The 71481-nt window shown below is 45.8% G+C and overlaps 1 protein-coding gene across 1 annotated transcript; it reads left to right on the forward strand.

Annotated features, from left to right (window-relative positions):
* Positions 1-7345: 7345 nt before the first annotated feature.
* On the forward strand, positions 7346-45342 carry LOC128142104 (perilipin-3-like). The gene is made up of 9 exons (XM_052788224.1): positions 7346-7520; positions 40875-40936; positions 41765-41842; positions 42601-42796; positions 43640-43722; positions 43965-44214; positions 44379-44578; positions 44714-44836; positions 44935-45342. The coding sequence occupies exons 1-9, from the start codon at positions 7346-7348 to the stop codon at positions 45340-45342; spliced, it is 1575 nt and encodes a 524-aa protein (XP_052644184.1).
* Positions 45343-71481: the final 26139 nt, after the last annotated feature.

Consider the following 71481-nt stretch of genomic DNA (forward strand, 5'->3'; position numbering starts at 1 on the left):
CACGTTCTCCTGCTCTGATACCCAATCCCCAACTTCTTAATGTCCTCTGATATGTTGGGGCTGCCTTGGGCTACTTCTTGCCAGAAACCATGGGGTAGGGATGCCACCCTGTGTGGCTGATTAGTTGTGTCCTTTGGCCAGGTCATGGCTACAGCAAATAGACATGTGTGCTCTTAGAGGGTGCAATTCCCCAGACATCTGGTGTATTGGAGTCCAGGGACAGTGGAGGGGAGAGGGATTATAAGTCTTCATAGCAGTTTTTGCAGTATTTTACATAACATAGGGGTCTGAGTCTGCAGCCCTTCCTTTCCCAGGCCCCCACTTTGCAGTTTCCTCAGGCTGCTTTTGCCCCTGACAAAGCCATGCCAGCAGGCTGGCCAGCCTCCTCTTCAAAACACTTCAGCAACAGGGATATGGGAAGACTTTCCAGCAATGCCAGAAGAGGAAGGGAGGGGGTAAGGACTTCATTTAGCTCCTCTACAAAAAGGAGCAAAGAAAACCATCACACAAAAGCTGACTGAAGGGACAAGAGTAGGAGGTATCTGCTGCTCCTGCTTAGAAGTGACTTGATTTGTTCATATGATTTACAAGTGTTATGTTGTTCCGCAGCCTGGTGACTGAACCAGTTTCAAGTTTCAAACTGCTTTTTTGCTTTATTCCAGTTCTGAAAAGTGAGTCTATGGTTATTTTCTTTTTAAACCGCTGGGAAAAGCATCTTTCAATTGCTCTCCCATGACTCAGAAAAACAACAAAATGTTCTTCAAACACTTCTACCTCTCAAAAAGTTCAGGCAGACAGAAAATATAGAAAGTTTCACCTTTAAATAGTGAATAGCTGGGAAAGTTACCTGTATGTGAAAAGCTGAGGTAATAACCGAGCTTGTTTTGTAACCTTAGCTTGAGTGTGCTTTGCAAGGCACCCGCTTGTAATAACAGGCTGATCTACGTGAGGTATTTGCAGACAGACCTTGAACACCAGAAAAGCTTTGATTTTTCATTCATGGCACCTAACATGACACTCTCAGCTGAGTGACCAAATACAGACATAAGTATCAAGATTCAGCTGGAGAGAAGGAATGACAACTGAAGGAAAAAAAAAAAGTAACTGAGTGGGTGAAGGCAAATGCATCCTCTGCAGGCAGGGGGGAGGCAGGTGGCAGGGGCAGTGATTTGTTTAGCACTTCCCAGCCCACCTCGGTCTGGTGCTGGTTTGCTCCCAAGCAGTGCTGCTCAGCCAGACCCTGTCAGAAGGGCTGCAGAGACCTGCTCTGTGATGTTGGGTGCATGAGCCCATGGCTCTTGTCCCTGCCAGGGTACCCCACAGCAATGCCCTACGTGGGCTTTGTGGCTGTCATGGGCAGGGTCCTCTTAAACGCACACTCAGCTGCTGTAATCCATGCATACCCTAAAGAAAGCAAATATGGCAGCAAGTAGGGGACCTTCATGCCTGAAGGACGTATTGGAGTATAATTTGTGGAGTGATTGATATTTTTTTTTTTATAATTTTTTTCCCCTCTTGCAAGCTGTCTGGTCCAGGGGATGCATCAATCTTTGAGCCCTTTCAAACTCAGAAATGTATTTCAGCAGGAATCATTTGTCTTGCCCACCTGTGGGGGATAGGTGGGTGCGGGAAGGGAAAGGAGCAGGGGTTTCTTCTGCAGAGTAGTGCTGGAGGGAGGTATCTTCTGCTTGTCTTCTGTTTGCCTTTAGCCTTGGCACACAGGGTACTTGCTGCTCTCCTTGGCGTGCAGGAGCCCTCACCCAGCCCCCAAACTGATCCAGTAAGAGATGGTGCTGTAGATACTTTGAGAGGTTTTTGCACAAAATTAAGCCTATTTCAGTCTCCTTTTCAAAGCTCAACAGGTCTTGGGAGCAATCATGGGGGACAAGGGTGTCCTGAGCCTCAGCCAGGGAGCTTACCTCTTGCTGGGGCTTCCTCAGGTTGGCTTTTCTGATGTGGATGGGGAAAAGTGTTTATTTTTTTTTGGTGTTTTCCCCTGCTTTTCCTCCCTCCAGCAATGGCAAGGAAAGATCTTTGACACCAAGAACTTGGTGTTATCTGTAGGACTGGGGGGGTGAGGGCTATCAGGCAGACTGGTGTGTGTCCAGGAGTGACCATCTCACCAGCTGGAGCCAAGGCAGACCTGGGTGCAAGTGGCTGGACTTCAGGGCCTGTTTAGGCTGCCTCTGTGGTGCCTAAGATCGTTTTAGCACCTGTGATTTTCTGAAGTTTAGCCACATCCCTGACCTTCCCTGTGGCCTACAGAGAGCAGAGGTATGTTGGGAGGGATGGAGAGAGCCAGTGAAACCAGCGCTGGGTCAGGTTTGAGGTACCCAGTGCAAGAGGAGGCTGACTGCAGTCTGGAAAAGGGCTATAGCCTCCTTGGGAGCACCTCTGCCAGGGGAGCTGCTAGGCAGGACTGTGGTACACCCCTTCCCGCTGTCCTCTGTACCCTGTTACTGGTGAGTTTGCCCTGACAAACTCAGGCAGACATAAGTAAACATGTGTATGTGTTGGCTTAATCTGCCCTGATTAGTGTCCCTTGAGCACTTGCATCGGGCAGAGGATGCAAACACATGCAGGGGAGCGGAGCTGTTGGTATCTGCTGAGCTGCAAGGGTGGTGCTGCCTCATGGCTTTGCCCTCCCCGAGCACTGGGTTTCATCATGTCTCGGTTGGCTCCTGTGAGATGTAGCTGTTAGCTGGGGGGAATGGGATCAGGAGCTGCAAAGGCAGCTGTGAGCCTGAATCCTATTAAATCAATGGAACAAAGAAAAGATGATGAGACATCTCCCAGACCTGCGTAAGCAAGGAGTCTTTTCCTTCAGGTCAGGCTACCAGCGTCTCGGCAACAGATAAGCTTATTATGGTTTGGACCTGCCTGCGCATGGGAACATGTGTGAATAGCTGCCATCTGTGTAACAAACCAAACTTGTTCTGCAGAGCTGGTTGGGGTTTTTTTGTTTGTTTATTTTCTTGAGTTCTCAGAGCTTCTGTTTTTTGCTAACAGCTGTTTGTCTGTCAGAAAACACGGAAAACTGCAACCTCCCATGAAGCTGGGAGAGGGCAGCACTCATCTGACTTGTACAATATGACTTACAGCTGTCCTGAATTTTAGCATGAGGTTGTCTCTGGCCAACATTGGGAACTGCATCTTCAAGGTGTTCCCTGCACTGAGCATGTTCATTGGGTTACTTGGCGTCTTGGGACATAGAGGTGATATTGAAAAGTTCTGGGCTAGGAAATTCACCATCTGCTCATCCTGCTCAACGTTCCCTGCAGTCTCTGTCTATTACTGGAATTTCCTGGGATATATTTTGATGAAAATCCTGTAGTCACCTCAAATTAACCAGCAGACAGTTGCGCTGCTCTATTAGTAGCTGCTGTATCTCCTGCAAATGTTGGCAATAAGTAGCACAAATGCAGGCTGGGAGGTGGGTGGCTCTGGAAGATGAAGACTGGTAGCCCAGCTGGTGCTTGTGTCCCTACTGATGGAGATTTGCAGACCTCCCTCTACCAGAGAGGTGCAGGATAGCTCCTGAGAGATGTACTCACACTCATGTTGGGGCTGGTGTTCAAGATGGTGTCTATGGAAAAGCAGTAGTGGCCAGAAGTAGATGCTTGTTGCTTTCAGAGTCCTTTCATCTGCAAGTCCTTTGTAGAAGTGTCACCTCACCAATGTCAGAGTAAGGGGGACTATTCCTATATTCTGTGAGGGCAACTGGTGTCTGGATGGACTATATGGCATTGTAAAGGTGACCTCAAAAACTGCTGAAGGAGGGCATGCAGACCCTCGGCTAGAACTGCTGGGCCATGCTTCATGAATTGTCTTTGCATGACTCTGTGTGTGTATTATGTGGAGGTCCTTGAATCAACAGGTTAGAAAACCAGGTTCCTCCATCAGTCCTGTCCCCTCCATTTCACCAGCTCCTACCCATTCCTCGGTGCCCTCCTGGGGAGGAAGTTCCCCCCCTGGTCAGCATGGTTTTGGGTGGCTGGGGCAGCACTGCCATGAGAGGTTGGGATGAGTACCTTTCTGCTGTTGAGCCAGGTGGTGGGTGGGCAGCCCATGGAGATGCTTCCTGTGAAGCTTTGCAAAGCACAGGGCAGTGGCCTTTCTGCAAGGGCTGCTGGAGCTAACCTGCCCCAGGCAACTTGAGGGCTGCTTGCTCTGTCTCTGGAGTGGGTTAGAAGATTTTTAGACTTTTTGCTTCCAAGCAAGTGGCACAATCTAGACTTGCTATTGCACTTGGGGATGTTGAGCGGCAGCCTTCCTGCAGGCAGACCCCAGGGCTGCTCATGAAAAAACATCATTTCCTTTTGGCTACAAAGAAACCTTTCCACACAGGGCCCCCATGGGAGCAGGGGCAGTTTTACCAGCGGTGCCTTTTCATTTTTCTTTTGGTAACAGGAGCTCCAAGAGGCTTCTGCTGAGACTCCCCACCTTGCGTGCAGCCCAGGTGTCTCCAGCTCAGCTGCTGGAGCTTCCAGCTTACCAGTAACAGTTTTTCTAACACTCTTATTTTACCCAGAATATTCTGTAGCTCACTTAAAATTAAAAATGTAAGAGTTGGATAAAATAAATTGTATTTATTATCAACTTAAATTGTCTAATGATACTGCACAGATGGTATTCTGGATTTTCATATTTTATTCAATAAACCCTTTGGTTTGTGATAATCTATCTGAAACAGTGGCAGAATTTAGCAGCCTTGCCTCGGCATTTAGGCCAAGCCTGCTGCAGAGCTGAGAAGGCCTGGGCTGTGCTCTCTGTTTTTTGGTGGGGCCAATTCTGATCTTGAGTGGGCAACAGTAAATAAGGAGATGCCTTACTCGCAGGTAGAAATAAAGTTGGTTGATGGAAGACAGCCTGAAAGAGACCAGATGATAAGCAGTCTTATAAAGGGGAAAGAAAGGGGAAAGAAAGGTGAAAAGCCATATTTCTTGGAAACCTAGCTGGAACACTTGCAGGTTCTGTGGGCAGGGCAAGTGGTTGGCCCAGCAGCTAATCTTTCTTCTCCAGCCACAGTTATTGCCAGCATTGTTTTTTAAGTGGAGTCCAAGTGGACCGATTTCCTGAGCTCTCTCTCTTTTCTTCTCTGTGAAATGGTGTCCCTAAAAAGTGATGCCTTGGAGGCTCCCAGTGGCCCTGAGGTCCAAGAGGAGATCCTGTCTCCCTTGGCTCTGGGGACATGTGATGAGCCTCAGCCCTGGCCCTGCCTCTCAGTTGCTCTCTATTTTCTGAGCCTCCTTCATCCACCAATGAGTATCCCTGAAGAACTGCCTATACAGGGCAATTTTACTTAAGAGCCCAAGCTAAGTCTCCTGCAAGCATCACAGCCAAATTACACAGTATGCAATTACCAAATCGACTCCCTTAGCCTGTGGTTGGTGTTGAGAAGCAGAGGAGCTGTGTAGCTGGGCTGGACTGTGTCCCAGTTCCCTGTCCCAGATTCACTGTGCACTGCTGAGTTTCCTGCCTTGGTGCATTCAGTTCCCCCTTGCTAGGGTGACCCTGCTTTGCTCCTGGCCTTGCCAGTCATCCCATCTCCAGGGACAATGGCAGACCTTTTCAAAAGTCCTTTTGCTTTATTGAGCTAGCACCACCTTGATTTCAAGGCTGGGAAGGGCTGTTGCAATGACATGAACAGACCTCCACATGCCCAGGAAATCCTTCTTGGGGCTTCTGCCTCCAGTTCATTGTTTTGTCTTTGCATGACCTTCCAGACACCGGTCAGCCTTGATTTCAAGACCCTGGATGTAGGAGGCCTCCATACCCATAGGGAAGGTCTTCCAGTTTAAAGGTATATCCATTACAGTCTTGACCACTGGTCCCTTTGGCCCAGATTATAGGGTTTAACATTGCAATGAACTCCTCTTTCCCCTGCTCTGGCTTGGACTTATCCACAGACTGCAGTCCCTTAGGGGTGTACCTGCTCCAAGTGGAGCCTTATCTATGAACCACAGTCTCTTCAGGGCTATACCTGCTGCGGCATAGACTTATCCACAGCCACAGTTGCTTTCAGGTGCACCTGTTCCAATGTGGCCTTATCCATGGGCCCCAATGCCTTCAGAGATATATCTGCTCTAGTGTGGCCTTACCCATGGCTGCAGTCCCTCCAGGGTGTACCTGCTCTGTTGTGGGCTTATCCATGGCCACACGCTTTGAGGTGCTCCAGCATGACCTCGTGCACAGCCACGGATGCTTCAGGGCTATACCTGCAGCAGCATTGACTTAACCACAGCCACAGCTGCTTCAAGGTATACCTTCTCCAGCCTGGACTTATCCTTGGGCCACAATCCTTTCAGAGGTATACATGCTGCAGCACAGATGTAAGCATGGCCAAAGATGCTTTGAGATGTACCTGCTCTGGTGTGGGCTTATCCATGGCCACAGACACTTTGGGGTGTCCTGCTCCTGCGTGGACTCATCTGCAGGTCACAGTCCTTTTGACTCGAGTTCACGCTGGAGTTCCAGCCTGTCCAGTACAGCAGCACAGAAACAGCAGCCATGCCCTGGCCATCTGCCAGCCCAGGCACATCACCATTGCTGTTATCAAGATGTTCGCAGGCACAGCGGAGTCAGACAATAAACACTACAGCAAGCAGCAAAAGCAAAAAGCAGCCATTAATGAGCACTAGATGCTAACATACAGTGAGGCAAGCAAGCCCCATGGCAAGCATAGAAGCCTGTCAATTAACAGCTAAACAGCAGTAACAGCTACAAATTCAATCTAGCCCATTCCAATCAAATCTGTCATTATCTCGAACCCTTTGAGCCCCACACAGCTGCTCGCTCACTCCCCTCCAGGTGGGATGGGGGAGAGAATCAGAAGAGTAAAAGTGAGAAAACTCCTGGGTTGAGATAAAGACAGTTTAATAGGGAAAGTGAAAGCTGTGCAGGCAAGCAAAGCAAAACAAGGAATTAGTTCACCACTTCCCATGGGCAGGCACGTGTTCAGCCATCTCCAGGAAAGCAGGGCTCCATCATGCCTAATGGTGACTTGGGAAGACAAACACCATCACTCCCAACATCCCCCCCTTCCTTCTTCTTCCCCCAGCTTTATATGCTGAGCATGACATCCTATCATCTGGAATATCCCATGGGTCAGTTGGGGTCAGCTGTCCCAGCTGTGTCCCCTCCCAACTTCTCGTGCCCCCCCAGCCTCCTCACTGGCGGTGTGAGGTGAGAGGCAGAAAAGGCCTTGACTCTGTGTAAGCACAGCTCAGCAGTAACCAAAACATTCCTGTGTTATCAACACTGTTTCCAGCACAAACCCAAACCATAGCCCTGTACTAGCTAACATGAACAAAATTAACCCTACCGCAGCCAAAAGCAGCCCACCATGCCTGACAGTGTCCCCAACACCAGGGAAGGAGTCTCCTACCAGCTTGTCTCCTGCAGCGCAGGAGAGCTGTTAGATGGCAAGTCTTCAAGCCATGTTGGCCAGGTGATGTGGGAAGACATAATGCTGCTGGACAGGATGTACTCCAGAAAGACCCCTTCAGCTGAAGGGATCAGTAAGAGATAGCCCAGGAGTCTGGATAGAAAAAAGCAAACTTCAGTGCTCCCCCAGATAAAGTACTTCACATGTGGCTAGTATGTCTCGGGAAAGACAGGCTGCTCAGGTGGGTTTGGGCAGACTGAGGTTGGTGTCTCCTGCAACATCTTGCCTGCAGCTGGGAAGAACCTCCCCAGGTGAGCATCCAGGCTCCAACCCTTCTCCAGCTGTGCAGCAAACCCTGCTCACCTGTGTTAAACTGCATTGGGAGCCTTCCAGCACCGTGCTGCATGTTTCAGCATTGGAGCTGTGATCTCCTGCTGATGGGTGGTAATTAGCAGCTCCTGGGAAGAGTGGGGGGCACTCATTTCTGAACCTGATCAGATGTGATCTGCAGTTGCCCATCTGTTCAAACCCTCAATTAATATCCTGCTGTGTGTCTGATGAGTACTTGACAAACCTTAGAAGTTAACCAGAAGTGGCTCATGGCCCTGACTAAAGCTTAGACACTGCTAGCTACATATTAATGGATTCAGTGAGCAAAGTATTTCTAGAGTCCGCTAGACAGTACTGAATGTGACAAGCTATTTTCATGGATCAATTAGCCCATTCATGCCCTTTCTCTCATCGTTCCAAGTTGTTTTTAATACTCCCATGTTCTACTTTCAATTGTGGATCTTGTTCCAGAGATATACGGGGGGGAAAAGTGTGTTGTTTGGTTTTTTTTTTTAATTGAAATAACCTTATCTGACTGAGCACATGGCACCATGGTCATTTACATCAATCCAACAGAAGGGTCAGTTAACAGAAAATGAGAGCAGGGGTGGCATCAGCCTCCAAAGAGCCCATTTGTGCTGATGTTGTTTTGCACCTACCTGTTTCCCATGCACGGCCTGAACTTGAGTGTGGTCTGTTCAGCCGGAGCGATTCAATATGTTCCACCTAAGGTCTTGGGGGACACCCAGCCTTCAATCACACCTGCTCCTGTTGGGTGCCATGTATCAGGACTGCAAGAAGGCAGATGGTCTCACTCAGGCTCTCAAAGAGGGCAAGGCTGCAAAGAAGAGAGAACCAACTGTGACCTGCTCAGAGGCACAGGATAAGAAGCAAGAACAAGGATGAATACTCTATGGCAGCAAAGCACAGGGTAAGGGGATGTGTTGGGGTGAAAGCAGAAGGAAGAAGGCTGGGTGAGCTGGGGCAGGGATCTGCACCCTCTAGCCCTGCTCCTCCTAAAGGCTGGACTGGCGTCTGGGACATAAGCGCTGGTGGTGGTGTGATGCCAGCAAGGACCTGTGAAAGTAACCCTCAAAATGCATCTCTTCACTCCACGCACAAGGCCATAACTCATCAGAGCTATAGTTACCCTGTTAGATCAATTCCAATCATCCTTTCTGTCTATGAAGGTCCACTTTTGCTGTTACCCCACCCCATAGGACAAAATATTTCTGTTTTCAGGGCCTGTTTAATTTTTATTTTTCATGGATGTTTCAGCAGTAAAAGACCACTTGTGTTGGGTGTAGAGTGGAGTGCTTGAAAGTCAGAACTGCCAGTGTTGTATGTGTTTATGTTAAGGTATTTTCTCTAATTGCTACCTTCCCTTGCTGCTGCTGCTGCAGACTCCTCTGCCCCTCTATAATCACATAAAAGCATCTCCCAACAGCCTTGAAGAGCAAACAGGAATTAAGTTGTGCTTTGACTTTCCTTATTTGCAGACACCGTCTGGTGCTCCCTCCTCCTTTCAAACATTATAAGTGGCAGAGAAAGGTCTGACGAAAGCCCTGGAGCCATCTCTGCCATCAGAGGAGCAACCGTGTTCAGTCTCTTTTCTAATGCCTTCCTCAAGGTATTGATCCATGAGCTACGAAGTGTATGTAGGAGCAAGATTTGGATGTAATCCTGATTTAAATCCCCAGCAATGCTAACAGTAAATTACTTCTTGTTGAGGGTTTTACTGCTGCCTGCATATTTGACATAGGCCATCAAACTGAGGTTGTATCCTGTCCATGCCCACTACCACCTTGTTCTAAGCTGCAGAATTAACCGGGAATCTTTGCCTTGGGCTTGGCCCCTCGTTGCCCTCAGCTAACGAATCCCTCTGATGTGTGCTGGATTCAGCTCACCACTATCAGCCATCTGAAGCTGAGGCATCTCATTACAGCAATTTTTTTTTTTTTTTTTTTTTTTAGTTTTGGACAAGGCAGTAGAGAGACGTGGTCACCCTAGAAGGCAGCTGATCTAGTTTGGAGGTTGGTATCTAAAGATAGCTAGGCTAGGTGGCTCTTGGGAGACATTGTCTCCACAGCCCCTAGAAGCTCATGGTGACTAGGTGAGATTGGAGACAGAGGGGAGATCTGCATCATCCAACTTTATACGTCTCCAGTGTAAATGGCTGTGTCTAAACGAGTTATACAGGCTTCCCTTGGAGCTGAGAGAAATAATTTTTCTGGAGTGCCATTCACCTCCCTGGATTTAGATATCTGAAACGAGTGAGAACACATGTCCTGGCAAAGCTTTTTTATTTTAAACATGAAGCCTTCAAAAGGACCCTGAGTGGCTAGCTTGGACGGAGACATCTCAGTCGTTAGTATCTAAATTTGGACAAATGTACTTCTTCCCTAATTTTAACTCAACTTCCACCCTCCAGCAGTAAGTGAGCTACATCCACCTAGCAAAAGCAGACCCAAGTTTTCTGCTCTTTCCACCCCTCCCCACAACATGATATGAAACACTATTTTAAAATGTTTTACTCTGTAAAACAACATATTGCACTGTTCTCCATTCACTTTCAATTTTATGCAACTTTCTTCACTGGAATAGGCTCAATGATCTCAGGAAATAATTGGTGAGCTTGTTAGACTAATGGGATTTTTATTTCCAGGGCTATAGATCAAACAACTATGCCTGAAAATTCATTATACATGCAGTGTGCACTAAATAATTATTCCTGCCCATGAAAGTGCTGGAGGAGAGACTATGATAAGGTATAGCTTTAAAAAAAGCTGCTTGATTTATCATTTATAAAGCAAAGTTCATATTAGATGCACTGGTTAAATATTCAGTGAAGAGTAAGTCACTTGACTAGCCAGGGTGCAGGAGGAAAGCCTGGCATGAATGGTGCCTTTTCTTGTTTGACTTTATTTTTGGTCTGGATCTGAACGAAGTGCCTCTCCCTGAGTTCACCTCCACCTTGTTAGCAGAGATAGCCCTTGATGTTGCTGGAAACAGCAGAATGTTGTGTTGTTTCCAGGTGGTGAAAGGGGATCGTCTCCTACTTCCCTCTTCTCCAGGGCTTTGATCTTCATCTTTCTTTCCCTCTGCTCTCACTTACACCTGGGGAAGGAAGAGCAAACCTCATTGTGCAGCCAGGAGGGAAGCGTTTTGCCCAACCCTGCATGTGGGCAAATGAGACATCGGCAGTGGAGAACCTGTCTCATAATAAAATGATGAATATTAGTGACTATGAGACTATGGCTTTGCAGGGATCACACTCAGCCTTGCCATTCTGAGCATTTTGTATTTGAATTGCAGTATCTGGGGTTGTTCTGGCCAAGGCTGCTGGGAGGGTGTTGAGCTGAGATCTTGCTATGAGCTGAGCTTGAGCAACTCCATGTGTTGTGCCCTGTGTGGAACTAGATGGAGATGATGTGTTTGGCTGTGTGATGCTCTGGATGAGCAACTCTGGCCCAGGCTCTGACTATATATGTACTCCACAAATAACTTGAGGAGGGTGGTTGTTACCCTGGGACCTGACCTCTGTCTCACAAGCCAGGCTTAATACTTTGCTTTTTGGCATGGTTAGGTACAGGAAAGATTTTTCTTATTGTAGTTGTTCCTGCATTTGTCCTTTTTTTTTTTTTTTTTTTTTGAGGAGTGGTGTAGTGGGTGAATTTTACCTTCAGTGTATTTGCAAATTGCAACTTATTTTTGCAGCTTTGTTTGCAAGCTAAGCTGTCTTAAGGATGATATTTTGTGTGTCTGTGTTGGATTTGTCCACTTATTGCTACTTTTCTATCAAGTGTTTAGTATTTTCCATTTGTAGAGCTGGTCAAAGAATTGTTCATTGAGGGTTTCCATAGAAAAAACTTTTAAAAAAAATCACAAGTGGATACTGTCTTTGTGGGGAAAATTGATGAATGTTTGGATATGACAGGAGAAAGAAAAAAAATGAAGAAATATAAAGGATCAAGAGCATGAGCTATGACATCTCTCAAATGAAAATGCTTGATATACCTTGGAAAAACTTGAAAACAGATCTCCAACATAACTTAAAAATAGTTATTCTCATTTTGCAAGCACAGAGACTAATTTGAAGTGACATCATTTAAGAATGTCACTTCCAGTCTGTTTCATCCACCCGGTATTTGCCTTCTGGGTTACCCATCTTGTGCCTGGGTGGGATCACTCTGTGAACAGACAGGAGGAGGAATTTAGCTACCCCTCATTGGAGGCTGGTCTAAATGCTCCATCTCTTTCTGGGCAAGCAGTTCCTGACCCTCATGGTGTTGCACACACAAGTGCAGAGCAAGGACTTGAACTAGAGTTTTCTAAGCCTAGGGTCTGAACCACTGAACCATTTTCCACACATGCTATTAATTTAATAAATGATTTAATCACTATTCAGCCCCTGACAGGAAAAACAGTGCTCTCGAGAGCTGTGCTCTTGCCAGTGCCCACCGGGAAGCAGCCCATGCCCAGCCTGGATGCTCTGCTTGAAGCAGGGAGGGTTGCAGGCTGTTACACTGGTGCTCCTCGTGGTGAAATGACTCTTGGCTGCACTGTCTGATGGGACATCTCCTGGCTCAATCGTGGTGAAGGCAATGTCACCATGAACATCCCGACCTAGGATGAATTTTCTTGCTCGTTAATCTAGCATTCAGGGTACTGCATTCATCAATCTTGTTAGCCATGGGTTTGCTGAGAGAGGGAAAGGGAACAGGTTTGAATGATGAGTTGCACATCATGATACACTGAGTAAATGGATAACTAATAGGTGAGTGGCACAGTTTTGGCCGGAGTGTGCCTGCTGGGACGAGGGGAGTGGCTGCATCCATCCATTCAGAAAACGCACTCAGCATCTCATGATGGAGGCCTTTAGGCACATACTTCTGCTAAATGTTTGTAACTGTTTGCCAATAACTTTCTGGGCAAATCATCCAGGGCAGTTTTTCAAAAGACCACAGCAGCACCTTTTAGAAATCCACCCTGCGGAGCACAGTTTTTAACAAGATGCACACAATTACTCTGCATGCATATGAGAAACAAGCAATCAAGCATGCTAACAACGAGCAACATTAATTACTGGCCATTTTCCTCCAGTTGCTTCTAACCTCTGATCACAGCTGTAAAACCAGTTCACATTGTGCAACAACTGCATTTAGAGGCCCAGAACATCCCCATCCTTTCATTTACTGTGTAAAAGTGGGATGATAATATGTAGCTCCACAGGGAAAGTGTAAAGCTTAACTAATCTACAAGTGACTGTGAAATTCTCAGCTGCAATGTGCTGTGTGAGTGTGAAGTGCTGCTTATAATGCTTTAAGACAGGTGTTGGTTTTATACTCTGTGCTTCATAAAGGAGTCTGGTCTCGCGTAGTTCCCTCTGAAAGTCCAATAATGAAAAGCATCTCCTTAGCTCTAGTTGCTGAATTTCAACACTGGAAGCCACAAACAAAACCCAGAAAAAATGGAGCTCCTAATCAAGCTGGCCAGGAGGAACGTTTCCTCTCCTGCTGCCAATTATTGGGCAAGTATTACAATACAACATGTTAGTAGAATTAAATATCTATTTGAACTTGGCTTCTCATGTACTTATTGGTGACAAATTAATTTTAATATTATTTATTATGTGACTTTCAACAATTCATTAAGATGTGTTCATAACAGTAATTAGAACATGTAAAGTAAGAAACAGAGTTCACATAAATTATTCCATGGCATTCATTATTTATTTGACCATTTATAGCTGTGCAAAATTTACTAAGAAAATATGTACATTAATTAACATCTACATTATGATTTCATTAGTCCTACTACGCTTTTTCAACAAGTAAAGATACTTAGATTTGGCTGTGTGAACAGAGAGAAAGGTCTTCCTTGTGTCTTTTAAATTATTTAAATTTAACAAAGACCTTTGTGATTTGGATCCAGGAGGAGCTGCTTGTGGGAAGCCTTCCTGCTGGCCTGCACAAGCAGTGGCAAGGTTGTTTTATCAAAAGATAAAACATCGGCTAAGATTCCTGAGCCAATGTAAGAGACAGGTGTTTGGCTGTGTTGTACAATCACTGACATTTGAGCTAGAGCAATGAACAAGAGAAAATCCAATGCTTAAGACCCTCTACTTTAATTTCCTGTAGTTAAGGAGACTACGGGGGAGTGCAGTTGGCATGGTGGTCCCATTGCATTTGCTTGGCTAATGCATGCCTGGTGGCTGAGGCCCAGGACAAGGCCCTGGAGAATACTGTCAGAGGGGTCCTGGGGGCACCACTGACTCCTTTTACCAGCCCCACAGACCTCGCTTGAAGCTGCTGTAAAGTCACTCCAGTTCCAATAGTGTGTGTCTGAAAAAAGTCATGTGCATCAGCACTAATATACAGCTCAAACGATGAGGAATTTGTTTATGTCAAGTGGGTTAAAAAAATGTGAACAACCAACCCACAAATTCTTTTGTAGTCTGGAAGGGAAGAGAAACATTTTTAATCAATGCCATAAAACTGATGCCTGCTCACCCTTTTTTACATCATTAATGAGTCCACTGGAGGATGCACCAGGAAATTTCCACATGAGTAAACTCCACCCAGTGTAAAAACGCTTAGATCCACCTTTGTAATTTCATGGTTCAGCTCACACATGAAAGCTGTTATTTGGGGGTTTAATTATTAAGCACAAATTGAATTTCAGCTTCTGGAGCAAAGAGCTCCCTCCCTCTGCAGGTTCCAGCTGAGGGCTTCCTTGCTGGGGAATGCTGAAGAGGATTTTGGTATGTCCACTTAAAGTAACAGCCACAGAGATGCATGTCCCATGGGACTCCCACAGCTAGGAGTATGTTCAGAAAGCACTGTGTCTTGGATAGAGATAATGAACTATTCATGAGGCAAAATTCATCTCAGGAATCCCAGTTGTATGCTTTTCTGGTTATAATTACTAACAAAACTCATGGTGAAAGCCGGCTATTAACTTTCTTATGGTTAACTGCTGGTCAAGAAACCTGTGGAGTTCCTGGTCAATGAGTAGCTGGTTGTGGGCTGGAATTAAAGAAATGCTCCACTTCACGGTTGTGGTGATTCTTCTTCCTCTGGCAGGAGCTCTGGCTGGCTGTGACTTGTAATGCGAAATGGTGGTGGTGCTGTGTGGAGAAGACTTGTCCAGGTTGGTTACCAGCAGGTAGATGAAGAAAGGCTTGTGAGAACGAAGACCCTTCCAAAACTCGCTCTATCTCTCCAACCAAACCCAACCCCACAAAATATGCTTGTGTGCTTTCATAGTTCTTGAATTAACAGCCACAAAACACTTTGAAGCATTTTGGGTCTGGCTATGCAGGCACTCAGAGGGTGGAGCACATGAAGGAAGACCAAAGGTTTTGGGAAGCAGAGTAGGAGAAATCAACCATCTGCTTCCTGGAAGGCCTGCAGCGTGACGGTCTTCAGAGGAAAGCTGCCTGATCTCTTCCTGCATCTCATGGAGGCTGGCCAAGAGTCATGGGGCTTTGGGGCACCCTTCCCTGGACTGCCTGGGGTTGGGAACTCCATGGCTCTGTCCTACAGGGAGGCAAAACCCAGAACCCTTATAGCCTTCCCCAAACACCTGTATTCAGGGGTCTTAGGAGGTTATCTCCCAACAAAGACCAAGGCAGGGCTGCAGTTTGGGAATTTGTTTGTTTTGTCTTTACAGCTCAGCTGCCAAGATGCAAAAAGTAAATTGGTTTGGATCAACACAAAATACATTTCTTCTCACTGCAGTGAAACAAATTCCCATTTGACTCAACCATCTATTCTTCTGCAAGTGTCTGATACTAAATGGAGCCAAAGGTGAGAATCACAAGGCTGCCAGGAAGGGGCTCTCCTCTTCCTCCTTGTCCTCTTCACCATCGTCCTCTCAGGTAACTTGGACGTTAGGGCACTTCATTAGGGGAGAGAAAGCCAGGCTCCCTTCTGCCTGGTTTCGTAGCCAGATGCTGGGGCTGGGCATTATCCTCCTGTGGAAGGCTGTCATTTATAAATGCTTCATGGGTGCAGCTATTACAGCCTCAGTGTGTCTCACTTTGAAGTCTATGTCTCAACTACTGAGTTGGAAAACAGGCCTCTCCCCACTTCTATTTTCTTACATACTAATGATGCTAACCTTGCAGAGAGATGCATCCCAGCGGAGCCTGTTGCTTTCATGGCAGATGGTGGAGGGGAGTGGAAGTACTCTCAAGGAAAGAGGGGGAGAAACTGAGCCCATCTTGCCAGTGTCCTCAGAGCAAAACTTTAGACAACATTATTCTGTGTATTCCAAAGTTCATGTCCAGAGTTGAGGCTGGTTTTTAAAAATGTGGATGTAGTTCTTTTACAGAGGAGCATTTATTTTTCACAGCAGAGGGACTCTCTTGAGTATCGTGCTTGAGACAGAGTTTGAAAAATAGGGTGCCTTGTCTTTTGAAAATGTTCTGAGGAGCTACTGCATGGTTTCAGATGAGGGCCATGATTATGCTCTGGAGGTTGTCATGGGGAAGGATGCTGCTCAGTCTTTCTCTTTTCTTTTTACTGGAGCTGGCATGAAAATGGATTATTCTAAACCATCTCTCTGTCTTGCTGTCCCATTTGTCAGGTTCCTGCAGTCACATTCCCTGCTTGATGTTTTCATAAACTGCGCTCCTTTTCCTTGGGTTCTGGTGATTAATTGTAATGACAAGTGGAAATATTCCAAAATAAATCTATTTTCATGGCCCTCTGCAAAGTCCACTCTGAGAACCTTCTGCAGATTTAACAATTTGGAAAGAGGTGGGAAAGCACAAGATTTACATCGGAGCAGCTGTCCCATGGTGTCCCTTAATGCTGCAGTTGTTTCAGTAGGGACTGTGTTTTCCCCTAAGGGGCAAATAATTATCATTCAGCCCAGGAAACTAAAGGAAAATAGGCAGAAGTCCTCTATGTCAGGGGCTCCGTAGACATGCAGAGGCCAGCAACAACTCCAAAGCTGGGCACTGATAGAGCAGAGATGAGACCAAATCCAGAACTGCTTGTGGTAATTGTTTGCAATGACTTCCCCACATTCATGTTTTCCTTTTAAAAATATTTCCAGCGCAAAGACTGTTCTTTTGTCTGGAAATGTGCCTTTCCACTCCTGAAACTGCCTCTCCACTGAAGACAGTCCCATCATGCAGACCATTCCTTTGCCATCAGTGGTGCCTTTCTTGCACATCATGGATGCTGCATGGGTAAAGCCCATGGCCCCTTGGCTTGGGTTTCTGCAGCTTGGTCACCATCCAAGAGAAGCTCTGTCAATACCTCCTGCTCTGCCTGCATCCTTGGACACTGTATCTGATGATCTTAAGAGTCCTTTCCAACCTAAATGATTCTATGGTCCCAGGGGAACATGAAACCCTGCTCCTGACAAGGACGATCTGCAGACAACTTCATCTCCATCAGCTTGGCATAGGTGGGATGTTTGGCAGAGGGGCTCACGGCAGTAGCGAAGCACAAATAATGCCCTGGCGATGTGCTGGGGCTTTTGGCAGGAGGCTAAGCAGGGAGGTTAGTTCCCGCTGCAGCAATCAGCCCCAAGTGGTTTTGGTTTTACCCTGCAGCCTGGTCTGGAGTGAGCAGAGCAAAAGATGAAAATTAATGATCACTTTTTCCTGCAGAAAGATACAGATGAACAGGTCCTTCTCTTGAGATGCCCTTCAGCCTGGGACCTGAGACACTGCCGCTGAGCTGGGATGATTTTTATTTTCTCTCTCCAAGTAAAAGAAAGGATATAAGCTAAGATGAAACAACAAAGAGGGAGTGACAAAGAGGGAGAGACTAGATTTGAATTGATATAAAACCCAGGAACTGGCATGCAGCCCAGTAAATATTGGAATGACATTACCTGAGCTTAAAAAAAATTTGACAAATTGTTAGGCTTAATTTATATCTGTAGTGGAACCGGGGAGCAAACACCATGGAAATATCATTATTTCTTTTAATCATTTTCTTTGGTAACAGAATCAGAAGGAAAAAGCTCCAGAGAGACTCTTATTATATTTTCCCTCCCTCTGCCTTTTCTTTCTGATTCCCTCCATTGTTCTCAGCTCTGTCAAGATTGTGACAAACTTAATTACCAGCAAACAGTAGGAAATCCAGATGACATATCACTTTTTTCCCCTTTCTTCTGACTTCATAAAAGCTTTCTAGTCTTTAATCCAGAGAGAGTAAGGACAGGGGCCAGATGGTGCTGGTGTCCAATATCAGCAGCATCTGAGGCCTTATTTCCTTGAGACCTTCAGTCTCAAAAAGCCAAAGATGAGGATAACAAAACCTCCAGGGGTGGTGCATTTCAGGTTGGAATTTCAGAAAATGGCATTGTGCATGGCCAGGGTCAGATTTGCAGAGCAACCCCACTCCTGTTTGTAGGGGTGTTGCCTGCTAACCTTTTCTTGAAAATCTAGGCTAATTGCGCAGTAGTGACCACAGAGCCCAGGGCTCTTGCTCCAAGCTCCTGGCACTGGGGTGAGGCACATTTGTGGCTCCTGCATCGGCAAAGCCTGATGCTTGGTTGACTGTAAAATGAGAGCTGGGTGAAATGTTCTCATGAACAGGGTGTTTGACCCAAAATCCTGTTTCTGAGGGTGAGAAACAACTCAGGGTGAGGTTCAGTGAATAGGTTTTGAACGAGAAAAAAGAATTAATAGAAAAATGCCATAAAATTTTTCGAGCATTTTTAAGTGGGGTTTTTCCATTTGAGTGACGTTTTTGGTTTTAAAATCGGATCCAACTCCAAAAAAAAAAAAACCAAACGCGAAAGGGAAATTAAAAATGGAAAAGGGTTAAAAGGAGACCTAAAGTGCCAAATGAGCTGAAATGGAGATATTTTTTGCAGTCCTGAGGACTAAAAAATTTATTTACTTCTTTTTAATAAATTCCAGGGCAGCTGGGACATAGCAAGTGCCACGATGCTGTGGCGAGATCCAGCTACCACAGACAAGCTGAAGTTTGTGCTCTAGTGTGCTTTGTGGGGTTCATCCAGCCCCATTTGAAGCAGCCCAGCTGGGTTTCTTTACTCTCCCTTTCCCTGTGAAAGAAGAAAATCAACTGTCCATAGAGGGTCTGTCCCTCAACAGCTTTGACATGGGCTTTGGCAGCCTTAGCCAGAGGTACAGGTTTTCCTGGTGGTCCCTCTGCTGTCCTGCTCTGAGCATCCCACCTTTCCCCCTGAGCTGTAAGGTAGAGGGATCTCCCAAATGCCAAAATGCTGCTGGTCTTTTTCTCGAGGGGGAATAGACAGAAAAAAGCATTTAATTCCCAACCTCCAGGCAGTTTTCTTTTTTCCTCCCTTCTTCTCTAAATAACTAGTGAAGTGGAGCAGCTCAGATAAAGCCACTTCTCTCAGCTGTAAACCAGACCACACAGAAATCACTAAACATCTCATTTACCCGTCAGAGTTGAACAAAAAGCCAAGCATGGTGTTAACTGTTCTTGGTACGCTGGTTACGACGGTGCCTTTCCCAGCACAGGTGCTCCTGAACAACTCACCAAATCTGGGGACTACTTGGAGGGGCATCAGACCCAAAGGGGCCAACTGGTTTGTTTTGTGAGGGGGGGACGCAGCCACATGTGGTGTAATGGTGTCCCAGGGGTCTGCAAGCAGCTGCGTGCTGTTTGGTGCTGGTAACAGCTAAGGGGATGTTTGGCTTTGAGGAGATGGCTTGGGGAGGAATAAGTGAGGAACCTCTGGGGAAGGAGGCTGGGGGAGAGGAGAGAGATTGCTGCAGCCTTGGAAGATCCAAGGGTCCTTGAGTTACCAGGAGTAGAGCAGGTCTGTGCTGGCTGGAGTCCTTGCTTGGAGAAAAGGGTAGAAGAGTTCCTGTCCCTCTGTGCTGCAGGAGGTGAGGAAGGGCTTGGTAGCTGCTCAACTTCAGCCAACGTATTGCCATGACGGGCAACTCTGTTGCTCAATAGCCAGCCAGACCCCTTTTCCAGGGGCTCCTTCCCTGTGAAATACTAAGTTTGCAGCTCTGCAAAGCTAATTTTCACCCACTCACCACTCGCCTCATGTCAGTACTGTCCTGGTTTCAGCTGGGATAGAGTTAACTGTCTTCCTAGTAGCTGGTACGGTGCTATGTTTTGAGTTCAGTATGCAAAGAATGTTGATAACACTGATGTTTTCAGTTGTTGCTCAGTAGTGTTTAGACTAAAGTCAAGGATTTTTCAGCTTCTCATGCCCAGCCAGTGAGAAAGCTGGAGGGGCACAAGAAGGTGGCACAGGACACAGCCAGGGCACCTGACCCAAACTGGCCAACAGGGTATTCCATACCATGTGACGTCACATCTCATATAGGAACTGGGAAGTGGGGGCGGGGAATCGCCGCTCGGGGACTAGTTGGGTGTCAATTGGCGGGTGGTGAGCAATTGCACTGCGCATCATTTGTACATTCCAATCCTTTCATTATTGCTGTTGTCATTTTATTAGTGTTATCATTATCATTATTAGTTTCTTCTTTTCTGTTCTATTAAACCGTTCTTATCTCAACCCGCGGGTTTTGCTTCTTTTTCCTGATTTTCTCCCCCATCCCGCTGCGGCAGTGGGGAGTGAGTGAGCAGCTGTGTGGTGCTTAGTTGCTGTCTGGGGTTAAACCACGGCAAGTACAGAGGCCAGAAGTGTAAGTGGCTTAAAATCTACACCATTTATTTCCTGAAGGTAAAATCTATTGGGTGTCCATCTGTATGCAGGGGCTGGATGCCTTTGTGAACGTTGATGCTTTACTCCTCCTTTGCTTTCATTGTTAGTTTAGATGGAGCTTTGGAGACCCAGTTCTAGATGAAGAAAGACCAGCTGTGTGTATGTCTTGATTGTCTTTCTAAGGGAGTTTCTAGGAACACTTCCGGGGAAGAGGTGTGTACATTTTTTCTTGTTGTTGTTAAATTTTACTATTTTGAATAGAATTTTTTACTGCAGCCAAAGGGAAAAACACAAGGAGCTGCAGCACTGAGGGTCGAAAAACTGTATGTGTCTATAGGGATCTGTGAGCACTGGGGTGGAGGTGCCTTTCAGAGTCCATACCAGTTCTCCAAGTTCAGGCAAGCTGCTGGCAAGCCAGGTTTTGATGACCTGTGCTCCCATTTCTGCAGAGGCAGGGAACCCTTTCCTCTACCATCCCCTTCTGCCTGCTTCCTGCTGACTTACACCAGCCACAGATCATTCTGCCCAGGGTGTGTTGTGCATCACTGATACTTTGCATAGCTTTGCCCGAAACAGCCTGTAATTTTGTTCCTTTTACTGATGAAGGCAAAGCTCACAATACAGTACAGCACTCTCAAATAAGCATCAATGAGCTAAGGGTAGAGTGTCACACCTTTGGATTTCCTGTCTATTTACAAAGAGGCTAATGAACAAAGAACCTAACGAACCTGGTAGTGATGACCAGCCTGTAGCTGGGAGCCAAGAGATGCGTTGGCCGGGGTGACCTTCTGTTTGGTGGTGGTGGAGTGGCACCGCAAATGTGCATGTCCCAATAGCCCAGCATGTGCTCTCCACTCTGCAAAGAGATGCAGCCTGAAATGTAACTCAGGTTTCCTGCATTGCACCATCATTTCTGGAAGCTGTTGCTACAGCAGCGGCATACACAGGGAGCCATGGAGAGCTTTACAGGTGGGAGATGTGTCCTTGCTTGCTGCTGGTGGTAGGAGTATTCCCATAGGATTAGCTGCACATCAAGGACTTGGACTCGGAATTCATAAACAGGGCTCCAAAGGTGCTTAAGTACAGGGATGCCAGGAAGATGAGGGTTTCCTACAGGCTGTCAGCAGGTCTCCAAGCTGCTGGTAGGTCATGTTGTCCCACCTGAAATGCAGGGAGAGGAGTAATGGGCAGCCACAGCACTTGGTTGGATTTGTGGTTAATAGACTTGTTTTCCTGCCTGCAAAGTAGTTTTAGATTAATGAAGTTTTCTGTAAAAATTTACACTGTTTTCCCCTCATTTTCAAGCTGCTCCGTGCCAGGAGAGCACTCTTGTAAATGAAGTGATGCACATCCATGTGTGCTGAATGGCTGTGCCAGCTCACAGGCAATGCATGGCATTATTATTATTATTTTAATAATACAGCCTAGGCAATCCATTGCTGTGCAGGAAGTGTCAAGATCTGCCATACAGACACCTCTTTCCCCCATGGTCCCTCTGAACAACTGCACTCCCTCTTGCAATATTTTCCCCCATCTGAATATCTCCATGGCTCCAGACTTGCAGAGCAGCTGCTGCTTTGAAACTTATGGGCCAGCTTCTTTGTCCTCCAAGAAATATATTTTCTGCCAGTATTTGCTTTTCTGGGCACTGCCAATGCTCAGAGCATGGCTGGGGCCTCGTGCCAGCCACGCTTCAGTAAATCATTACTCTGAGCATGATGCAACAAAGAGTTAGGACAAGGAGACCATGGACAATTTTGGCGTTGGGCTGTTGATCTCAGAAGCCTCTCAGCTGAACCCAACTAAAATCTTGGACTCCTGGATGATGAAGAGACTCACCTGAGGGTGAGCACTTAGCAGGACTTAGGGTGTGTTTCACTGCCCATTAGTTTGGGCACTGGAACATCTGGTAAAAAATAAATTGTATAGAAGTTTGGCACAGCTGGGGCATGTACCACACCTCCAGGCTTCATAAAATAAACCACATCTTGTTACTTCTAAGTAATGGAAGCCAACAGATGTGCAAAAGAAGAACCCAAATCTAAAATTCTCTCCTAAGAAAACAAGTTATATCATCTTATGATTTTATAAAATCCTTTTTTTTGTTTGTTTTTTTAATCTCACCAGACTCCACCCTGGCTAGTTGCCTATTTACCTCCCTCCCTTTCTGTCCCACCCCGGCACCATTGAGAATGAGGCTTGAAGGTGTCCAGCTCCCTGCTCTGGGCCATGATCATCTATACAATGCTGTATCTAACAGATAACTTCTATCTTGTGCTTCAGGGTCTCACAGGTAGAGACTATGCCTTCCTCCATGCTTCACTCTCCCATTGTCAGTGATTTCTTCTACTGCCTGCCTTGTTCCTCACTCGCCTTGAGCTAAGCCCATTGGTTTTTGCTCTAGCCCTTGCGTGGGAATCTGTTACTTGTGTGAAAGCTGCAGCCATGTCTGTTGTTGATCTCTCCTCTAAACTAAGCAGCCTTCAAAGCTCTCCTGGTAGGTCATGCTCCTGAGGACTCTTGCTGCTGCATGCTGGATTTCTACACATCCGGTAACTTTCATGTGCAGGTATTGGGGTTTCTTTGCAGAAGAAGACACCCCACTTCTCCCCATCTATTAACCCAGAAGAGCTGGAGCCCATCCATCCTCTGGGGTGCTCACAGGTGGCCTGGGAAGAGGAGAGATGCTCCCAGCACTGCCAGCAGGAACTGCATGTGACAGAGCAGCCCCCAAGTGGGATGCCCTGACTGGGGACATCAGGCAGGGCAGACAGATGTTTGCACGGGGTTGGGATGAATGCTTTGGGGAGGATCAGGGAGATGATGCCTGCAGGGGACTAGCCAGGAGCTGGCGGGCAGCAAGAATTTGATTTCCAGCAAGTTTGGACAGACAGGGCCAGCAAGCCCTAATGATATACATGAAGCTTGCAGACAACACCAAGTTGGGAGGGAGGGTTGATCTGCTTGAGGGTAGGAAGGCTCTACAGAGGGATCTGGACAGGCTGGATCGATAGGCCGAGGCCAGTTGTATGAGGTTCAACAAGGCCAAATGCTGGGTCCTGCACTTGGGTCACAACAACCCCATGCAGTGCTACAGGCTTAGGGAAGAGTGGCTGGAAAGCTGCCCGGCAGAGAAAGACCTGGGGGTGCTGGTTGACAGCCGGCTGAATATGAGCCAGCAGTGTGCCCAAGTGGCCAAGAAGGCCAACGGCACCCTGGCCTGTATCAGAAATAGTGTGGCCGGCAGAACTAGGACAGTGATCGTCCCCCTGCACTCCGCACCGGTGAGGCCGCACCTCGAGTGTTGTGTTCAGTTTTGGGTCCCTCACTACAAGAAAGACACTGAGGTGCTGGAGCGTGTCCAGAGAAGGACAACGAAGCTGGTGAGGGGCCTGGAGCACAAGTCTTATGAGGAGCAGCTGAGGGAGCTGGGGCTGTTTAGCCTGGAGAAAAGGAGGCTGAGGGGAGACCTTATCGCTCTCTACAACTACCTGAAAGGAGGTTGTAGTGAGGTGGGGGTCAGTCTCTTCTACCAAGTAACAAATGATAGGATGAGAGGAAATGGCCTCAAGTTGCACCAGGGGAGGTTTAGATTGGATATTAGAAAAAAATTCTTTACTGAAAGGGTTGTCAGGCATTGGAACAGGCTGCCCAGGGAAGTGGTGGAGACACTATCCCTGGAGGTGTTCAAACAACGCGTAGACATGACACTTCAGGACGTGGTTTAGTGGGCATGGTGGTATTGGGTCGATGGTTGGACTTGATGATCTTAGAGGTCTTCTCTAAACTTAATGATTCTAATTCTAAAGATTAAATGTAGCAGGCTTGGGAGCATGCTGGTGGATATGCCTGTGCCAATATAATCACTCCTATGCTAGTTTAGCTCTGTACAAGAGGGAGAATAAATTATGTGTGGCTTCACCCGTATTAAAAGCTGTGCAACTCTAACAGTTGTTTCAGCACATACAGGCAGATGGACCCTTCTCCCTTGTATCCCCAGCACATCTAAAGAGAATGGGAAGGTCACAGGAGGGGGGGGAAACTTCTACTCCCTTGAACTTGTTGAGTGCAACATTTATTCTTGCTTTCGGATATGACCTCAGGGAGGGCCAGGCCAGGCTTGCCAAAGTACCTGGTCTGAGAGAAGAGATCATTTGCAAGTGGCATCTTTCATCAGAATTCCCAAGTGTTACACATTCCCGTCCTTTGTTCTGTCCCCAACAGCTGAGTTATAAGGTTCTTAAAACATGCTCATAAATGGGAAAGGTTGGGATTGAGGCTGTGCCTGATCAATAGCAAGCGTTACCTGTGACAGTGATTCTTGGAGGAAAAGGACTCATAGCGTTCCTGCTGTTTGGGGAACAATTTCTCCGTGGCTAGCTTGGTTTTCTTACACAGAAAACGTATTCCTTTTAAAAGGTTATATTGCTACACAGTTTTACCTTTTGGGCCCATGGGACTTTCCCCTTACTACAGACAGAGGTGAGAATTGTTTAAAATGAGCAGTTCTCCAGCCAGGATGGCTCTGGAGAGGTGGTGGTGAGGGATGGCTTTGCTAATAATATCTTCAGAGGGAAAGTTCAGTATTTTGGAAAAAAAGAAAAAAGTTGCATGCCTTTCCTGGCTGTAATTACTGTAATGAGGGCAGCTTTTTTTGCTTTGCTACTCTAGAGTCAACATATGCAAACCACCCTGAATTCATGTCCTTCCAGGGCATTTCCCAGGCTGTCACCTTCACTGTCAGCTCACTCTGCACCTCTTGCAGCTCACTGATGGGATGTGATGCTGTCCCCAGCTTGACGCCTCAGTTTGGCTGGGATGTTGCAAAGCCCCTTGCCATGCGCCAGCAATTCTGAGTAGTTTTATTAGCAGTATCTCACGGTTTTCTGACATTTCTCCCATTTGCTGCTCCCCACCCCCCCCCTCCCCGGATGGAAGATTTATGCATCAGTCTCACTTCTTGCTTTGGATTGTGCGTATGAGCACAGCACACCACGGTTCTAGCTCTCAGTTAGACTTCAACACCATAAATACAGATTTCATGAATTAAATAGTATAGCAGAAATGGCTTATGAGAGCCCCTCCATCAATTCTTGGCTCTTCTCTCCACCCCCAGCACAGCTGAAACCCAGCTGGGCTGCGCAGTGGCATCAAGAAAAGATACAGCCAAAACAAAGAGGGTTGTAAGAAATTGAAGAAATTAGCAGAGCATGAGAAATGTAAACAGCAGCAGCTGAGCATGATTCATTCCAGCCTTCCCTGGTAGCTGGATAAGTTTTTCTAACTGCTAGTTAATTTTTCACATCACTGTTCAGTGACTCTATTATTGTACTTGGATTTTCACCCTGGTGTATGACAAGACCCTCTTTCTGAATTCTTGTGGAAATACAGTGAAGAGACCCATCTCTACCCAGACCTGAATATACCCAATATCACCTTCCAATGACAGTCAGAATCTGGTGGAAGTCGCTCCATTTCTTCTCTTGAAGTAGATCCACTTTATAAAGCAACTAATTTATGTTCCCACGCTGGCTTGGCTGGATCCACAGCTTGGTGCTGTTCTCCTTTGGAAGTCACTCATATTTGTCAGGTACGTTATCTTTCCATTACAAGAAACCTATAAGATTTATAAGGAGCTGCTTTCCCCTTTCCAGTGTGTAGTTTGTTTCTATCTCTTATTAGACCGTCAAACCAGCATAAAGTCTACAATGTTTCTTCTGCTTTTCTTCCATGTCAACAGTACTTAGAGAAAGTATATCATTTGGAAATTAAAGAAATTTAGTTAGAATACTTGTAGGAAAGCACTGATAGGAAAGATCAAACAAAGCAGAGAACAAAGACACCAGAAATAAAATTGTCTGACAAACATTAGAATCAATATTAAAAGGGGACAAAAGAAGTACAAAAGCCTCAAAAAACCCACAGAAACTGTGTAAAAAGCAGTGCCTGACTTCAGAAATGAAAAATGCAAGGAAAATAACAAATGATTTCAGATCTGATCCTGTCAGAAAGAAACCTGATTTCAAAAAAAGAAAGAAAGAAAGAAGCAGCTATGGAGACACTTTTATAAAAAGATTTACAATAAAAGATTTGAAAATTGTATCCTCCAAACTACTTTAAAGAACAGCAAAAGAAAGGGATACATATTAAAATACACTAATGCTGCAACATCTAATACAAAACGTTCTGTCAGTGAAAAAAAGGTATTTTGACAGGTGTATCAAGATTTACCACCAATCTTGGTGACCCCATCAAAAAAAAAAGCTCTGAAAGAATAATTTTAAAATAGCTATAACAACTGACTAGGAAGATCGTGGAAGCAAACAGCTCACAATTATCTCTGTGGTTGGAAAGAGATCAAACCTTATTTCTGTGCTATTTTTACGAAAGGCAAAGTAGGACAGTCATATCACACTGCTCCAGATAATAATGCAAACAAAGGCTACTTAAGAGCACACAGTTGAATAAAACACCAGCAGGTCGTGAGTTATGAACAGAGCCGCAGCACGTCTCCCTGAAATTTAGAGATTTCTAGAAAAGTCTGCCACAGGAAACAGCAATGCCGTGGAAGCAGGGAGAGGAGCTCCTGGCCATGGCTCACAATGACCATCACTGGAGCTATGAGCCTCCATGGATGACTCAGAAAGGAGATTTACAGCAGGAGGAGGAAAATGTACCTTCTCCTCCCAGAGGCAGAGCTGAGCCAGACATCCTCGAGGTTGCTGGTGCAGGGAGGGCCATGAAGCCACAGCAGCACGGACATTGGGTCTGAAATGGGGCTGCTGGAAAATGTACTGTTGTTAATAGTTGAAGGCATCAGTTTAAAGGTAGGTCACCCCACAGTGTAGACACATACGTTTCTCCTGTAACATCTTTAAAATTAACTTCCGCAATCAAAAAACCAACCAAACAAAAAAAGCAATAAAAAAGCTGTTGGCAGAAGGGGAAAACAATATGCGAATGTTACAGTCAAGTTACCTTTGATTGCATCAGTCTTATCCCGTAATATTTCTACATTTATAATTGCCTGGCATCATGTAGCCACATAAGATTGGATGCTGATTTGCAAAACAAAGCATTTAAACTACTTTGCCCCTCAGGCCACCAGTTCTGAAATTCAAATGCAAAATAATTGGGACAGTCCATAGGATGTTGTTTGCATACCAGTGATACTCCTAAAACGTTTGTGAAATTCAGTGAATAACACCCGGTGCCATAGTTAAAGCTGGAGGCCAGATGTATGGCTGTAATCCATTCTAACCTTGATGCCATTAAACTGCAAATTGAACCACAGTGAAATTAATCTACCAACTGCTCTTAAATGGTGGCAACACTTTGCAAGTACTCTATGGAAGTCTAAAGCCCCAGTGTTTATGTCTGGTGGCTAGAATTCAACTGACCATGGACAACCTTCATTCAGACCCATCTACGTACTTAGTAATACTCACCCTGTGCTCTCCCTGCCAAGAAGTATGACACAAATTCTCCTCTATAAAATGATGTTTTCAGACCTTGAGGACTGTATTTTGCATCATCATTCTCCCATGAAAGCCTCAAGCCATGCTATGTGGAAAAAAGACATCCATTTGGGATTAGTCAACGGTACAGTAGGAAGACAATTTGAAGAAGGACACTAAAGGTCAGGTGCTTTCCAAAAAGGACAATATATGGGAGGATTCAAAACACCATATTGCCCCAACCAGTCATTCTTATCAATCTCAGCCTGCAGTTACTGGGAGCCTTTTCTACCAGAAGGAAAAAGCTCACACTATCCATGGCCTATGATGGATCGATGTGAAGGAGAGGCAGCTCCCCACCAACCCCGGAGACACTGGCCATGGGTGAAGGGAACAGGGACCTTATGGGGGTTTATCACAGCTCACACCGGGGGAAAAAGCAAGATAAGACCCGAAGCTTAGACACAGAGTAGTGCAGTGGAAAAACACAGGTGGAAGATGAAGATGTCCCAAAGAAGATCACTACACTTGAGTTTCCCACTTACCTCTATGGCAAAGCCTGGGAGTTCAGGTACAGCTTTAACAATTAAGAGATTAAATATCCACACACAAAAATTTAAATTTAATCACACGCTTTTTGGTTTCTGACCTTTTGTTTCTTGTTTGAATTGCTTTTTTTACTCTGTAGACACACTGAAAAGATTGTGAGCTGAGGCTGCTGCTCTGCCCGGTGTGGGGTCCCTGGCAGGTCTTGAGGGGAAACATCTACCAGGTGGTGCCAGGTATTTCAGGCAGCTCAATGAAAAAAGAGCGGACATACAGGATTGGAATAAATTTCTCAAAATTACATCAGTTAACATATAGGGAAAAATTGTAACTGCTGTGGATAAATTAAACTCAAATGGATTATATATTATTTCACATTACAGTGTAACTATCTCCTTTGGGTTTTTAAATTGTCCCTACACTGTAGTTTCTGAATCCATTGGCTAAATTTCAATCAGATCTTACAGAGCAGGGAAGAGGTTTCAAAGGTAATTAAATTCTTACAAAATGTGAAAAAATAGGCAACTGAATAAGAAAAAAGATAGTGTAAGTATCCTAATTAATGGAAAGATCATTGTGTGATCTCAGAGTCTAGCGGGTACCAGAGAATTGGATGGAGAGCATACAAATTCCAGACAAAGCTCAGCCAGGATCTGCAATTAGTCATGAGATGTAAACCTGCTTCATCAGCCCCAGTGTTTGGGGACTGCATGTGGCCAAGGGGCACACATGCTCGTGTTTCTCCTTATGCGGGCTTGGGTGAGTTGTCCCTCATCCAGCAATGTGGACAGAACAGCTCTACCCGAGCCTGAACCAGCATATGCAAGGAGCTGGACTGAACAGGAGGGAACACCTGCAAGGGAGGAGGAGCAGAAGAGGAGGCTATCACCCCACTCAAGTGCTCTACAGACCACTGGAGGCCCAAACTGTGATGTTGGAGAGCTGTTGGCCTTAGCCTACTTTCTGCAAGAGTCTGGAGTGATGTTTTCTATTATTCAGAACAAAAAGAGTAGATGAATGCAATCAACATAGGAAGATTGATCTAGCAAGTTACTTATTCATGGTCTGTAACTGCACTGAGCACTGAAGATTCATTATCCTCTGCTCATTTCAATGCACCTTTTTGTTTTTTTTTTTTAAACAGTTGTTTCTGGGTCCTTTCCCCCATCACCTGCAGTGAAAGTTCAACAGGGAGTTTCAAAAGACTCGTGGAAATGTGAATTTTTACTGGCTGTTTCTGGGTATTTCAAATAACTCTAGCCTGGGCTGCAATTATTTTGTTACAAATAAACCAACCATTTCAAGTGTGAAATGAGTTTGCTACTTCCCCTGTATGATATTCCATCTTTAAAATCAAAGTAGTAAAACTCTTACTGGTATGTTGTTGGGTAGAAGGCACAAAGGCACTTAGGTCCTTTCTGCCCTGCTTCATCTCTGCCGTCCCCAAGGATGTTGCTAGCAGGAAAGCTTTTCCTGGTGGATTGATGCAATCATTCAGGTGTGGTTATGTCCACAAGGACAATTGTCCTGAGCATAGGAGTATTTGCAGGGAGCTTACTAGTTCCCACAGTTCACTAGTTAAAACACTCCCCCAATACATCAGATGTGCAAATCGTTTCTCTGCTTGAAGGGATATCTATCGTGCCATAGCTTCCACTGCCAGGGTGACTATCTCACGACCCCAGCCTTGAGGGAGCTTGGATGTTCACCAACTCTCTCGGGGACACCAGCCCACTCTGCAGACCAGTGAAACATGCAGGTGTGTGCCAATTCCCTTATTATGCTTCTCCATGCTTAATACTAACACCTTCTCCTGAGATCCCAGAGAGCGCTCAGCTGTGCTAATGAGAAGGTATCACAGCTCAGCAAGTGCCTGACTTGCTAAGGCAAACAAAGTATTGGCTGGAACTAATGCAGAAAAAGATGGCCCTCGTGTCCTTTCTATTTTTTTTTTTTTTTTTTTTTTGCCAGCCAAGCTGTCTGTACTATGGGTTTTGGATTTCTTCAGCTGCATAGAAGGGCACATGATTTATTGAAATTGGAAAGCTTGCAGACAAAAAAGGCTGTGAAATTATTTTGTATCTGACACAATCATTAGTACTATTATTTCTTCTGGAGCTGGGAAGGACACTTATAAAACATCTAACAAGCTGCTAAGGAGATTGCCTAAAGCACTGATTTTCAAAACGTGCTGCTAGAGCCTATTTTTCTGTGCTCTGCACATATTTCAAGCTCCAGATTCTTTTTATGGAAGGGACTTCAAATGATATTTCTGAGGGGTGTTTCTGACAGTTTAGTGGGCATCCTCTTCAAATATTTGGCCTAGGTTACCTGCTGATTGCATGATATAGAGATGATTGAAAGAGGCCAGTACAATCTAAGCAAGTATGCTGTAGAGCAGAGGGGCATCAAGACCTCCTATTTTACTTTGTTGAAGAGCAATAACCCCTGCTGTGCACATGCATCATGCAAGTCCTCCAGATCCATTTTCCACACTGAAACCGAGCACAGTTAGTCAGGCACAGGTCTCTGAGCTAAGGATGTTGTTGGAGGGGTTTGGATGGTCTCCTATGGGTAACTCGCTATTGCCTGCTTCAGCTAGGAGCTGCCCAGCGGTCCAGCCTGCCTGGAAGTCCTGGTCCAGTGAAAAGGGATGCTGGTGGCAGGCAGCTGGTGGCATCTTCTCAGGGGACAGGCACCTATTTCATATAGTCGTTGTATGGAGTTTGCCCAGGTGTCAGGAGGAGGAGCAAGATTTGATGAGCAGCGGAGCCCAGCTTGTCCTCCTGACAGCTCTGCTTACGTGCTCAAGTTGAGCTCCTGCATAAGCATTGCCACATCAGAGACTGAAGTCACCTCCTCCTCCTGGAGGGAAGCAAATCCAAGGACTTGGAAACTGGTGCTGGCCAGATCTGCACAGAGAAACTCTGTTTCTCTGGTTAAGGGGACTGTGGCTTGACTTGAGCAGGAACTGCCTTTCTAATGTTAAGTGTGGAGTTTATTATCAGTAATCCCTAGCTCTCATCTGGCACTTTTCATCAGCAGATCACAAAGCATGTTGTGGAAAAAGGTCAAAATCATGATCACCATTTTAAAGATGGAGAAGCTGAGACACAGAGCCCAACAGTCTCAGAGAAAGTCACCCCGCAGGCAGCTGGCAGAACTGAGGACAGAGTCCCACAGTCCCAAAGTCCAGCCCAGTGCTCCGGCCTTCCTATTCCCATCATTAGCACTGGGAAGACTATCTCTAATTGGTGTCAAATGTTTGAAAGTGGAAGGAGCTGTCGTCATGGATACAGCACCCGCAGGCTCTCCTCTGCCTTGGTTGGAGCCCTGCTCTTCCACAATAGCTCTGTGGTCTTCAAACATCAGTGCAATAATGAGCACAGAAACAGCGATTCATTTGCAACCGGTGCAAATGCTTGCCATGTAATACAAAGACAGAATAAACTGTTAGCTGTGACCCTCTTAGATTAACTGAGCTGGCTGATTCACTGATTTCTCTAGCACCAACTGGAGCAGACTGTCAGGAGCTGTTGGACAAGTTACCTCCCATAACTTCTGTACAGGATTTACACTCAACTTGTGCCCTTCACAGCACAGCAGCACCTGTATTCTCCCTGTCCCCACCTTGGGTAGTGTCTTTCCTTCACAATAGGTGGTATCAGAAGTGAATAGGAAGAAAGACACCCCCCCAGCCACATACACACACACAAATATGCATACCTCAAGAAGGTTTTAGCTGCAGAGAGGCACAGATGAGGACCCACCTGCAGTGCTGAGCGCTTGGCTGCCAACCCACAGACAAACCTGACCTGCCATCCCTGCCTGTGCAGGGATGCTCAGCTCACTGGAGCACCACACCATCTCCTTCTCAGAGGTGCTGGCTTTCCCAACTGAGCTCAGACCAGCTCTCAGGTCCATCTCAGCCCTCTAATCCATGAGCAGAACTATTACCAGGAACAGGCCCACCTGGTGCAGAGTTTGGCCATGTGTGAAGAATAGGGCCAGGCTGATCCAGCAGCATTAGAAGGATGCTCATTTCTAGCTTAGCTGTTGTAATGCAGTGTGTTTTTCTTCCTTGTCCAGTGTGGTTAAGATGAGTTTGACTAGGAAAAGAAAAAAACCTGCTATCTTTCATACCTTGGAAAAGTTGAAATGGCCAGGGAGCCTGCCCAAGCAAGGCTCACCTCTCTGTTCTCCTACTAGTCTCTTTGAAATTGTAGTTATAGGGATTTACCAGCACTTGCAACACACTCAACAGGTCCAAGGTAAAGCAGATGGGAAGAAGATCTCTATTTTTGGATCTCTATTAATGTTGCCATGTTGACCTCTCCTAGCCCAGATTGGGACGGTTCATAGTACCTATTGATGGATGATGCTCAGTTCTGACGACCAAATATTGCTCAACCAATTCCTGCATTTGGCCAACACCACCCATGCTGTCATTAAAAAAATGCCAACCTCTTCCTGAGCGCAGCATGCTTGGTGTTGTCCAGTCCTTCAGAGTTAGTCTACCTCCAGGGGAATCATTCTCAAGTGTGCTGACTATTTTACCAGCCTGCCACTGAGCTGGATGCAGTCTCTGTACTGCTGACTCCAGCCCGAGGGATTGGTACAGGTTTTCCCATTGATCATCAGTGAGCAGGCAGCAAAGGATTCTCCGCTTCAGTTGTCGAGGTTTAAATCCAGCTGGTAACAAAGCACCACATAGCTGCGCGCTCACTTCTCTCCCCCGGCCCTGGTGGGATGAGGAGAAAATATAAAGGCAGGCTTGTGGGTTGAGACAAGGTCAGGGAGGATCACTCACCACTTATGGTCACAGGCAAAAGACAGGCTCAACTTGGGGGAGGAACAAAATCAATTTAATTTACTACAAATCAAATCAAAACAAGGATACTTAGAAGTAAAACCAAACCTTAGAACACCTTCCCCCCAACCCTCCATCCTTCCTGGCTCAACTCCACTCCCACTTCTGTTTCCCTCCTCCCCCTCAGTAGTGCAGGGGGATGGGGAATGGGGTCAGTTCGTCACACGTTGTCTCTGCCGCTCCTTCCTCCTCAGGGGGGAGGACTCCCACGCGGAGACAGTTCTCCATGAAATTCTCCAATGTGGGTCCTTTCCACAGGCTGCAGTCCTTCAGTCACAGACTGCTCCAGCACGGGCTTTCCCATGGAGTCATGGCCATCCTGGGGGGCATCCCCCTGCTCTGGTGTGGGCTCTTCCCCGGGCTGCAGGTGGGCATCTGCTCCCCCGCTCCCCTCCATGGGCTGGGGGGGGACAGCCTGCCGCCTCACCACGGGCTGCAGGGGCATCCACCTCCTCCGGTGCACCTCCTCCCCCTCCTTCTTCACCAACCTCAGTATCTGCACAGGGTTTTCTCGCACAACCCACTCCCCTTGCCGCTGCAGGTTCCCCTTCTTAAATCTGTTCTCCCAGAGGCGCTACCACCATCACTGATTGGGTCGGCCTGGGCCAGAGGTGGGTCCGACTTGGAGCCGGGGAAGCTTCTAGCAGCTTCTCACAGGAGCCACCCCTATAGTCCCCTCCTCTGCTTCCAAAACCCCACCACACAAACCCAAAACACAGTTCACCACCATCAGCTTGCTTAGTCTTTGCATTAATTGGGCAGACTATGGGAAAAAGGTACAGCCAATCCCCATTCTAGCTACCTCTTCCTGTCCCCCTTTACTTCCCCCTTCCTGTTACCTATTAAATGACAATAAGTTTGGCTGAGGCGATCCCAGGCATCAGAAAGTCCCCCTTTGATTTTGCCAGTGTCTCCCTTTGGTTTTGACTGTTCGTCTTCATCTTCCTTACAAACACGGGTGCTACACAGCTTTGGCCAAGGCAATGGGGGTAGTTATCACTGTAACTACCCAGTTGTTGAAACCTGGCTATAAGGCAATTATGCTAAGCTCCGCAACAGGCTGACAGCTATCACACTCATTACATCTTCCTGAGACAGAAAGGCTCAGTCAATACCACAAAGGGCCTGAACAGCAGTTTCCAGGTAGAGTCTCTGTTTCCCCGTGACACAGAGCACTAGGACATACCTTTTGGTCACTAACAGCAGCAGACCCTTAACATGAAATTGGTCACTCTTTTCTACCTCTGTGAGAGCTTTTTTCTGCCAAGGGGGCTTAGCAAAACATTCTGCTTTCAAAAAGAGCTGTGAAAAACAAGTGGTAAAGGGAGGGTGCAAGAGAGGATAGGAGCAGTTCCTTGGAAGTCAGTATGGTTTTGAATGGTTTTCTGCAGGGGTTCAGGTGCTGTCAGGCCAATGCATCCATCTCTTTGTAACTGGTACTTCTTCCCTCTGATGGCAGCTAAAGGCAGCTAAGAGGGAGATCTAACTGCTTGACTTTCTACTGCATGGCAGCTCAAGCTCAGCACAGGAACAGAAACATTAATGTTTCTTTATTTTCTGGGAAACCTGCAGGGTTTCAGGATTTTTCCCTGCCTTGGTGTACCTGATAGGTGTGGGACAGCAGGAGCAGCCCTTCTCCTGAGAGAGTCTGGGGTCCTCTGAAGGCTTGTGCTGTACCGATGAGCTGGATGAAGTTTATCTTCTGGCATATGGTTGGAAGTAGTGGTAGCTCCCATTTCCACAGGTTCAAAATTCAGTTTCTCATGTAACCATCCTCAGGAGACTCACTTCAGGCAGAGAAGACTGCATGAACAGCTCAAGACACCAAGGGCCTTTCTGTCGCCGTATGAGGCGACAAACCATTATGAGTCTGATCATCCGAAGCCTGACCAGGAGCTCTGTCAAGAGGAGGACCTACTCACCCTAACTCCTCTACTCAACACTGTAAGACCTGGCCTGGGCTCCACCCCTGCTATACTTACTGCCTCTGCTGCACATGTGGCATTCATAGCTGAGGATGTGAGGAGCAATGAGAGGCGAGTGGTGCGAGCCGCTGCATGGCTCCTTGTGCAGGAGGATGACATATTTCAGGGATGCTGCTGTCACAGTCCAAACCAGAAAGATAGACCTCAAGGCAAATGGCACAAACACTGCTCCTTCCTCAAGGCGTTCTGGGACGATGGATCCTCTGACATGACATTTACCACTGCTTCAGGGCTCGTCTGGAGGACAGTTCGTACTTGGAGGATTTTTTTCTTCTTTTGCAGAAAAAACATAAGGGAGCATACAGAGGGATTTAGACTCTGATTGGTCTCATGTTCTCTATTATGGTGATAGCAAGCTCTGATGAGAGACGATATGTCAGAACCTCCAGATTTACTGGATTAGCCTTCAGCGTCATGCTTGCCAGCAGTTTCATGGCCATTACAACAGGCTTATTTTGCAGCCTCACAATCATCCAAGCTCATCGTCCAGAAAACTGCATGATACTGTGATTTTTGTGCAGCCAGGGCCATTCAAAAGTGGATTTTTCCTTTTTCTGAGTTTACTATTAAGTGCATCTGAGAAACTACAGCTAATGCCTTATATTTAGTGTAAAAATTAGGATCTTTGGTACTTGGTGTCCATCATCAGAGCAACTGAATTACTCATAATGTTCAGAATCCAGGGATGTAAGGAGATCTGTAGATAACTGGTACAGAGACACACAGAACCTGGTCTGCAAAGCACTGTGGCACCTCAGACAAACTTAGAAATGAAGTGCCCCTTAAATAACCCAAAATCTTATTGCTTATCAATAATGTTATCTAGGAACATGAAACTGCTTTTACACATGCCCATAGCTATTGCTGATGAAATGGAAGCAACCAAATGAGTGTCTGTCTGCGATCATCGAGTCAAATATTTTTTTTCTAGGTATCTTTAAGGTTTTGTTTGGCAGATATTCAGCAAATATTTATTCCTCTCAAAACCCCGCACTGTGCATTAGGAGTGCGGGTGGCCTCAGGAAAAGGTAAGGACTGCCTGGGTTTCCTTTCAGGCTTTAGAGCCAAAGGAGAAAGGATATAGAAATTTCAGTTTTATTTTCAGTCATCTCATTAGGAAGGATTTGCTTTTATCTCTGCTACATTTGAGTTGTTTGGATTTATCAGGGTAGCTGTTTTGTGTTTATAAAGGGCTGGCTGAAGTCTGTTTTCCTCCCTGGTTTAGCTTTTCCTGCTCCCCACTGTTCTGCCCTGTAAAGATCTGCCATCTTCTTCATCTGGCTCCGGCAACAGGACTCCTGCTTGGCGTTCTGCTGAGGACAGGGCTGAAAGGAACTGTGTTTTGTAACCGGCTGTGCAAGCATCATTTCCAGCAACACTTGTTGCTCCACACCACATTAGTCTGGTTTCCATCAACCTGGTACGCAAGGGCAGGAACTGCCGCCACCATGGGCAAACACGTCTGCTGCAACCTTTCCCACAGCAGTCAGGTCATCGAAGTTGGCTCCTAGTTCCAGGACTAGCTCTGGGAGGGACTGAATGCAAATGATAGACATTTGTTGAAGCCTATGAAGCCCCGGGTGAGATCTGAGGCTCTTCTTGGTGTGCCACACAGCTGCCCGGCACGGGTCCCCCATGACACCCATGGCAGGTGGCTATGCTCCCTGTGGGGAGCTGCAGCCCTGATGCCCACTGCCGTGTCTCCCCGCTGCGCTCCCAGCACAGCTATTTACATGGCTGGAGACACCAACCCTTCCCTCAGATGGCAGTTTTGGGCACTCCCAAATGCATGGTTTGCTCTGAAGGCTGCTGTGTCACGTACTTAGTCCCACCTGTAGTGTCAGGTGCAAAGATGAAGGCATTGTGTGCTCCTCAGGGCTGTCAGGGCTTCAGCTGGGCTGGTCCCTCCTCTAGACACATGATGAGGGAGCAGAAGCCCAAATCTGCAGCTGCCCCAGAGCAGGGATGAGGTGCGAGCCATGGGCACACGGGACCCTCAGGTGTGCAGATGTGTCCAGAGCCTGGTAAATGCTGCCTTCCCAGAAGTCAGACATTGTGCAGCCAAGCACAATTTAGCCTGTCTATTTGCATTTATGTAAGTACAAAGACACTGAGGCTCTGTAGCAAAAGAGAGGGACTTGCTTAGTAAATAGTTAAACCAACCACAGTCATAAGGGACTTCCAGACTCTTGTGATTTACCATTTCTGGCCTCACTCCTGGGGGACCACCTTTATATGGCTCTGGGGGGTGAAGGCAGTTTGACACTTGTCTGTCCACTGTTCCAGGGCCTGATACCTTACTTATGACACTTTTCACTCATGCTTTGCAAAAATGGTGAGATGTGTAACCATCCTGCCTTTGGTCACCTCTATTCCAACAGCCACCAGCCTCCTTCTTATCACCAAAATAGCGTGACATGGTGTGTCCACAACATCTTCCATAGTAAGCTATGCAGAGCTACTTCTGTCTGCATGTGGGCCTTGAGGTAACTAAGCAGGACCAAAAAATGCCTGTGGTCATGCCCAGGGAAGTCCTGGGGGAGCCTGGGGGAGTCCCATGAGCTGGAATGAGACTTCTCACATCACCAAGTAAAGGTCTCAGCCAGCCACTCCAAGGAATAAGATGGCTCAGAGACAGCATTGTCTTGTCTTAAGCTGCTCCCACCTGAACCATCCATAAGCTTTGGACCATCTCTTGTAGCAAGTGCATCTTCACTGTCAAACTCCTTTTGCTCCTGGGACCCCAGCACTGATGCTGAGTGCTTGTGAGGGCTTCCTCTGAGCAAAGAGCAGATTCCCTCTTGGGCAGCACCTGGGGCAGGTTGTTGGGGCTCTTCACTCCCAGGCGTGCTCGCAGGGAGTGTGGATGCAGCACATGTAACTCAGCACCCTCTGCCCAAGGAATGAGCCCAGCAAAGTGCCAGCCTCTAGGTCTCTGCAGCCCAGGTGCCACCATACCAACCTGCGAGGTCTGGCTGGGGGATGTGGGATGTTTGGGGAGGAAGTATGTAGGTTATCTCTGGATGCTGCCCAGGACTAACATGTTTGCTTTGTTTTACTTGCCAGATGCATATGAAGGCAAGGCACCTAACACATTCTCTGTGGCTATTTCACAATACCTGACTTAGGTTTTGGAGGGTTGTGCTGGTTCATTCCTATGGAGGGTTTCCCTAGGGCTCTGCACGTTGTCCCCCACTGTGCACATGAGGGTCAGGGGTTGCAAGGGATGGTGTGGGACACAGGCTGCCTTGGGGTGTCTGCTCTGCTGTCGGAGCAGGGAAAGGGCTGCTTCCTGCATGGGAAAACTGGCTGTTAAGATAAGATTCCTCTGGCAGGTAACAGCAGAGCAGATCCAAGCTGGTGTTATGCTGGTGCCACTTACTCATAGTTTTTTTTCTTCTGACTTTCTTTTTAAATGAAGGCAATGACAGACACTGTATTCAAGGAGCCGGGGCTTCAGATGCAGGCTGTAACACAAATACTTTATGTGTTCTCCTGCAAGCAAAGCGAAATCACATCAACACTCATCCTGCAAAGCTTCAGCATTGAACTCCCCCACAAGAACAGGCTTGCTGAAATGTTGGACAATGCATTCATAGAAGTAAAGCAGTGACTCTTAGCGGGATCAGGGTACTAAGAGGATACCAGAAACATCCCACTCGACTTGAAGCTTTCCAACAGAACTGCATGCAACTGCCTGAATCATCAACCATATGGACAGCGTTGTCTTCTCAGGCTGGCTGCCCTGGGAGTGTACAGTGAGTTTCACTTTTTCCTTTTTGAAAGATCTCACCAAATCGTGATGACATGAAAACTCATCCATGTGTTTTGGAGAGATAGTGTTGCTCTTTTGAAACAGTCCTTTCCACCGCTGTCAAATGAAACTCAGTGATTTGTCCTTGATCAGCCGCTGTGTCCCCATCACTGTGCCCTTATTTCTCTTTAACCTAGTGTGTCAAAGAGCCATGTTCTGTGTGCATTTGTGTGACTATTGGTTTTCCCTTCCCCCATGTAAAGTATGAACTGCTCAGTTGATTTCAGGTTTAACAGAACATCAAGGGCCTCAAGATCCCAATAAAATCAGGTAAAGAGGTGGCCCAGGAGGAGAGGGGTCCATGGCAATGCCTCTCTGAAGAGAAGCACACAGTGTGACTCACTCATCATTAATCATCAGAGAAGCCAGAGAAAAGCAGCACCAAGACACAGATCCATGGGAAGCCCCCTGCTCCTGGAATGGCTTGTTCATGTTGTGGTTTAACCCCAGCCAGCAACTAAGCACCATACAGCTGCTCGCTCACTTCCCCCCACCCAGTGGGATGGGGGAGATAATCGGGAAAAAAAAAGTAAAACTTGTGTGTTGAGATAAGAACAGTTTAATAGGATAGAAAGGAGGAAAATAATAATGAAATAATAAAGATATAATAAAATGGCAATAATAAAATGACAATAATACTAATAAAAAGATTGGAATATACAAAACAAGTGATGCACAATGCAATTGATCACCACTCACTGACCGATGCCCAGTTAGTTCCCAAGCAGCGATCCCCTCCAGGCCAACTCCCCCCGGTTTACATACTGGGCATGACGTCACATGGTATGGAATACCCCTTTGGCCACTTTGGGTCAGCTGCCCTGGCTGTGTCCCCTCCCAACTTCTTGTGTCCCTCCAGCCTTCTTGCTGGCTGGGCATGAGAAGCTGAAAAATTCTTGACTTAGTATAAACACTGCTTAGCAACAACTGAAAACATCAGTGTGTTATCAATGTTCTTCTCATACTGAATCCAAGACATAACCAGCTACTAGAAAGAAAATTAACTCTATCCCAGCCAAAACCAGGACAGTTCAGTATAGCTGCTCCTCTGTAAATTAAACAAGAGCCATTTCCAAGACTTCTGTATTTTAAAGTCACCAGATTCCACACAGGGTGAGTCCTTGCGGGATCCAGACTGCTGGCTTCTCTATTCCTGCTGATGGTGCCCACCACCACGAGGCAGGTCCCTGCATGTTCTGAGACCCAGTGAATTGAAATGGTCATTCTGCAATGAGGTGAAGCTCTGCTGAGGAGGAAGGACCATGGCTGGCCCTCCCCCAGGCTGCCGGGTGTCCAAATTCCACCCCCAGCACAGGAATGAACAGAAGCTGCAATTCCCAAAATGCGTGGAAAGATCAGCGGGCTGTTGTGCAATTGTGTTTGAAGGAAAGTGGATTGTCTGAGGGGGATGGCATGAGTCAGAACACCCCTGAAAGTACACGCTGAACCCAAGCAGAAGGGGTCTAACCTGGCTACTAATCAGTCTTACGCAGGGGCTGTTCACCCTTATGGCCTTTGGAGAAGATGTAGAGAGTCCAAGCTCTCTGGGGACTTCAAGATGAGAAACTTGAGTTCCCGTGCTTTTAACAGTAGGCAGCAGCTGAGCAGGTACTTCTGTCATTAAACATTAAGCACTAGCAGATAAAAGCAATAGGAATTGCACATTAGGTGTGAAGTCCTTCTCCAGATTTGTTTTACTCTATTTGCTTTTCTTTTCTGGTTATTGTTTCCCATCAAAAAGAGAAACAAAACTAATTGCCATTTCCAGATGGTGTATGATCTGAGGCAAGGTCATAAAGGGGACATGGTCCATGCCAGCAATGCCTCTCTCATTTTGCAGGAGCACTGGCCTTCAAAGGGAGCTCCTCTACACAGGGCAAGGTGTACCTGCCTGATTACAGAGTAATTAACAAGCCACAGCAGGGCCCAATCTCTGCCCCACTCCACCTCTAATTGGCCAGGACAGAGACTGGCTCCTTTGTGCTCCTTCCCAGAGCTGTCAGTCACTGAGGGTCCCTCCTTACCCCCACTTCCCCAGCCAGTATAAAAAGGCAGAGTGGGGATGATAGAGTATGCTGTTGTGTCTGGTTCTTTCTTGCTGGTCTCTGGCTTGCATCTGACAGAGCAAAAAGGTACTGTTCTGAAATTTTTAGGTGTTAAGGGTGTAATTGTTCTATGAACTCCTGGTTTGTGTTTAGATGTTTCTTGCCTGGCTTAATTATGGAATGGGATTAGTCTTAGTTAATGCAAGGTTGCTTGTGGTCCTGCCTGAAAGGTTAGATGCAGCCTGTGCTGTTTTTGAGTGAAAAGCTGGTTCTGGTTGCGGTGTGCTAACAACAGTAGGGCAGCTTCTTGAGCTGCTTTTTTCCCAGTTCTGCTGTTACTATCTCTCTAAGCCAGTGCCTCTTCTAAGTATACTGATAACAAGCACTGTGATCTCTCTGACAAAAGCTCTCCTGGGTGAGGAAAGACTCTGTTCTCCTCATTCCTCTGATTAGCATAAACCATGCAAAACCTAAATACTAGGTAGCTTTGCAAGTAGTACAGATCCCTCCATTCTGTAATGGGAAGAGGCCTGTTTTGGGAGTCTTCCCTTAATGGGTAGCGAAGAAACTTCTTCCTTTAATGAGGTCGGAGGGAAGCGTCCCCTGGGAAGGGGAATCCCTCTGCAGGCTCACTGGCTGCTTTGCCTTTTCCTCTTCCTAAAACCATGGTGCTACTTGCATTTCAGCTGCAATGGCCTCTGCTATGCCTGACAAAGAGAGAGCTGCCAAGAGCTCCCTGGAGGTGAAGGAAGAGGAACAGCAGGTAGGTGCTCTGTGTGAGGTGTAAGGAGTGGCAGCTCCCAGATGCAGGTATGAGGTGGTGGTCCTGCTGTGGCTGGTGGGAGTGAAGTCTCCACAAAGGGAGGGGTGTTTCCTCTGCTTGGGCTTGCCCTGCAGCTTCTCTGGTAACATGGGTGACAGAATGGCCAAAACAGTAGGCCTGATGACCCTGTAAGTAACCTCCTAGGCTAAGCAAAGTAGCCTGGTTCTTGGCTAGGAAAGATGTTTCTCTCACTTGGTAGTCAAGATCCTGGCTTGCTGCAGGCAATTCTATGGAAATGCTCCCATCTTTCAACAGACCTAACACCAGCTGTGTTTGCTTTACTCCCATGACCAGCAGCATGCTTCTTGCAGACTAGTGTAAAGTCTGTCAACTTAAAATCAACTTGATCCTGTCTGATGAAGCTTTTGCCAGGGTATTAGCTTGTTAAACAGCTATACCAAATGAATTGGACCTGGGTATGGGTACAGAAGTATTGAGGTTGCCCACAAACTCAGCTGTCTCTTGAGTAGCATTGTGCCAGAGGAAGACCTTTCTAGAATGGACCAACCGTAAGTGTCAATGCTCCACAGCTTGTTTCACAACTGAGTTGTAGACTTTAAAGCAAGTGTCCAAGCAAGGCAAGCCTCGCTTCCTCAACCAGACTAGGTGACTTGAACAGGGAGTTTTCAGGCAAAACTGCATAGGAAGCTCAGGATCATGTTTGCAAGCTTCATGGCTTTTTTCTCTTGCTCTTCTAGGATGCAGTAAATAAGGTGGCTAACCTGACCTTGGTGAGCTCTGCCTGTGACATAGTTTCTACAGCTTATGCCTCCACTAAGGAGGGCCACCCCTACATCAGATCTGTGTGTGATGCAGCAGAGAAAGGAGTGCAGAGTGTGACCGAAGCCACAGCCAGCTGTGTGCAGCCAGTTCTGACTACACTGGAGCCTCATGGTAATCCCCTGTGGAAGGGCAGGTTTGCACCTGCCTGTGAGGGACTCTCTGGCTCCTTCCAGCTCTGGAAGGAGTCCTAGGATGTGGAAATGTACCTCTCCATCACCATACTAAAAGGACAACTCCTGGCTTACAAGTAAGGCTAAAAAGCTGAGTCCTAGTCCAAGTAGTGTGATGGAGGGTTGCTCCCTGGAGGGCAAGGACTTAACTCTGATGTTGACTTCCCTAAAACTGATCTTGCAAGGTCCAAAGCATTAGGTGGCAGATGCTTATAGTTGGATTCTTACAAGCTCATGGTGGCTACAGGAAAAAGCCTCCTCTTGGAGGACTGTTACCTCTAAAGTTCCTGTTTGCAATGGCCCTTAAAGAATATGACTGTGGCATCTGAGAAGAAGCTCTGAACTCCTGGAGAGAGAGGGGCTATTCCTAATGACAAGCGTCTGATAAAAGAGTCTATGTGACAGCGCCTGGGTTTGCTCGAAGCCCAGAGTGGGCATACCCCTCCTGTCAGTTACTATGTGATCCTGGATCCTTGGGATGTGGAGGCTTGGGCAGAGATGAGGGCTATGCATCTATTTAGTCAAGACCTCAAGAAGCTGCAGGAGGGGATCCCATGTGGGTGGCTATGTCTGTACAAGTGGAAATTGTCAGCTGTCAAAGTGAACAGATGTATGAGGAGACCAAGACAAGCAGCTCTACAAATTCAGTGTACAACACACCTGGCCTGGTGATCTGAATGGAGACTTTCATCTAGGCTCCCTGCAGAGCAACATGCTCAGGAAGGCAGAACTTGAGATGGAATTGCAGAAAACCAACTTTTGACACTCTTTTCTTTCTTTTCAGTTGCTGCAGCAAGTGAGTATGCTTCCAAGGGTTTGGATAAACTAGAGGAAAAGCTCCCACTCCTTCAAAAGCCAGTGGAACAGGTGATAATCAAAGACTGTGCTGTCCCTAGCTGGCAGACGGACCTAGTTCTTGCAGGGTTTCTAAACTTGGGAGTGAAGTAGGCTCTCATGTGAGGAACAAACTACTCTAGGAGCATAGTGCAAGTTCCTACAGGAATAAATACTTAGCAGACACTGTGCTAATTGTCCTCTTGGTGCAATTCAGAATTGTGGTGTACTACATGACCCAATCACTTATCTGACACAAGTCTCCTCTTCCACAGATCCTCTCTGATGCAAAAGAGCTGGTATCGAGAGTGGCTGATGTGAAGGATGCTGTGAGCAGCAAAGTGACAGAGGTGATGGATGTAACTAAGGAGACTCTTCAGAGCAGTATGGAGGCTGCCAGATCTGCAGTGACCAGTGTGGGGATGGTTATGGACTCCAAAGTGGGCCAGACGGCTGTAAGCAGAGCAGAAGCTGTGCTGGGGAGAACAGAAGACAGCTCTCTCCCTATTGGAAATGAGGAACTAGGTAAGGAAACAGTATGTCATTACTTGTAGTGGGAACCATCAAACTAGGGACTAATGGGAAGTGCTGTGCTGGAGGCTACCTAGTCCAAGATCTCCTGATACTTGTTTACTATGTGTGGTAAACATCTCTGGTCAGCAACTTACAGATACTGTCTCTTTCCTCAGCCAAACTGGCAGCAACTGAAGAAGGTGCAGACATAATGTCTGTGGAGCAGCAGCAGGAGAAGAGACAGTACTTTGTGCGGTTGGGGTCTCTCTCTGATGAACTTCGCCTGTTTGCCTACCTGCGCTCAACAGACAAAATGAAGCAGGTCTGGCAGGGCATGCAGGGGGCCCTTGCACAGCTTCACTGCATCATTGAACTGGTAGGTAGAGCCCAGTCTCCTGGAAAGAGGGGACCAAATTGTTGGCTTGGTTTCAACAACTTTGCTATGATAAAGAGCTGTGCTGTTCACCAGCAGATCTGTCTGTCTTGACGCTCTGATCTTCCACTGCCACAGATTGAAGTGTTTAAGCAAGGATTTAATCAAAAGGTTCAGGAGGGGCAGGAGAAACTACACCAGATGTGGCTGGACTGGAGTAAAAAGTCTTCCGAAGAGAGTGGAGATAAAACATCTGCAGAGGTACCTCCCTGGGGAGGGAAGCAATGGGCTCTGGTTACCCTCTTGATTTTTTTTTTTTAACTTGCTCCTCTGATCTTGTCCTTCCTGCCTCCTCCCAGGATATGGAGTCTCTGGCCCTGCTCATGGCATGCAGTATCACACAGCAGCTGCAGATCACCTGCTGTAAAATAGTGTCTGCAATTCAAGGCCTTCCCTCAAGCCTTCAGGATAAGGTGAAACAATCTCTCAGTACCATCGAGGAGCTTCATGCTTCTTTCTCAGCAGCGAACTCCTTCCAGGACTTGTCCAGCAGTGTCCTGAGCCAGAGGAAGCTGGCTGTGATCCAGGAGTACATGGAGGAGCTGCTGGACTACCTGAAGAACAACACACCTCTGTCCTGGCTGGTGGGACCCTTCTCCCCCAGGGAGGAGGAGGAGGAAACCTCCCACCAGCATGAGCCCTTGCAGGAGAAGGAAGCAGAGACAGCAGGAGCAGGGCATCATGAAGCCTCTACCACCCTTGTGTAAAGGATAAGGCCATGAGCCCAGGCCTGCCTGACATGAGTCTGGGGAGTGCTTGGTCTTAGCTTTATGTAAGCCTGCTCCCCAGCTGAGGATGGAGCTGTCACATCTTGGATGATTACTGAGTACTGGTGAATAAATCCTTGGGAACTTCTAAGGAAGGTGGTGGAAGTAGCAGGGACACTCTTAAGTACTTGTAGCTGCCTTCAGGAATGCTGGCTGAGCTCTGGGCCAGAAGAACAGAGGTGAAGCTCTGCAATGCTCCCATCTCCCTAGCAAGCTGTCTATGGCATGTCCTTCATCAGTGTATGTAGGCACTGCCTATTTCAATACAATGATTGCTGTTGGTCTTGAACTCTCAGCTAGTATACGGTGTAAAGAATTGTCTTCCTACAAGCTGCTTGTACTAGGTCATAACTGCTTAAAATAAAACTACTGCATGCAAAACCACTTACTGTCTCTAGTGTCTCTTGGAGAAAGGCTGCAAGAGTGAGTATTGCTCAACAATGTGAGCTGTACTCTTCCAATTTGTTCCTTGATGCTGGGACAGTGCAGTCAGAAATGCAAGAACTGGTGAGCAGTCAGTGGTACAGTAAGGATTACAGTTGGCAAGCCCTGCTACTGTCCTGGGAAGTAAGAAGTTGTAATTCCTTCTTACTCCCAATCCTGAAGGCATGTATGTGCCTTCCTGGCACTCTTTCATGCTTGGAGAAGCTGTGGGGAGCTGTCAAGATCCTGGCATCCCTTGTCATTAGTCCTCCTAGGTCTAATTCTCCTCCTGTAGTTGTCTATTGCTACCTGGTGAAGACTTCACAGTCTGTGATGGGATAGTAGGCTGCAGAAGTGTCTGCCTTGGAGAGATGTGGACTCTCTGATGAAGAGTCATTAGGGTTTAGGTGACAGATAGCTACTGTCAGCACTGACCTCTCCTGGCCAGATATTTCAGTTGAGCTAAAAGCTCTTCAGCTGCCATGTCTGACTCTCTTCTAAAGAGGTTGAACCAGCCCAATGCTTTCAGACTTGCCAGACATTGATGTAGCTAAGGCTGATGGACCAAATGCCTATTGAAGTTCTAAATGAAAAGCTCTGCTCCTTGCTTCTCATCCTTCTGTCTTCAAGGAAACAAGTGGAATCTACTCCCAATGTGAGTACTGCTTCTGGACTTTTTTTTAGAAAGATGGTTAAAATTGTTTTTTCATGGAAGTCAGAAACAGGGGTTGGGGAGAGGGTTTTCTTGGGGAGAGCAAATACGGACTTGAGGTGGAACTCCTTCCTCTCAAATAGAAGTGACTACTGTTCTAATGACAGTCCTCATCCTATGTTACTGTGCATAATGTACAGTTTTGTGCTGTACTGTGGCAGGACCACGTGGTTGTTGGGTTTTGGTATCAGTTATTCCATTGATGCAACACAACCCCCTGATGTAGTAAAGATTTGGATCCAACTTCACTGAGCTCAGCATGTCAGAGGCATCGCACAACTGTCCAACCTGTGTTCCTCATGTAGCAGCTAGTTTGTGTTGAAGGCAAAATAATAAGGCAATTTAAGTTGCTAGGCCAAGCTATTGTTGAGATCTGAGAGAGAAATTGCAGGGGTCATCTCTTCACTGCATGGTCTCTGATTACTGCTGAGCAATTTCTCTCTGGAAAAGAGCTCAGAGAAGCAGATCTAGCCTGCCTAATGTAATTATAGCTGAACTTGCAGGGTGGGAAGTGGGGCACTAACTGCAAGCAGCATTGGAGCTAGTCCTGCTGCTTAGTGGGAAGTATACTATATGTTGTCTTTCAAATAGCAAAGCTGTACCTTGCTACCTAGGAGTGCTTGAATCCTGTTTCTAAACTTGCCTGGTTAAAAGTGCTTTTTAAGAAATAGCTAGGCATTCCTGTACTTGGTATTGATTTGTCAATGCACCACATCTGATCTATATTAATATAGTACTTTAGCAAATCATGCTGCTTCTGCTTATGGATCACTGGGGCATACTCTTGTTTGTTGATTAAATCTATTTTCTGCAAATGCTATTGGCTGCTCTTACCTTGGGAGCCTGGTGCACAAACTCATGGGCACCTTCTGTAATTGCAGCTGGGAACTTAAATGCTGCATGTGGCTGGGGTCTCCCTGGCTCACTGTGCTGGAGCTGGTGCAGGACAGCCCAGCACCTCTAAGGCTTTTGTGGGTCTTCTGCTCCTACAGTCCCCATAGCCTACAACAGGCTAAACTGACTTTCTCATGGCAGATCCTAAAGCTCTGCTTGCGAAGAGGAGGCTGAGTGGAAACCTCTGCATGCATTTTACCTCTTGTTTAACCCCCAAAGATGCAGGGAACCATGGAGATGTGTTACACCAAGCAAGAAGGGCAAAACTCTTACCAAGACTGGCCACAGAAAAGGAATAGTTTGACTCTTATTTGTTCTTCCTCTTCTGGTCTCTTCCATGCTGTAGAGACAGCAGGGGGATAAAGGTGAAAAGAAACTGGGAATGACACACGGACTGGCTTTCTGCGATGTTTAAGATGGAAACTCAGCTCTGGGAAATTACCCAGATTGTTTTCCATTTTATCCAAGCTTGTTTGTCTGACTATTCACACTTATTTTTGAGTCATTTTGGATAGAAATAAGAAATGCATTGGTAATGTGACAACCCTAGACAAACACCTCAGCAGGGAAGATGTGCTTTGAGGTATCTCTTCGGGCTCTCAGTAGCCCTTGGGAATGATGTAGTGTTCCTTGATTCTGATAATTATAGCCCAAGTGATTATATCTTACCCTCCTCTTCCCCTACTGCTGTTCCTTCTTGCTTATGCTGTGGTCACATGTGATAGCTCAGTTATAGGCTGATTTGAATTTTAAATGCAATCACAGGGGCACTTGCTTCTTGTTTCCCTCTTGGTAGATGCCACCATCTCCCTCTGCCAGTTTACTTAACATTTTAATTATTTAATTCTCATGTTCATGTACTTTTGCCTTTCTTTATTCAGTCCCTCCTGTTCATTGTTCAAATGCCTGACTTCTAGGTCAGGGCGTGTGCAGGAATTGGGTGAAGGCTACCTTGGGCATCACTCCAAAAGGCTGTCATTTTTCATGAGTTGAGTTAGGAGGCATTAGCCAACATGTTACTATGACCTCTAACTGGCAAGGGTAACTGCTTAAGGAGGGTTTCCCAAGCAGCTTTGTCATAAAGGCAATAGATCGGGAAAGTGAAGTTCTCAGCAACTGCTGAAAGGCAAAAGCTCTCTAGTTCCTTGCAAGGAGCTTAATTTCCCCTTTTCACTTCCATGTTTCTTGACACACTTGGGCATTGGCTTCTCTTCTGCAAAAGCTGTGCTATTGCCTGCTGTAAAATAACACTATGTTTAAAAAAAGTTTGTGACCTCCCTGAAGAGCTGCTTGGGTAGCTGGGGCCCTCCTCAGGCATGAGCTGTCTGGTTTCCAATTTTTGTATCACCTTAAGTGCCTGTGGTTGGGAAACTTCAAGACCTTCAAAGTTTATTGGAATTTGTAATGGAAACAGGATGAAGTTGCCCTTAGTACTGGAAGATGAAGATGCTGTGACTGGCCAGTATGGGAGCAAAATCAAATTGTGGGACCTACTCTGCTAGGTGTTCCTCCTGCTGCTGTCTAACGCGGGCAGGCAGGAATTTGATTTTGCTGGTTAGCACTTGGTCCTGTGCTTTCCTATTGTAATCTTCCCCATCCCCTCCCTTTCCTACTGCACTTCCTTTCCTTGCATTAGAGGAGGAAACCAAGTATTTCAGAGCATGGGAGAGAAACCTGGAGAGACTTCCCTGTGCTCTGAGCTGGATTGTGCTAACCTGAAATGATCAGGTGAGACTAGCGTGGGTTTAGGATCCCCTGAGAGTATACACTTGCTTGCTGGAGAAGGACATACGTGCTTTTAGTAGCAGCATTTTGCAGTGACCTGTACTCCCAACTGAAGCACACCAATGCTTTTCCAGCTAAAATCTTTGTTGGTGTCAGCATTCAACTCTTCTTTCCTTTCAGAGGTTCCTGCCAGGGGCCTCTTCTGGCAGATCCTGGCAAGACTTTGAAGCTGGACAGCTTTCCTTCCCTCTGTACCCTGCAGATGGCAGGGGAAGGAAGGGGGTCAATAAATTTGCTTCAAATTGCCTTACAAACCAAGCGTGAACTTGTGACTATTCCAATATGGTCTTTGCATGGCTTGTTAAAACCCCTGATACCTGCAGGAGTGACAGGCATCTGACCTGATCAATAGCTCAGCTGCCCTTTACTGCTGCAAACAAGGCAAAGTACCTCCTATGAATACAGAGCACTGCCAGCAAATAATTACCCTTGTCGTGGTGCTTTCTGGACACTGGCGTCTGCCCCTATGGTAATGAAAATCCATTTACAGAAGCAGTTAGTTTGCAGTATTGACTTCCCGGTCTCCTTCTGATTCTCATATTTATTTAGATTCAGCAATGGCTTGAGATTCTCCAGCAGTGAATTTGGAGGGGAGGTGATCTGGATGATAATTAACAAGCTGAATGCTGACATGGTTGGATTTTATGCCATTCTCAGTACTGATACTTTCTTTTTGTCTGTTTGTGTTAAGCTTGCTTCAAAAACTCTGATGGGAGCTTAGCGCAGGAGGCAGGCTGGCAGACAGGCAGATTCCTGCCCATTTCTCCCCATGTGCTGCCCCACATGCCCTGGAAGGCACGGTGGTGTGGGAGTTGTTAAAGGCGATTATCTGGGAAAGCTAAGTGAGGGCAAGAAACAGCAAGGAAGGGAAGGGTGTGGAGGAGTTTGAGGCTAAGGCTGGGGAGAGGTGGAATGGGAAAGGGTGAGAGGGGAGTGAGAGAGCTGGAGGAGGAGATGCTAGGAGGGCTGGGGACAACTAGAGAGCAGGTCAGAGGTTGGTTGGAAAAATAGTGGATTGAGATTAAAGGTGAGAATTCAATGAGTATGAGAGAGGAAGGATAGATAAACTGAGCGTCTGGAAGATTGGAGCAGAAAAGCAGGCGAGTGCTGTACGGAGAGGGGAGCACTTGGGGCAGGACTTGGGCAAGGTAGAGAAGACTGGAGGACAGGAGAGGAACCAGACAGCAGGGAGCTGGACACCCCTTTTTTTAGGGGCACTGTGTGTGTACCTTGTTAAGGTGTCTTGGTGCAAGGCAAAATAATATCTCTGCCCTTTGGCAAGTAAATGTTGGAGGAAAACATATTCGTTTGCAAGAGGGACACCAGGAGATGTACACTGCATGTAACCACTCCTGCATGGACTATTGTGCAGGGTGGTATCATCACATACCTTGGTTTTGCAGGGGCTGTTATTCCCTAGGATGAAGGACATCCTGAGCTCTCCCATTTGAGGAAATACCTACTGCTTGCATCTTGCAGTGGCCCTTCCCCTAGCAGAGAAATCGAATTATTTGTTTTTTTCATGCTATTCTCACTAGAACACTACTTTGCCTGAACTGGCTGATTTTGGAGGAACATCTGGCTGGCATGTCCACAGGCACCTCTCGCCTGGGGAATGGCATGCTGCTTCCCCTCCCTGCTCTACCTCTCCTGTGGGATGGTTATTGCAGCTGTAAGCTGAAGGTCACTTTAAATGTCATCTTCATTTAGCTGCCTTGATGGGGTAATTATAGCTGAAACTATAAGGTTTACCAAACAAATAACAAACCCAATGCAGTGGAAACTGATTGGAAACACCTGCCATGGAACAGAAAAGCAATTTTAGGGTTTTGAAATATTTTTGCTTGTAATGTCTCCTGTTGCATGTGTCTTGCTCTGTCCCCTCCCACTGATCCTCAGCAGATCAGGGCATGACATGCAGTCTGTGTGATGCTCTGGCTGTCTGTTCCCCACTGGTGTGCCCTGGTCTGGATCCCCTCATCCTCCTAATGAGGCTGAACCATGACACCAAGGAGGGTAAATAAGCCTCAGCTGCAAACACCATGAAGGCTTTTATGCTTCATTGATGGTTCAGCTACTGGAGGAGTGGTTGTAAAGCAGGGAAGGATCAGATCTTAGGTGGTCCTGAGCATTTCTGAGCTCTCTTGGTTGCCGACACTCCCTGGTCATCCTCCAGGGATGGCTCAGTGTGGTGCTGGGCAGAGCTGGGTTAAGGAGCAGAGGATCTTTCAGGCTTTGTTTGTGGCAGAGTGGTTCAAGTAGTACAACCTGATGAGCACAGGTGAAAACACAGTAAAATGCACAGATGTGACAGGTGTTGATAGAGTGGTTCTTGGAGGAAAAGGCAGTGGTAGCATAAGCAGGTGAACAGGCTTGTATGCAGCGGATGAATTGGAAGTTCATTAGCTTCTCCACAGAAATGGGAGGACAAGAAGATATTCGGGAGCTGAGGGGCTGCAAATTTATGTTCCCCATGCAGACATCCTCACGTACGTGTTCCTTACACTGTGCTGGGGTAGAGGTGTGCCTCCTCCAGGGATAACACTGGCTGATAAATTACAAAAACTCACTTTCTGCACAGCAGATCCCTATCAGCATAAAAGCCACATTGGAGCAGATGTGAGGCTTATCTCATGCTTATTCACTGCTCCCCTGCTCCAGGCCCAGGCTATGGAAGTTGGACTGAAGAAGCAAGGGGCCTTATTTTTGTGTCATTTGTAACTTAAACCCAGAAACAAGAATAAGTAATGGGGTCCATTTAAAAAAAAAAAAAAGGCCACAACAGACTTTCAATGCAATCTTTGACCTCCATGTTTTCCATTTTACTTTCCTCAAATCCTTATGTGAGGTTAAACAGATTTTTATATTGTGAAACTCAGGATTTCAGGGGCTTTCCTTAGTCTGGCTTTGATTTACAGTCACAACTGGAGAATCTCAACCACAGGTAAGAAAATTTGGTACACTTCTATGTCTTGGGTTTTAAAGCTGTAGAATGAAGCAACACAAAAAGGGAGAGCCCTTTCCAGGCAACATGTATCACTTTCAAGTCTGGTGCTTCTGCAGATCCTGGCTCAGAGTTTTCCAACCTTCCTGTTGTTGATATTGCTGTGAAGAGTTTGGCTCAAAAGAGAGACTGCAGCAAACCCTACAGAATAAAGAAGATAAAGAACAGAGGCCCCAAGAGCATGGTTTCATTCCCTTGTGGTTGAGCTGGCTGTTCCCATTTTCTCTCAAGAATCCCATTCACCAGAGCATCTATTAAAAAAAAAAAAAAAAAAAAAGAGAGAGAGCAGAGAAAGCAAATTCCAATATATGATTTATGGGGGTTTTTTTGGTTGATTGCCAGACTGTAAAATCATCATGCCTTGTGACTGTCCATGATGTATTGCTACTTGGTAATGCCCACTGTTTGGCCAGCTCCTGAGCATTAAAACACCAATTTGGGGAAAAAAATAAATCCAAGAAGCCTATTTGTAAGTGATCAACTACTGCAGCCCAGTGGGGGACTGCTCTTTCCAGAAGTTACCATCAGTAATTGTTTTGTCCTTTGAACCAACCCCCTAGAGTTACATCTTAAAATGCCTTCCTTAAAAGGTGGTGGATCTGAAGAGGCTTTGCTCCTGTGTGCCAGACCCTGCAGAGCATGCAGTCCTGGCCACCGTGCTGGGAGGAAGGGGGGTATGTTAACCCCATCACATAATCCCCTGTGCAAAACACTGATGATTTAACCCTGTTGCTTGTTCAAAACTTTGCCTGGTTGTCAGTGCTGTATTTAAGCTAGGTTGTCTTTATATAAAAGTGACGGTCTTAAGGCTTTAGCTGCTTTGAGGTGCAGGAAACAGTGGGATCTGATTGATTTCTGTAATGGCATCCCTTCTCGTGCACTTCTCTGAAGCTTCAGCGAACCACAGCCCTGCGTCGATATTAGCATCCCTGTGCAGTTTGAGTGCTGCCTGCAGATAATGGACATGAAATTTGGAAACCTGATGGCTGAAACTTTTCTGACGCTTCTTGTGAGCACTCTGCTCCCCTTTGAAATTCATTGTTTCACTGCCTTTGGGGGAATGATGGGGCTTTGAAGACTCAGTTGCAATTATTAACATCAAAAGCTAGAGAGCAATAAAGGAATCATTGCCAGATTGGCTGCTTTTCCTGCAGGACACCCCCCCTCCCCCCCCAACAAAACACATGCATTTCAAGTGCTGCAGTAACATCTCTGCTGCTGATAGCAGTTGGCTGAATCAGCTCTGCCTCCTGTGAGATGGGCTGGGGGAACCAGCAGGTACAAAACCAGGTGCAGCTCAGCAGACTCCCCACACGCAGAGCCTGTAAGCAGTGGTGTTGCTTCCAGCTGCACTTTTTCATGTTCACTGCTACAGCTGACCAGTGGAGTGGGTGGGTACTGGCAAAGTCACCAGACTGGGGGTTCTGCCCATCAGCTAGTCTTGTTTTGCCTTGCATTTTGTATCCTTTTTTTGCTCTAGGGTTGGGATACTCTGGCAGCCAGACCTTCCAGCCATGCACCAGTGAGAAGCCTGTGGTACTGACTGATGAACACACATGAATGGCTTGCAGCCCAAAGACATCATAGTCTGGATAATTATCACTGCAGTTTTTTTCTGGATGAAATTTCTTCCTTTGGACCCAGTTTTATTCTCTGCCCACTTGATGTTTTGCATAATTAGATCTATTTGCCTTTTTATCTAGTGCAATGCATGTGCCCTGGGACAGAGGTCAGAGGTTAGCGTGTTGAAGAGAAGCAGTCTTGTTTCAGGCAAGCCCCAAAATCTGGATGCTGTTGCCTGTTGCATCCTTCAGCTGAAGTCCCAGTGGGGACTCGCTAGTCTCTGGATGTGCCTCTTGGATCAGAGCAATTCAAAAAGTGAGTTACTACCACAGGTGGGTGATCCTATTGTGCTTTTGCTAAGAAAAGGGATATAAGGGCTGATACCTCAGCTAAATTATTCCCATCTCCCTTTTTGCACATGCTGGTTTGTAGACACACCAGCAACTGCAAGGGTTGCAAGATCTTGCTGCAAAGCCTAATAGCACTTGTAACCTAAATGATAAGAGCTCAGTGACGGCCCTCCATCCCTCCTAGGAAGGAGCACGGCTGCTGCCTTTGGCAGAGCCCACAGCTCTCTCACCTGGTGCAAACACTGCTCTTGCAGCTGCAGTTCCAGGGGACCCTGAAGTTAAGAGTTTGATGGTTTGTTTTTGTGTTTTGTTTTTTTTTTTAATGTCTTTTTCTTTTCCACTCATGCATAAATAGGCCCAGAGAAAACCTGCTGTTGGCTAATCTATAAAGCAATGTTTGAACACAGTGGGATCAACACCTGAAATAATACCGTCCTATGGGATTGGCAAGGCTTTGAAGGATGAGAGGTATAGAACAGCCTTAAGCTTACCAGAGGGTTTCCTGGCTCGGGTGGTTAGGACAAAGAGTTGAAGCCTTGACTAGAGTCAAGTAAATATGAATTTGGTAGGAGAGGACAGGACCCAGCAGGTGACCCCTACCCCTGACGTCTGGGGTGTCTGGGTTTACCCAAGTCCCTGCTGCTGCTATCACGTGGAGAAGATGTGTGCCTTCGCCCTGTGCCTGGTGAAGTGGTGGCAGAGGAAGCCTTGCAGGACCAGGGGATGGCTTCCTCTCTCTGATCCTTGCAGCAGGCCAGCCTGAACCCTTCTCATCCCGTTTTTCTGCCTTTACACAGGGCCAGTTTTTTTTCTTCAAGGAGGGGACTTGATGGTTGGGTTTGTGGGGTGGAAAGGGGCAGTGAGGGTCCTGGGAGAGAAGGAAGATTGCTGTGATGTGTGGAGGGGGATGCACTCATCAGGATGAACTGGATTTGCTAATAGCCTGCCTATGCATTTCTTCCTTCTCCTGGACAATTCACCTCCTTAGGAAAACCTGAAAGGCCCTAATTTATTTTATCATGGCCTGTGGATTTAACATGGGAAAACGTGTGTGGCAGATCCAGAGAGAAACTCCCTGGTTCCCAGGAAAGCCTTGCTGCCTGCTTTATCAAAGACATGTATGCAGTACAGAAACTTTTGGTGTCACTTCACTGGAACACACTTCAGTTTGGAGAGAAACCACAAAGGTGCTTTTTTTTTTTTTTCTTTTTCTTCTTGATCTCCCTGTTTGGATGTTTTGGGGTGGGAGGCAGGAGATACCTGAGCAGGAAAATGAAACCACTGATTTTGGTAATGACTGCTGGCTTTGCAGGGGACTGACTGCTGCAATTTCTCAGTGATTTCAGAAGGTAGCTAGCTGTTATGGGAAATCTCCTAGTTTGTTTCTTCACCCTAATTAAGGGTTGAGCTCCAGGAGCCTGCTGGCAGATAATGACCAGGAGGAGCCGGCATTCATTAAGGAGGGCGGAAAAGAGAGCTCCTTATAGATGGAGGAAAATGCAAAAGGCAGAGATGCCATGGACATTTACTGGCCAGGGGCTGGGGAGACCCCCCTCCCTGGGGGTCCTGGAGCCCCCTCCGTGTGGGGACCTTGCCCCTGGGCAGAAGGACCTGCCACTCCTCCTGATCCCAGGGATTGGGGGTGCCAGGACCCCCATAAAGGATGGCATCCAAGGTGCTGGGGTGCCCATCCATATTGGGACCTGCAGGGCTGCTGGAGGGGGCTGAGAATCACATGCACCAGTAAACCTGATGGGAGCAGACTGGTGTGCCTGGTGCATGTGTTGTCTATCTTTTTGCCTGTATTTCTCATTTTGGGTACAACACACTGTTCACAAGCTACTTCTTGGTGTTAGGTGTCCTAACTGGTGTATCTGGTCCCCCACGTGGCTCCTCCTTTTGATGGATATGGGCAGGCACTGCAGCAGCGTCCCCCCCTGCCCCGAGCACCACAGAGAGGTAGAGGGGTTCAGCCTTCCCCGTAACACCTCTGGTTATCCCTCCTCTTGTAGCTGGATCTCTCTGAGCTCCTTTCCCTGGGAAACTTACAATGACACCCAGAGGTCAGCAGCTGTGTAAGAAAACAGTTCTAATAATTTCATTTTTTTTTCCATCCTGCTTTCTCTGAAATTTGTGAAGAATGCTGCTGGAAATACACCTTGGTGAAGCTTACAGAAAAGCCGTGTTTCTCTTTGCTCTTTCTCATTTGATTACAGACTGTTTGATTCAGGAAGTTGCTCTGTTGGAAGCAGGAAGGAAATTCTCAGGCTGTTTCTCTGCTTGAATGGGATCGGAAGATCCCTTTCTAGTTAGGTGCCCACAGCAGTCTCATCTGGGGGAAAAAAAATTCAAGGGGAGCCTCCAGAGCTGTGAACATCTTCCTGAAAGGATGTACCGAAGTGTTCAGCCACCTAATGTAGTCCCTCAGGCAACAGCTGTGATGAGGATAAGTGATTTCTCAGCATCCTGCTTTTAATTAGGGGAGAGCTTGCAAAAGGGCAATCTGGATAGTTGTCACTTGTCATCCATGTTCCCAGAACTGGTGGAGCTGGAGGAGGTTTCAATGTTTCCCAGGGGTTACAGAAAACTTTTCTGGCTTCTGGAATAGCCCCACCTCTGGACAGAGGGTTGAGGTCAGGTCTTCAAGTTGTACTCTGTGCCATTTCTGTCTCTGCGGCATCTGCAAAGACGGCCTCAGCATGCAGCCACGCGTCTGGACATCTTCATGTGCTGCCTTTTCCACACCCAGCCATGTGCCTTCACTCCCAGGTGACCTCCATGCAAGATGCCTTTCAGTATGAGAGGTGGAAGAAATGTCTAAACACTGAAAGAATAAGACCTGCCCTAAAGTATTGATAATCATGATAATATTTTCTTAGGTCCAACCTGCCTCTTAACACTTTCAAGCATCCTTTCTTTAATTATTTTGAAACAAAGTCAATGATTTAGTTGTCTTTGTCCAGGCTGTAATTGCCACACTTTCTATCCTAGCTTTCCACAGACCTTTGCTTCCCCGTTGAAGAGGAGTGTGCCAGCAGTGCCGACTGCAGCCCCGGCTCTGCCTTGCAACGTATGACAAATGGATGAGCTCAGAGGAAGATGATTTCTGAAATGAGAATGGATTTTTCAAATTGAAAAATCTTTGTGATGAGTCCATCGGTCATTGTTAGGGAGGTACTGGGGAAACAGTGGCTTAAACAACAGTGAGACGATACCTTGTGGGTGCTCATTTGTGCTTCCAGTGCTGGGTTCAGGAGGATGAATCAACCATACTCCTTGCTCCCTGAGCAACCACTCCTGGAGTTAGCACAGCCCCAGCAAATGAGCCCTCCTGAAAGGGAGGGGCCCTGTGAGCTGTGCTGGCAGGCCTGCAGCAGGGTCAGTGCCCACCTGTGCATTCCTTGTGATCTTGGTAGAGAGTGATCATGGAGCAGGGAGAGCAAGGCATGGTCCTGTACTTAGCAACTTCCAGGTCACACCAGGGTCTTACTTCATCGATGCTTGCAACAGCACATGGCTGGCTCGGTGACTCTCCCCGCTCAAACGATTTCTGAAGTCCTTTTCCTATTTCCAATGACTTTGTTGTGCAACTCCACATCATCGCAGTCTAAAAGGGCATGTGCATGAGGGAGTACCTGACTTGCAGGGGTTGCTTCTCTGTTTTAAGATGGGAAGAAAATAATTCTCACCTACGCCCTGACATGAAGGTAAAGGCTCAGTGATGCCTGTGATGTCCCTTAGAAGGCATCACAGACATGCTAAATGCAGCAGCCCTGTAGGCTCCAGCATAACTCGTAGTTACACAGATCCACCCAGACGTGGTGCTGCTCCTGGGACTTACGAGGCTGCTGAACAGTTTCTCTCTAGGAGCAGGGAAGACGGACTGGAGGTCAGTCTAGTGGTGGTAGCTCCTGGAAGGGCATGGCACAGACATCTATCAAAGCTGAGAAGGGTCATCCACTGCTTTCACAGGATTTCCCAAGTTGACTTTACAGCACTGACACAATTTGTGACCTCCTCCTTCCCTGCAACCCAGAAAATACAACTCTCACTGACCTAAAAGAGGTGCAGAAGAGCATGAATACTTTTGGAATAAAGTGAGGATGCTTACTGCTTCTCCTGAGGTCTTTCTGATGGTCTGAATAGCTCTTTCAATCATCCTGTAACTCTTTGAGAGATTCATGTACTTATGTGAGTAGATTTTAGCATTTCTCTGAAAATCCACAGTAGCAATTTGGTAAATAGAGAATAACCAGGACCTGAAGTATTCTGGACCCAGCCAGCTGTAATTTGCTATGGGTAATCACTATTCTGCTGCTTCTCTCTGCTAGGTCTGAAAGTGCTGTGAATTTAGAGTAGGAATCAATTAAACAGCAAATAGGTTTCTTTGTCAAAATCAATTAAGTCCTCCTCCCAGCCAGTGCAATGGTCTCCCTGGAATTTCATATTCTGCTTGGCTGCCATTTCTTCAGCAGCTTTTGCTGGATAATGTTGATGTTTTATAGCTTGATTTAAATCATATGGATCAATGCATATGCATACCTTATTTGGATTTTCAATTACAACCATATATTTAGCCTAAATGAATTATCTAGATTATAGTTGCAGCTACACAGAGAATTTTTCATAATGCCCAATTCAATTTTTACTTTCTCTGTAAGCATAAAAGATTTCTTTGGAGAGTAGGATCATTACTGTTGTTTTGCCCTTCTTGCTGTAATATTAGTCTTCCAAATGGACTGGACCAGAAGTTTTCAAACATCTTCAACCTGTGGATTCTGCTTTTGCTTTGGATAGAGATGCAAACCGTCAGTGGAAGTCAGTGTTGTGGATTGCACTAAGGCATGGATGAGAGTAATTTTCTAAGTCACTTCTTATGGACTCTTTTGAACTATCTCATAGCCTCCTCACGTGTTCTCCCCTGCCCACAGCTCTCGGCTCACAGGTTGAATTCTCTGACCTGTATCTGTACTCTTTCAGACTTATTGCATCTGGATTAGAAAAATATCCTTTTCCCTGATTACTATGCATCTGACTAACCTGAGTCTATCTGCATCTCTAAACCCCCAAATACCTTAGAGCATCTGGCCCTTGGCATGCCCGAGTTTCTACATCACTGCTGAAAGCAGGACTCTGGCTCCTAAATCTCCAAAGTGTCTTTGTTTTCCATAGAGTTTTCCACAGATGATATATCCCCAGTCCCTGTCTGGGAGAGTGAAACAGTTCTGAATTTTAAGCCAAGCTGTGGCTTGTCTTTAAATCAGAGGACACAAGTCTAACATTTACTTATTTTCTTGGGTGTGCTCTACTTTCAACAATGATGTTAAAGAGTTTTCTTTGATAGTTTGTGATATGCTCCAGCTCAGCTGTTCCTGCTATCGAGTAGCAGATTCCTGTGCCTACAAAGATGTGCATTTCAAATATATCTCAATTCTTATTGTTACCTGTGTGAAATACTTCTGAAAGTTAATCTTTCTTTCCAGGCTACTTTTGAGATGTTTGACCATCAGATTATGGGTACAAAACCCATCAACTACTCATTGCCTATTTAATTCTTAAAAATAAATGGTTATTGTACGTAAATGACACGTTCCCCGTTGTCATCCAGGGGAGCTCTGTGTGCAGACCAGACCTTGCCAGCAGTGGAAAAAAAAAGTTGCAGAAATGGGAAATTTCACTTGTATTTTATAGTGTTGGAAATTATTAGATACGAAGGGGTCCAGAATAATGAAATGGCTATCTTGGATTTGCTTTAACTCCAGGCTTCCAATTTTGATAAATTAAATCTGAAAAGGGGGTAATTGCTAAAATGGTGTGAATGATTGATTTATTTTTCCAGGTGACAGCCAAACCAAAACTTTTTCAAAAAACTGTTGAGCTTTGGAGAGTTGAAGCAAGGCTATACTCTCCATCTTCCACAAAATACAAATCTTAAACTCTTCATGTGGGTCGATGCACAGTTTTCCATTTAATGCAAAACTTTTCATGCTGAAAATGGAGGCTTGGGATTACAAGCTACTCAAGAAGTTGGTGTCATCTGAATTTTCTTTCTGCTTGAGGGGATTTAAGGGATCAGTCATCTGCCCAGGAAAGTGCTCTGACCACTGGCAGTCCAAGGAGACAGCCTGGATGCCTGTATGGTAAATCTCACTTTTTCAACACTGTGAAGCTTTGTATAAACAATTAACTGTTCCCTGAAGCAAACCTACTTCCCGAGCGACTGTTCTTACCTCCAGGCTAATGAGCTTTTCTCAAGCTTTTGCTCTTGGATTTAATAACGACCTAAAAAATCCTTGCAGCTGAGAAAAAGTGCCAGCAGCAAGGAGTGAAGAGCCCCTTTCCTGGAGGGGACAGGGCTCAGCTGAGGGTCAAAATCATACTCAATCTTGTCCATGTCCAGAGCAGGGACAGGGACCATGTCTTACCTGACACAGGGCTCTTCCAACCACCCATTCCCAGGAGGTTTTAACCCAACTACTCTCATCAGGGATGTTGTGCTGCTTAGCAGATTTCAAGAGCTGTATAGAGGATGTGATGGTTCACCAGCATTACAGTCTTTGCTCCAGTGAAATTTAATCCCTTAAGCAAAGGGAACAGTATAAGGAAGAAAGATGCAAAGTGCTCACTTCCACACTGTGCTTTGGAGCAGTTTGTTGTGGAGGTCCAGACTATGACCCAAGCAGGAGGTGCAGAATGCGACCAGGATCTCTCCAGGACAGGAGGAAGGTGGATCTGGGCTTTCCTGTGTCTAACGTGAGCATTCCCAGCCTCTGAGATCGTGGACAATGAGATGGTATATTATCGTATTTTGTGAGTTAGCCTTCTTTGGTTTCCCTATCTTCTCCCATTATTTTTCCTCTAGCAGATTTTCTTCTAGTTGGGGAACAAGGAAAATCACCTTTTCGGGACCAATTTACTATTAACTGGGGGAGTGGGGGAAATACACAGATTTTTCATCACCGTATGAGTTACTCTGTTATTGCTACTGTGACATCAAGGCATCAGTTTCATCCCCTGAATTCCCACGTGGCAGTGATTGAGAGGGGTATTCAGATTCATGCCTACGTTATCATATGACTTTCCCTTTATCACTTGCATGCTGCTAGGATCTATTTTCAGAGCTCTGAGAAGTCTCTGCCATCTGTTAATTTAATAATTGCCTAATGTTGTAATACACACATGCTTTAATTGAGCAATTTCCCAGTTCCCATCATAGAATCTATTTAATCTGTCAATATTTCTTTATAATGCCTATTTTTTAGGTCCTTTTAAAACAGTGGCATGATTATAATAACTTCAGTTAAGCCTGGCCCTTCATCAGGCTGGCTTCTGAGGTGCTGCACAGTAAATATTATAACATCACCTTATGTCTGAAAGAATTTTGAAAGTTTTAAAATATTAAAGTAGTACATCCTCATTCTTACAAAGCGGCAGGCTTGATGGTGCAATTATCTAGTCAATTAATTATTATCTGGCCTACTTAGAATGTGAAAACTACTCTTCAAATGGTATGAACTGATGCACATATAAATTAAGAAGGATCAGGTATATTTTATGTCCACTGCAACTTTGGGGGGAAAAAAAAAAGAAAAAAAAAAGACTAGACCAGGATGCTGAATGTGGGGGATGCTAGATGAAAAATTAATTTATTTCAGCACAATGCTGTCTGTGCTGATGCTGTTCTTCCTGGTCTGCATACTTACACGAAGCTCATCTTATTCAGAGGGAAAAATAAATAAAAACATGACTCCTCCTTGTTCCTTACAGATATGCAGAATATATTTATCGTATAGAGAATACATGCCTCAATTTTACATCAGAGCCTCAGCTTTATTCAGATTTTTAATGAAATGTCTCCTAGCTATAGGTTGCATTGGCCAGGAAAGGCCAGTAATAACACTGACAACCTCATTAAAGCCTCTTGCAGTACATCATTCCTATTTCCTTGTGAAGGTTCTGCCTTTTGATAATGCCACAGCTTTGAAAAGTGATCACATAAAGTTTCTCATAAACGTTCCAAGAACCATTAATGAACCACTAAGAATGAGCCATATTTTTAGCCATCAGTGCCACTGAATCGTGGTTCATACTTGGCCGTCATCCTTTTGCTTCCTTCCTCCATGGCTCTCTGGCAGGTGCCTACATCCTCCTAAAAACATTCATGGCTCATTATCATCACTGTTGTTACTGTTATCATCACCACTTGCCTTTTACTGCTAAAAACCAAGTGCCCATAGCTCTGAATCAACTGCTGGGACTTCCATGGCATATTGCGTAGGAGTCCTTTAGCTTTAGATCGTGAAAAGTTGCAAGTCTAAATCCATGTTCTTCACTCTTATGTTCCTTTAAAGTCCACGGCAAGAAGTAGGCCCCCCCTTGGCAGTGGGACATCTCTCCTATTTTAGGCATGCAAATAGGATTGATCCTCTCCTCTGGCATCCCAGTTGTTTTATCAAAGGGCTTCAGCCAAGGTGACCATCTGAATCAGCATCTGACTTTAAGAAGAGCAAGTCAGGGCAGCTGAGACTCATCCTAAGAGCTGATCTTGGTCTAAATGGACTTCTTCCACATGGTTTTGCACCTTCTTACCCCTGCCAGTCATTACGGTGTCTCTCCTCCCACTATCCTGCAGAAGGAGGACACGTTTTTGCTTATTTTGTAGCAGCAATTTGAAGACTTGTCAAGAATTGTGCTGGAAGGCTGTGGTGAAAGGGGGAATCAAATGCAGATTTCCTGAGCAAAAGGCAAGTGGGCATCGGGCCATGCTTCCTCTTTAGAGATGCGAGTTCAGGATTTGTAAAGTGCTTTGAAATCTCCTGGGATGAAAGCTAATGTAAAATGTGACAGCTATTATTATGAACTCTCTTGGCAAACTTGAACTTGCCCAAATGTCTATTCATAAGCTTATAAGAAATCAATTCCAAATAATTGCATTATGCCCTTTGTATTACTGGATTTTCTACAGTAATTGACTTTATAGAAAAAGACATCTATCAGCTTAGCAAGGAGTTTACACCCAGCCCACTACTAGGAAAATTACAGGATTCTGTGTGTGAAAGCATCTCTAACAGAATGATTTTAAATGAAAAGCAGCCCTAACAATACTGCAATTACTAGCACCCCCTCAGGCTAATCCAGCTAACAAAGTGTTTAATGCTGAATGAGTTTTCATCTAGGATTCAGATGCATCCTGGAGGAGACTGAGAAGAAATACAAAGTGAAGATGTGTGCATTTGCTTAGGGTTAGATTGGTGAAGGCGTGCAGGTATTTGTCTGTCATTTTAGAGTTGAAATATTAGATTGTCACCTCCCCCAGTGGATCTTGGGGATGCAAATATCCAGGAAACACTGCCATTTATTTCACTAGAATCCCAGAAGTACTAAAATTTCTGCCTGCAGGCATGTACCTAACTGGCCATGAACTGCTCAGATCTCCCCTCAGGCTTGCACCCCATGAGATCTGCAGCTCGGGGACTTTGTGCCTGACTTTCTGCAAAGTTCAGCTCAGTGTGCTGTTTTGGCTTCGTAGCCCACGCACTCACCAGGCATGTGGAAAGACTCAGAGTCATATTGCTTCCTTGTGCCTCTTATAGCTGAACAACCGGGATTCTGGACATACGTGGGTTGAGGAACCATATTCAATATATTCATTAACTGAAAAAAGGAGGAAGGAACTGGCCTTCCAGTCCATGGCAATTACATGTGGCTGTGAGATGTTCAAGTCCCTGCTCCAAAACTCATTTGTGCTAAACAGACTAGCTCTGTTAGGGTCACAGGGCTTGAGAGGAACACTATAGTCTTGGTTTTGGGCTCCTTGGCAGGAGGTCCAAAGGGGCTTTGCTCCAGGCCCGCTATATCCCAAACAAGCACTCTAGCTGCAGGGCCAATGGGCCCAGCAGATTAAGGGGCCACCCATATTTCTTCATTTATTATGGCAGGATTGGATGGCTTCAGCCTGTAACCCCATGAGATGGTTCATAGTGCTGCATCCCAGCCAGAAGAAGTTTGCCTCTGAGGAACAAGGTATTTGTCAGCTGTCCCCTCCCCAGCAGGGATCCCAGCTACGGAGTTGACTGCTAGAGGGAAATACCAAAGAAAAAAAAAGACTGATATAATGGAACGGACTTTCTTTCAAGTTAGAAGTAGAAAAAAAAATATTTCAAAGACCATAAAAGGTACAGGAAAATCCTTAAGTCAATGATCGGAAAAGCAGACTGAACCACTATCTGAAGAAAAGCTTGGATTGTGTTTCCCGTATATTAGCATCAGATTCCTTCACTTAGCCATTGAAGCATTTTCACCTGATCTGAAAATCTTATAGTAAAATTTTGGACATTTTGAAATGCTACTTTAAAAATTTTGAGTCAGGAAATGCCCAAAGATTAGTGCTTTCACCGAAAGAGAAGCAATAGATTGCAAAAAAAATCATGTTTCCTTTGAATGGAAATGTTCTGGAACTTCTGCTTGCTTGCTGAGATTGCATTTCCAGTGCTTGATTATCAGAAAAGAAAAGGATTGGAAGAGAAACTTGGTTACAGAAACCTGAAATTCCTACTGTAGGGCCATGTAAGAATTACAGGGTACCCAGGAGAGATGTCTGGCCTTTGGTCCTATGTCTATGCATTTGCTGTTCTTGTACTGCTGGATTGGGAACGGTCATCCAGGATCTTTCCAGCAAGCTCATGAAGTAAGCAGTTGAATTTAATTAACTTTCCTTAAACATTTTGAATCAAGCCTTATTCAAACATGTAGTTCCAGGCACTGTTGGGAAGCTGATGTTCAAACCACTAAGTGAACACCTCTAGGGAAAAGCCTGCTCCAACTTCATCTATAGCCCTTTTTTTAGCAAACAAGGAAATGGTGAAGTTGTGCCGAACACAAACATGTTGAAACCCGAAAAATCAGTTTCTTTGGTAGTTAAGAAGAATCTTTCCTGCATTCATAACAAAGCCAAGATTAATTGGAGAACACTGTTTGTTAAGAAAAAAGAAAACAACAAACCATTTCATGGATTCTGTAATAATTAACATTCTGTCTCAGTAAATCAATAACTCTAAGCAGCTTAACAAGGAAGTGTTTGCTGTAGGACCAGCTTAGCACCGGGAACAGACCAGCTGTGCAAGAGATTGTCCCAGTAGCCTCTGGGTGATTTCCGTGTCTTGGTCTGGAATAGCACAAGCACTACTAAGGTTTCTGTGCTTTTTGCATCTTGAAGATTTGAAAATTTGCAATAGTACAGCCTCAGCCTCTGCTTTTTTCCCGTTCTACAATGCAGAGCAGGGCATGTAAAAGGGACCTCAATTAGACTGAGGTGTAAGATTTAGCTGTAGATATCAAGTGCTTCGGTTCTCTCAAAGGTTTCCAGTCTGGAGTTTCTTCTTCAGGTTTGAGACTAGTGCAGGTTTAACACAGAGAGACAAATATATTGTCTAAGCATTAAAGCTGGCTCTGTTTTTGAGCATATTTAAGGCATCTGTACATTTTACCCACATCTGCTCATCCATCCCCATAAGCATATTGAAGGTATACGCTGAAACAGGAATACAAATAGTGTCAAAATATCGGCAAACCTGCAAAACCCTAGGGATCCGATATGAGATTAAAATCTAGAGGAAGTAATAATAAATGTGAAATAACTTTGCTTGCAGTCTTCTATTTATAATTTCATCTTAAGTTTTTGCAAATATGTAATTTGTGAAGTACCATCTTTGTAAAATCAGAGCATCTCAATGTTTTAATGCATTGAAATGGCCCCTCTGAGACCTCACCTGCATCCTTTTCGGATTCTTCCACATGCTTCTCTCAGCAGAAAATACAATTAGGAAAAAGCTGTGAGTTTGAAAAGGTGCCACGATAAAATAAAAAAAGACCTCAGGAAGGCTTTGGAAGCTTGATAGTAATCAAATCTACTGCAGAAAAGAAAATCAATGTTGCTATCTTTATATATCAACATAAACATTTTTATTTCATTACACCAACGAGAAGGACAAAGTGTAATGAATCAAGAGGGATTTCAGGAGTGGAATGAAGATGAAAAGGCCTAGCTTGTCAATGTTCCTGTCTCATGAAGGATAACCCTGTCTCTCCAAAATGCTGTAAATCTTTCACCCTAAGAGCCTCTGCAGCCCAAAGCAAGAAGATCAGACCTCCAGCAACAACTCATGGCCAAATTACTTCCACTTCAGTAGCACTCTAATGGGGAATATTGATTGGGATTTCTTTAGTGAGGTGGACTGGGCTGTTGGTGTACAGATCTCTGGCACCTGGGTGCTCCTTGTTGCCAGAGGTGGGACCCAGCTGTTCTTTGGGAGAGCAGCTCCAGCCAGCCTGCAGGAAGAGGGGCTGCCCTGCTACCTCGCCGGGTACCGGGAAGGTAGATCTGTAGAGGTCCCAGAGGACCCAGCAAGGCCTCCAGTTCAGTCCTGCCAATGCTGCTTGCATGCAGGCACGTGGACAGCAAGGGCTCAGGCCAAGCTGAGGAGCTCCCGAGGGCTCTACCCTACCTGGCAGTGGCATGGGATGCGTTCGTGTCACCGTGGGACTGAGCTCAGCTAATCTTAGTGATGCCCTGAATAAAGTAGCTGCAATTCTGCCACCCCCCTTCTCTAAGATATCCCTTAGACACCCCTCTAAGGTATCTCTAGAATACCTACAAACATAATTTAAGAGCTTTTACAACTAGATACAATGCAAACTCCACCTGAATGTGGAACATGCTCATGAAGGTATGTTTCCTAATTCATATGGGGTTTTGGGCAATCCTACAGAGCCCTCTTCTTAGCCCTTAGCCATGGACATTAAGGGGAATTCAAGATCCACAACTCCACCAGCCTTTGGGAAACAAGCTCTTCCTCATCCCAGAACAAAAGTAAATAAGGGTATTTGGTGGCAACTAGGATTTCTTGAACTGCAAGTAGTCCTGACTACTTATTATTCAATATTCCATAGTTATTACTTATCTGCATTTGTAATTTACTAATCCTTCATTTATAAAGATTCGGGTGGTGGGAACAATACTTTGAGACTCAAGTGACCTCCCCACCACAGATAACGTTTTGCAAACAAATCAAAATGTTCCCAAATACTCTATATATGCTGAATGTCCTTCACATAACAAGTCAACAAACATGAGGAAGCAATGAATACATTTGCAGAAACTGGGTTTGGATCATGGACGGGAGGACTAAATCGCTGAATAATGTATTAATTCTACCAGCTCTAATATGAATGAGGAAAGAGAGATTTAGATATATGAGCAGGTCAGGCATCAGAAATTTTAGTTTGTGCAGAGTTTGGAGCACAGAATGTAGACTCCACTCCATTTCAATTAAAAATAATCTTATTAATTTGTATTTTAAATTGCATGGAAACATACCAAGGTTCTTGTAGCTATTGCAGAATAAAACTGCTCTCCTTGACAGTACAGGCTTCGGAGTGCCTTCCACATAATTTGGGGGGAACGGTTGGTACGCTGGAGGACAGGGCTGCTATCTACAGGGACCTTGACAGGCTGCAGAAATGGGCTCTTGGGAACCTTACAAAGTTCAACAAAGGCAAAAGCAAAATCCTGTCCTGGGAGGGAGTAACCCAAACCCATTGGATACACTGGCAGCTTTGCAGAAAAAGGTCCTGGGGCTGCTGGTGGACAAGTCAAGCATGAGTTGACACTGTGCCCCGCAGAATCTGCATTAGCAAGCATGGCAGCAGCATGTGCAGCCAGCATGGCAAGGGAGGGGATCCTTGCCCTTTTTCTGTGCTGGTGAGACCCCATCTGCAGTGCTGGGCCATTTTGGCTCCCAGTGCAAGTCCAGTGAGTCCAGCAGAGGCCACCAAAATGGTCAGGGCTGGAGAACAGGACATACAAGGAGAGGCTGAGTGAGGTGGGTCAGTTCAGCCTGAAGAAGAGAAGGTGAAGCTGAGACCTCATTGCCATCTGCAACAGCCTGATGGGAGGGTGCTGAGAAGGCTCTTCTCAGAGATACCTGGTGGAAGGGTGAGAGTCAACAAGTTGGAATGTGGGAAATCCTCATTAGCTAGAAGGGAAAAAAAAAAAAAAATCACCCTGAGGATGGTCAAACACTGAACCAGGGGTGCAGAGGGGCTGTGAGACATTCAAAACTCAACGGGGCAAAGCTTGGAACAGATTACTGTGACTGGCCTTGGTTTGAGCAGGAGGTTAGACCGTGGACCTCCAGCACACATGATGCTGTGGTTCAGGTCCAATCATCAGTGCATCAAGAACTACAGTTTTGAGTCAAATGACAGTGACTAAGTTCTTGAATAATCTTGTGAAGGCTTTGACCACTCTATGAAAGCTGCAACACTTTGTCATATAAAAGCACACATGTCTGCAGGGCAGACCATGAATCCCTTCCTCTGCACTGAGGGAATATCCGTGGCAGCTCCCAGGAGCATAAGTGTTTATGAAAACTTGCCAACTGCAGATGACTAACTGGCCTTCTTTCTCTGTGATATGTGAAAAGTCTGTTTTCTCAGTATGTTAAGGAAATAATTTTCATAGCCTAGAGCATTTTTATCTCAGTGCTTTTCCACACAAGCTGGCCCACAGGCAACTTTTTGGGTACCTGGTGATGGGGTGACTTTCCTCCACCTCCTTCAGGCTGCTCTCTCCAGCCCACCTCGTCCCCACTGATTAACGTATTTGCTCTCCTTTACCCTCTATGGCTCTGTAAGCATCACAGCCCTTTGTGTTAGCTGGGCTGAAGGTTTCTCCTGCACAGTTGCCTGGAGCAAAGCAGGACAGTCTCTCTGGATGGGGCCTGTGTCAGTCGTAAGTGACAGATTGGGAACCGCTGTTCTAGCTCTTGCTCTACATTTGCATCAACAATAGCTCCGAGGCTTTCAAACCACTACCATCGTGCATGGCTCCTCCATCAATGTTATCAGAACTGTTTCAGAAAAATTCAAGTTCTGACAACACTGGCACTTATCTTCCAGGATCTGCCTGGCAGTGCTTGAAGGCACCCAAGATTGGCTTTTATTCCACTGTCCCCTCTCTCTTTTTAAATAAATGTGACATCCGTTTTGTTCCTCCAGGCTGGAAACTTTATTTTCTCCCTGGGTAGCTTCTTTCTTTTACTCTAAGGTCTCAGGAGGCTTTGGGGATAAAGAGTCCAACAAATTAGATTGGTTTCACCAAGTGGATGAGCCTGCAGCTGGGATATTGGGGTTTTGTATGCTGCAGTTTAATTTCTTTCTCATCCTGTAAGCTGTACAATCTTTTCCCAGTTCTTATCCCTGAGAGCAATGTCAGGATGCTTTCCTCTTTTCTGACATTGTTAACTTCTCTAAGTCTGAAGGGGGAGGAAAATAAAAAAAAGGTTGCCTACTTTGGGGTCTTTGTAGCCCAACAGCTTGCATTGAATTTCTCTTTGGAGGATTTGCAAGCAGTGTTGCTGGGGAGCCAATTCTGAGGTTTCATGAAACCTCAGTTTCTTCTTTGTAGCAAATTAACAGATGTAACACCAGTGGGAGGTAATTTCTTACCTCCAGAACAAACGTCCTTTGACCCTATTTATCTTGAATGAAGGTGGTCCAAACTGCACAGAGGAGACCCTTCCTCTTCCTCCAAACCACTCTCAGATCCCAGTTAAGAGCAGATGGAGAGTGAGCAAGCCCAACAGTAAATCCATCCAGAACCCCCTTCCAGCATAATTTTAATGGTCTCAAAAGTAAGTACTGAAAATATAAATAATTCAGAATACAGTTGTTTCTTTTTAAAGCCACATTTCTGAAGGTGTTGACATGAACACACAGTGCACCCCATAGCTCCAGCACTGTGCTCCCCAGCCATAAATGCAGAAGCCTGGAAAACAGCTGTGGAAGAATTTGGAGCTGAGCTAGGTTTTCACCAGCCCAGCAAGGTCAGGCCCATCTCACCCCATGGATGCTGGTCCAGCCACTTCTTACAGCCTCCCACGAAGGAGACACTGCATTTGCACCAATCTACTCCAGTCCTCTACTACCTACAAAATTTTTTAAAAAGTTCCTAGTGAGTAAAGTGAATATTTCATACTTTATCTTAAATGCATGGTTTCCTATCTTCCACATACTTGGAAAACAATAGGTCTCTCTCTTTGCAGCAGCCTTTTCCATCTTTAAAAGAATGTTACCTCATCCTTCCCTTCCCTTCCTCCGTCTCCTCTGTTTTATGCTGAAAAGCCCCAGTTTGTTCATCTTTCTTCATAGGTCCTATTATCTAAACTGCTGAAGGACATGCAAGTATTAGGAATGCATTTAACAGCCTTGGTCCTGCAGAAAATGAAACTTGTGTATAACAGATATTTGTCTTCACGCTATCACTACAAAGTTAGCTGAGCTTCAGTGAAAATTACTGCAAATAGGTGCAACAGTCATTAGCAGCATGGCCTAAACCTTTCTTCAGGCATAGTGTATGAACTTTATTCCACTGCAGTCTAACTAGAGAGACAGGTCTCAAATATTGAGTTATTCTGATTCTGAATTTCATGAGCACAAAAATGTTGCACGTTGCAAAATATGCTAAAGGATCCACCTGTAACTAGTTTTGCACTGCAAAGCTATGCACAGAAATATCGAATGATGCACATGCTATTCTTCACAGGATTAAGTGAGTCAGTCCAGGGGAAAAGCTCATCATGGAGCCTCAGGCTTGGTTTCTTTTAGAGTAGCTTGCAGATGTTCTACTAATGAGGGACTCCTCTTCTTGTTTTTACTGAGGTCCTTTGCTGAAGAGCTGAGTGACAAGAGGGCTGGAATGGACCCCAGATACAAAAGAAAGTCTTGAAATATCCTAGAAATAATCAACTTGAAGATCACTTTGGACCCATAATCCTAGAGACAAATATATGCAGCTCAGACCAAATGTCTTGCTAAGGAGCAAATTGTAAACAATATATTTTTAGAGTTAAAAATTATTCTAATTTAATGATATCTGTTCAGTCAGTGTTTGGAAGTAAATTGGTGTGTGAGTAGTAAAACAATAATGTACTTTAAACTAAATTATTAGTAAACAAATCAGTCTGGTAGGCAATGAGTGCATGATACATTATTCATTTCTATTATCCAAAACACTTCACTAGCTCTCAGAGTCTGGCGATAAAGTATTCAGAATACAGTATCCACCATCCCAGAAAACAGTCTCTAATGTGATATTAAAGTTAAAAGAGAAGTGAAGTATATTCCCCCAAAGCAAGGTATTTGACTAATTCTGGAATGAATCCATCTCATGCTTCTTTTTAAAGCTGGGTTTATTTTTTTTAACTAAAGCATTTTCATTACATCCCAAACGACAAATGTTCCCTGCTTGGGTCCCTTACCAACCTGTGAATTTCTCCCAAGACATCTCA

The sequence above is a fragment of the Harpia harpyja genome, chromosome 1 (genome assembly GCF_026419915.1).
Source record: "Harpia harpyja isolate bHarHar1 chromosome 1, bHarHar1 primary haplotype, whole genome shotgun sequence".
Taxonomy (NCBI): domain Eukaryota; kingdom Metazoa; phylum Chordata; class Aves; order Accipitriformes; family Accipitridae; genus Harpia; species Harpia harpyja.

What these genes read in the sequence shown, in the direction of transcription:
- LOC128142104 (XM_052788224.1), top strand. Translation starts at nt 7,346, where the DNA reads ATGCCTGACAGTGTCCCCAACACCAGGGAAGGAGTCTCCTACCAGCTT. An exon ending in TTCACTGCATCATTGAACTG is followed by an intron (nt 44,579 to 44,713) that starts GTAGGTAGAGCC and finishes CCACTGCCACAG; the next exon opens with ATTGAAGTGTTTAAGCAAGG. An exon ending in GAGATAAAACATCTGCAGAG is followed by an intron (nt 44,837 to 44,934) that starts GTACCTCCCTGG and finishes GCCTCCTCCCAG; the next exon opens with GATATGGAGTCTCTGGCCCT.